Here is a 72089-nt window from a genome sequence, read left to right on the forward strand (position 1 = left end):
GTTCTAGCTAATTATGGGTGAAAATTTCAACATAAGAAGTGTAACTGCAGTAATGCTTTTCAGTTTGTGTATTCCTATCAGGCAAGCAACTGCCCATTGAAAAAAAAGGATAAAAATCTTCAAAGGCACAACACAAGTGCGGAGCGAGGCAGCCGACACGCCATGGGACACGAGACCCACATAGGTACCCTAGAAAATGTTGAGGTTTATTATGCTCTAAGGTGCATTGTTAGCATGTACTAGGCTTCTTTTACATTACTGTAGTTATACATTGTTGTTCCCAGGCTTTTAAAAAAAATACATCAAAAAGCTTTAATAAAAAAATATCAAAAAAAGAAGAAAACAAAAGCACTAATCATTTTTTTAAACGCTGAATTCCGCGTAAACACGGAAGAGTTGCATGCCTATCATATAGAGATTATTCTTCCTGCTTGGACTCCTCCAGAGAACCTCAATAGTTTGGGTTGTTTAAGTCTGTAGGGCTACCTAACAAGCAGGTTTGACTTGCCCTTAGCACCCTTGATGAAATCCCACAAAAAATATTTAAAAACCAGTTGGGTATTTATACCATGAGAATAGAGCTGACTGACTTAATTTAGTAAACTACCTTACCTGTTAAGATTGTTCCTCCAAGTTATGACTCAGCCAAACAAAAGTGGAAGTTGGTCATCTTGAAAGAAAGGTGAAGTTGGGATCCCTTTCCATTGCATAGATGCAATGGGAAGGGATCTGGAAATCTGGGGATTGTTTCCATCCTAGTAGGTGGACATCTCAACTGTATGAATGGTTCGTCTACTTCACCTAGCAAGAACAAGACGTAGTGGATATCCTGGGCAGCCATCTGGAAAAACTAATAATAATGGCTTTTTTGCCTGCATTAGTTGGTCATCATTATCCTTTTGTATAGGGTATAAGCAAAATATGGGGGAAAATGTGCACAAAAATAATTCATAAAAATAATTCAGTTTATAACTGCATAATACTTGTTGAATGAAGTACACCCGAGTAATATGCCCGAGAGTTTTTTTTTGCTCTTTTTTTTTACTTGAGAGGGTGTTGAGATACAGTGTTAACACACATCGGTGATGGGTAAAATCCCAACATGAATATTCTTTATCCCGATGCAAATTTAACATGTAAATGTCTTAGTCTGGTTGTTCAATTTAATGAATGACTTCAGTTAAACCAATATCAGTTTGACAAAACACAGTATCAATAGGCCTATACAATTATTTAAATTTGACACAGATACAATTTATATGAGTCGTGGCTTGAGGAGGTCCCCATTCCAAGTAATGACAGGCATATTACTTGGAATGGATATGAACCCACAACCTATTGCAATTCTAGAGCGGTGTCATACCAAATAGACCACCGAGGTTGCCTGGTAGAGAGTCAGTTTGAATACTACATGCAGTGGGTGCCGCAAACAAATTAATAGGTGTTAAGTTAGCATCAGGGATAAAGAATATTCAAAATTTTTACCAAACACTGATGTGTTATACTGGACACTCAATATTTTCTGAAAAAAAACAAACGTTAAAACGCGATGTACACACAACCACATGGTTTGTGTTATCCACCGTATCCCACACAGCACGCACAAACATTCTGTCGCCCCTGGAAATAACCACTGCATGCTTAGTGCATAAAAAGTCTGCACTCTGTAATTGGTCGTTGATAGACTCCAACACAATATGAACGTTCAAGAACGTTCAAGAATTGCCACACAGTGTGTGCCACACGCCTGTAGAATGGTACAATGTACAGCCTTGAAGCATATTCAACTTAACATGTACAACATTCCCCGATTGAGGGCGCGCGTGATGTGGGGCAAAGTTCACTGTGCGTTACCGATTGTTGAATATTGACGCTTTTGTTGACGTCATTAAACTTACTGATGAATAAGTGTAATAATAAATACATTTTTATTTTTTTATTTGAATGAATAAAATCGTTTCTTTTCTTGTTTATATGATTATTATTTCAATTATTTGTTCAACCCCAAAAATAAATTTAAAATCGATACATTTTGAAACGATAGTTTATTGCTCCATGGTTTAAATTTGAATAAATAAGAATTTACCTTGTTGTAATGATTTCTATCTATATGTTTATCATTTATTATTTATTGAATCATACAAGTTAATTTGAATAAATTAAAATGTTACATTTCTTGTTTAATGATCATTATTAAAAACCATAGTAATTGACACATTTGAAGAAAAACAATTATTTGAGAAATTGGAGTCATGCTGATTGGCATAATTCCAAGATGGCTGCGCCATGTAGAAAAATCAAGGAAATTAGAGTCGGAGAAGGTAGCAAAGTTATTGTTCAAAATTTATTTGTAAAATTTTATTTGTTTGACTATTCAAAACGCACAACAAAGCAAGCTAAAGTGAGCTAGGTGAACACATTCAGCCGGTTTAAAATGCCGAGTGGCTTGGTAGGGGAGGCGCCAGAATTTGAATTTTGTTTGTTATTTCTTACTCTTACTTAGCCTTATCTTAGCTGCATGAGTAAATGGTATGGACGAACGCGTGGCTAAGGATTCAGCTAGCCTTGGCCACACAAGTGGGGCTATAATAAGCGCCCCAGCCCAGTCACTGGCTAGGTGACTAGGTCTACCTTTTAAACTCTTGATTGAGAATGCGAGTTTGACTTTGTTCAAATTTGACACACATTTTTCAATGAAAAAGTTATAACTTATAGTTTTCAGCGGACCCAGCCAAAAGTGTTTGTTCAAAACTATAAATTTTTAGGAAAACCTGAATGCTATGATATGAAACGGCGGTACAGAAACAAAATTGTCTATTATGGGCGTGGCTGTAAGCTGTATTGTAGCATGTGTTTTAATACGTTTACGTACGGCGGGTAAAATCGCCATTTTTAAAAAACATTTCCGCGGCTGAGCCAAAAAATAAACTCGTAACTTATGAATATCTGTGACGCTATACAAAAGTATCAGTTTCAGTTTTCAAACAAGAAATACCTGAAGAAATAATATGTTTATTTAAATGAAGGAAAAATTTGTGGAAAATGAGGAAAAAATAGCAATTTACCTGGGCCTCAACTTGCTTGCTCTTCATCCCATGTTCGCCTCGTGGAAAAGGGTGCGCGCGCAGCAGCCTCGTTCCCATTCCAGTGGACAGTCGGGAAATAAAGCTTTGATTTCACACTTTTTTTATCAGCAACCTATCAAGAAGTGAAGAGACAAGTATGACTCATAAAAAAATAATACAGTTTTTAAGTTAGTATTGATTATAAATTAAAGAAATATTTATAAATCAGAAAGCTGTTCGCCGTCTGAAAGTTCCTTTTTTTTTTCGTTCTAGCGCCCTCTAGCGTTGTATTTATAGTTTGGAAAGTTCAATCCAAACGTCGTTCATGCAAAATACTGAATAAACAGCTCTGGGTACCTGACTAACCGGATACAGCTCTCAAAAGAGGGAGAAAAGAGTAAACACACCTTTAACTTTTTGCTGCAAACTAACTTGTGCTAAGTAATACTGGATTTCCAAAGTTGTACATATGAATGGCAGAAGTTTAATAGACAAAGTAAGTATTCATTGTATAACAAATCACCTGCCACCACCTTTTCTCTCATTGTTATCAATATCTAATTTATTTATAATAAAATATCCTGAAATTTGTTTCTAAACTTTTCTGTCCCATCCCACCTGCATTGGATTGCCCAGTGTCTGTTACCTGTCCATGGTGTCACTGTCACTGTGATGTGTTTAGTGTAATGTATGTTTTGTTTGTGCTCGTAAGTGTCAGATATTGATATTGTCAAAATGATATGATTATAAATATATGCAAGCCTAGAATTTCATCTTTGAAAGGGCCAGGGCCATTTTAATTTTTCAAAGGCTTGAATTGAAACGGCATTTCCATCCATTGCGTTGAAAAAAGTAAAGGATAACTTTCCGTATGGCGCCACCACTTTTTCACGCATTTTTACAAAAAGGGATATCTTATTGAGGTAAATTAGATACTATATTATTTCATATTGAATGAAAAAGTGGTGGCGCCATACGGAAACTTTTCCAAAGTAAAGTCAATTGGAAACTGTTGGGACCAACTGTTGAATGAAGGGGCACCAAGGCCAAGACCAAGGGCAACAGAGGCCTCTGTGGCTTGCATGTTATTCCAGTTGTACAGTAATGAAGTACGCCTAGTGGCAGGATACAGAAATTTTTCCCAAAAGCTATTCAAAGTTTACAATTACATGATTTTTTAAGTGATGATTAAATGGAGGAAGAGATGAGATGGTGACTCCAAATGTTTTCAAACTTCCTTTGAGAATACAAAAACTCCAGCAAACTATCCATCCTGCTTAACATCTGTTAAAAATGTACAAAATCCCTTCCTTAATAGATTTCTGGCCACGTAAGATCTAGGATGGCAAGAATCTTTGCAATCTCGGACATCCACGTGGATCATCAAGTAAATAAGGAATGGGTGGAAGACCTTGACTCTGCCCGTTACATCAGCGATGTACTCCTATTGGCTGGTGACGCAACAGACTCCTTGGAGCTTCTCGAGACCACCCTGAAGTCACTCAAGACCAAATTCATGGAAGTTTTCTTTGTTCCAGGTTTGTTTTTATTTACTGTCTTTAACAAGTGCAGTTACTAACTAATCCAGGCCTGGACGACTATAGTTGCGATAATCATAACCATCCTTCCGAAAGCGGGAGGAGTGTTACGATTATAGGGTTACGATTATCGCAACTATGACAACTGGCAAAATTCACAACCTGACTAGGTATTAAAGTAGTGCCTCAAATTAGTCGTGACTTTGACTCTATACTAGTCACCGCTGGTGCAAGATGGTAAAATTCAAGCAGAAATGTGAAGTAAGCATTGCAATGGACGCCATTGCAGGAGGCAACTCTTTTGATGCAACAATTTTTCCATGGCCTCTGATGCCCCTGGTCTTGGCCCAGTGCCCCTTCAACAGACTTTAAGGTTTTCCAATGGAAATACCCTGAGCAAAATAAAAAAAAAGGCCCTTGCCCTCTCAAAGTTGAAATTCAACACTGTACTGATTTTGAATATTAGTAGTTCATCTACTTCATGAGCAACAATTTTGATACAAGCATTTATTTACAACCAAATGTTCTTTATGATTCTCCTCAGGCAACCATGAGTTGTGGATAAGAAACAGAGACACTTCAGAGACATCAGTAGACAAATTCAATAAGATCCTGAATCTGTGCCGCAGAATTGGTGTACACACGGAACCTTCCAAAATACATTTACCTGGCGGGGAGAATGTTTGGATCGTTCCATTATTCTCCTGGTATGCAACGCCAGAAGAAGACCGACAAGATTCCCTCTTCCATGCAAGCTCTCTGGAGGACGTCACCTTGAAGAAACTTTGGATGGATAACCACATGTGCAAATGGCCAGAGAATATCGGGAGTCGCTCAAAATACTTTGGGCGTCTGAACGATGAACATGTTCATGAGTATGACGCACCGGTCGTCTCCTTCAGCCATTTTCTTCCACGGAAGGATCTCATCAGAGCTGATGAAGATGACGAGAAGAGCGTCGTGCAGGAACGAGAGCGGTTGGGTCTCTGTCCTGAGATGCCGAAGCGTCAGGGGGCCATGCAGGGGTTTAATTTCACTCGCTACGCCGGTTGTCATACCCTCGACAGACAGATCCGGGAGATACGATCTGCTGTGCATGTGTTCGGACATCAACATCGGAACCGGGACCGTAGCATAGATGGTGTCCGCTATATATCTCATTGTCTTGGTTATAAGAAAGAACGAGATGAAGGACTGACATATGGGATAAACCATTGGCAAGGACCAAAGCAAGTCTGGCCTAATGAGTGAGCTCATTTTGAACTGAATTCTTGGCTTGCCCATTTTTAAATTAAAGTCACCTGGAAATAGATTTTTTTTTCTTTAAAACGTAAGAGTACATGTATATGCTTACGAACAATAAAACAATTTTTTTAGTAATTGTTTGTCACGATTTATATGTTTAAAAAATAAATCAAGTTGTTTGGGGGGCTGACTCCACCTTCCCCTTTTGTGACGTCAATCGAGGCAGACTTTGCCTGCAATGTGTATAGTAGGTGCAAAGTACATGTACGTCCAAGTCGTGAGTTGGTACATTTAAAAAAAAAAATGTTGAAACGTACAAACTCACGACTTGGTCCATACATGTACTTTGCAATTGTGTTTACTCTACGCATTACAGGCAAAGTCTGCCTCGATTGACGTCACGACCAGCGCCCTCTCGGGTCGGGGTCTACTCTTAAATTTGTAAATAACATAAGAACTGATTTTTTAAAACCTTAGTTAACTGTTTATTCACATTCCACTCATCAAAACACATATTAGTGACAAAAGCTTTATTTTGAAAAAATACCACTTCCAGGTGACTTTAACAGGCATGTCCAAGACTTGAATTTTTTCATGAACAACTCCCGCAAAATGTCCCAAGGTAAACTCTTCTATGAGTTTCAGCAGTCAATTATAAACAGTGAACTTTCAAATTGGAGTAAATAATGTTGAATATATATTTTTTAAATACAAATCCTGAACTTTATCTTTAACAATTGTGTTTGTATAATTTGTAAATGAAGGAGTTTGTCACCACTGTTTTTAAAATGGACAAGAATATTTCCACAAATCAATATTCTCAGTTCATGCAAAATATTTTGACATTAGAGCAAAGTTCTTTTGTAGTGACTCCTGTTTTGACAAACATCACAAAAATGTTGAACAAATAGAAACAGTTGTTTGGAATTAATAAGGGAATCAATGTGTGGTGAAGAGGTTTTCAACTAGTGGTTAAACCCAACGAGGCCTGGTTCTTGACAGGCCTGGGGTCAATTATTTTAAATCTTTTTGAGTTGACGGGCCTCGCTTGTCGAAAAAGTATAATTTCAAAATAAGTCTTTTGACAGAATTTGTTTAAATAGTTAAGGTTTAAATGGCCACTTTAAAGGAACATTACAGAATTGTTTTTTGCTAACAAAACAGTTGTTGGCAGTGTCAGTGTAAGTACTTAATGTAATCCAACATATACACAAACCTGTAGAAGTTTGAGATCAGTCGGCCATCCGGGTAACAAAAGAATTGTCAAAAACCGATTTCGTTATTTTGCATTGCATCGATGCTATAACAAAAATGACAAAAACGCTCATTTTAAGTAAGCTTTCACAATAATTTATTTTCTTAGTATTAATATTGTGAAGTGATTATTTTATGTCGTTAATAAACTAAATGCAAAATAGTAACTCTGTTTGTCCATCTCTTTTTCAAGGAGGCGATTTAAATTAATCACAAAGTGTACTTCTTAAAAAAATAGTAGTCGATCAAAGCTCATAGTACACAACTCTTAAAGACAGTGGACACTATTGGTAATTGTCAAAGACTAGTTTTCACAGTTGGTGTATCTCAACATATGCATTAAATAACAAACCTGTGAAAATTTGAGCTCAATCGGTCGTCGAATTTGCGAGATAATGAAAGAAAAAACACCCTTGTCACACGAAGTTGTGTGCTTTCTGATGCTTGATTTCGAGACCTAAACTTGAGGTCTCAAAATCAAATTCGTGGAAAATTACTTCTTTCTCGAAAATATTGTGGTTGGTGGCGCTCTTTATGCTGTCCATCGTGAACGCAGGACCCCTCATAAAAAGTTTGTTGACCCTGGGAAATTGTAAACAAATCAAATTGTGCACGTCCGCCCATGCTGATGCTGTATGGAGCTTCCATCTATGGTTTAGTACAGGGGTTTTACAGGGGTTTTACGGTTTGGCACGATTTGAGTTCCAAAAGGAAAGGATAAACATCGAGTTTCGATCTAATTAAATGGAAGTTTAAGAATGGAGTGTGGGTCACTCACGGTGGATCTAATTAATAGGGCAGGCCCTGGGGCACTTGGCTTTTTACAAAAAGTTATAAATATCGTGATTTACTTATTATTTTATGGGGATACTACACTAGTCTTTGTAATCCAAAGTGACCTTGTACAATCCATGGCCTTCCTGACGGGCAGATACACTGACCTTGTACAATCCATGGCCTTTCTGACGGGCAGATACACTGACCTAGTACAATCCATGGCCTTTCTGACGGGCAGATACACTGACCTAGTACAATCCATGGCCTTTCTGACGGGCAGATACACTGCTCATATAAGGGTAATATCATTTTTTTTTTTTCAGAATTTTTTTTTTTACAATAAAAATACAGTTTTATCTATTTTGCGAAGTGCACAGCACTTTCTTTATAATGAAAGCTTTTGTGTTTGTTTTTAAATCAGACAGTGCAATTTCGACTCATTTCCACTTCATGCAATCATGGCGGTTTCTACCTCCATGATGCAATTAACTATTTCCTTCTGTGAGCTGCATACACATTCTGCCTGCCCTGCAGGAAGTCCGAGCTATGTGGTTCTTTTAAAAACGTGATCACAGATGGGCATACCCCCTCCTTGCTCTACGTTATAATCGTTATTATGGCCTACATGCTCTAAGGTTTTAGAAAAATAACATTGGAAGGGTTTGTTCAGTATTTTGCTGTCGTGCTAAACTGGAGATGTAACACTGAGACACTCACCGCAAGCGACATAAGAAAACAATAGCAAAACGAACAGCATCAACAACACCAACAACATTCCTCATTCTCGTTTATCCATAAAATTAATTGGCTGTGTATTCTCACATACACGATCTAGAGTATGAGTAGGCCTACTCCTATTGCTCCACCCATTAGTGAACCATCACAAGAACACAACATCAACAACAACAACAACAACAACAACAACAACAACAACAACTGGGAACCTCATTCTCGTTTATCCATAATTGGCAGTGTATTCCCTCAATAAAGACAACCTCAGATAGGATTGCTCCATCCATTGATGAACCATGGAGGACAATGTTCCCCAATGGATGAACCATGATGGAGGGTAAAGAAGAGTTTGCGGTAACACCATGTAATACCTATCTCTAAATGAGTTGGGATCAACCATCCCTAAGAAGAAAACAACAACAACAACAACAACAACAACAACAACCACAACAACAACAACAACAACAACAACAACAACAACAACAACAACAACAACAACAACAACAACAACAACAACAACAACAACAACAACAACAACAACACCAACAACAACAACAACAACAACAACAACAACAACAACAACAACCACAACCACAACCACAACCACAACCACAACAACAACAACAACAACAACAACAACAACAACAACAACAACAACAACAACCACAACAACAACAACAACAACAACAACAACAACAACAAAATTGTAACCTCATTTTCGTTTATCCATATGGACAGTGTATTCTCATGCTACACAACCTCACACTGGGGATTGCTCCAGCCATTGATGAACCATCCTCTATTAAATTAGACAAGAGGAGGATCGAGTATGTGGTGAAAAGCAACAGAGAAATTAACATTATTCTATTGAGGACTCGGTCACGTAAGGCCGCACCCCGACCTGCGTTTATAATTTTTCACGGTTCAGCTTTCACAGTGACCACCCCAAGCAATTCGAAATATTTTCTGTGCCATCTTGTTCTGCACGAACATCTGATATTATCAACTAGTATTCAGTTCGCTGGCATCGCATACCTACGATCGCCATTCAATCCGCAAGACTAACCCCTGAGATAGATCGGGTCACATGACTGGCAAATTCCGTTGACGTCAGCAACCATTCAACCAGGCACTCTAGTTCTAGGAAGCTTGCCTTGGACTGCTGTGTTAAGTACGTGTTTGCACTGCGTGACCCCGTTTATCGACGAGCTAGCTTGAAACACTGCCAATGTTTACATTGTCATCCGGGGACTTTAGATACATTGATGACGCAGTAGGGATGCTTTGCATTTTCTGTCAGCATCCCTAGAAGACTGAGACCGAGTTCGAGTTTTGCACTGAAACGTGTTAGTGAAAAGACAATACATGTAGTCATTAACTCAGCGTAAATAAAACAAGGTTTATGCATTGTCCAGATTGTTTTTGTTCGTTCATAAAAGCTTGTGATGATTTTATTTCATTGATTTAACACGCGGCGAACTAGCAATATTGTGGTTTTGAAACTTCATACCAGTATCCTTTTCGCCCCTCCCCACATTTTTCTTTTGAGAGATAGAGAGTGGAAGGGGGGGGGGTAGAAGATTATTCCGCCAGTCAGTGTCAGCAGCAGGTCATACAAATCAACATTGCATATTTCCACTGTCGCTATCAAAATAAGTCTGTTACAAACACATTCCGTGAAAAAAAAAAAAATTAACTGTTATTTCTGATAAAACATGACCGAATGATTTTGATTGACACCTCCACAAAGCTATCTTATGAAGGCTAAATGAAAACTACTTGGGACTAATGTGACTTTCCGAAAAACAATGAAACACTTTCCCTTAGTGCACTTAGCTTTGAAAGAATCGTTGTCAACAGCTTTGCAAATATCCGTTGGCCTAAATTGTAGCTGATTAAGTCATTAATCAACTTGCTCTGGGAAAACTGAAAACACTGACATCAGCAGGAGATCATTCTACCCCAAAAAGGAAGATTTAGTGATTGTGAATTTGAGCTACTTGTTCTCCTCCTGATCTCTAAAGTCAACGCAAACCATTTGCCATAATTGTAAGTGACCTACTTCTCGCTCGAAAGGGGTGCAGATCTTTTTGCCCGTCCAATGAATATAGGCCATTTGCGAAACGCCGGTGTCGCATGCAATTATGTCCTCTATGCAATACTATCCGGAGGACATTATTGCATATAAAATTATGTCCGCCGCACGGTTTTGCATATGCAATCGCGTCCGGGCAGCAATCGTGTCCGCCCGGACGCTGCTGCATGATGCAATTGTGTCCGCCCGGACACATTTGCATACGCATTTGTGTCCGCCCCGTGCAAAACCGTCCTTGCAGTAAATTAAACGCCCTTGGTCGACAGAACACGTTCGCCATTTTTTTACAAGCTAAAGTGCATGTCATGAAAGACATGGGAAATGTTTGATTAGGTATTCGCTGCAACCATAGAGCAAGGAACAGTAAAATACGTGAATATTCATGCTGCATACGTATGGTTACGCGCGGTGTCCGCCGGACGGTTTTTGCATCGCCCCGGACACAATTGCATATGCAAAAGTCTCCGTAGCGGACAGTATTGCATGGCGGACACAATTGCATCTGACACCGGCTTTGGGTTCGGGCTCAGGCCGGTCCATTGAGTTGGAAAGTGGTGCTTTCCATAAACGGGGGTGGGGGGGGGGAGGGCTGGGCTTAATCGGGGTTACGGAGCCAAGGCACACGAGCCGTGGTTTCCAAGGGCTGCATGCTGTAACATCTTATAATATTTTGAATGCGAACAATAGTTTGGAAACATAATTTGAAAGTATATTTAGGCATATAATGTTGTTTTGCAAGTTATAAAGTGAGAGCATGCTAATGTTATATGCTTGCGACGTGAAGAACATGATTAAATCTCGGAAGAGATGGCTCGGAAACTGCTGTGAATCACCGGAAGTGTTGGAAACAGGTCAGCTATACAGTTTCGACCACTTCCGGATGGCCGGACCGGACCGGAGCTGAGCGTTGGAGCCGGCCGGCATGAGTGGCACTGTATGGTATCGGGACGCACGTTACAGCTGATGGATGAGTGGCGGCTTCCATCCGCTCCCCATCGGGATGGAGGTTGCGAAACACGGATGCGGTTTGGGATACTACGAATCAATGTTCTGAAAGTGACTATTAGTCAAAAGGAAAAGGCTGCGTTCTTATAGTGTTTATTTTAAGTGTATAACTTACATCACAGCTTATCGTTAATCATGACAACTGCAAAATTGTGACGCAAAAATGTGACACAGCAAGGTTAAATCATGGAGGAATAAATTAGTTTTAAATATACCTCAAATGGATTGCACATGCATGACTTCATTGACCACCATTTTTGATGAGACGTACACGTGTGCAAGGCTGTCAAAGAAATTGTAACACTCCCCTCTCTCCTATTCACGAGCTCCTCCCCAATCGACCCTCATTTGCCACCCTGGACCCTTCACTCCTGCGTAGTGTGCATTTATTAATAATAAATTGTAGGCTTCCCTTGCCTTTAAGGTGTCAGAGTTTGGTTGATGGGAATCGTATTTCAAATTAGTACTGCTTGTTTGTGTTCATCGAGAGAGTGATTGAGATCCTCAATTATTATGTCGACCGTATAGTACTGCGACTCTCTCCTATTGCATGCCGCGCCCACTAGATCGGTCATTATTGCAGATGACCTTGATATTGTAGAATGAAACCAAGTGTCTGTTCGACCCCACATGATGAGGAGGTGAGATTGACCTTGATGCGGTAAGAGGATGCTGTGGAGGACGGGGAAACGCACCGTATCATAACTGTTAATTTTGAATGGCTTGGTGAGCACGTGGGATGGGAGGGGAGAGATATGCGATGTCGTCAAGTGATGTTGGATGAGCGTTTGTGCATGAATGTGGAGTTGCCTTAAGACTTTGGCATGCTGTGTCAGATAAAGAGACCAGGGGGTGCTTTATGTTACGATGTGACATCAGATTATAACATGGTCTATATGGTTCATGTTTCTATTACTACCACGTATCTAAACTTATTCTTAAGCAGATCCCTCGACAACTCAAGTCAAAACTCATATGGTAATTACTCAAAATGAATGTTAGCTTAAAAATTACTTGTGGAAAACGAAAAACAATGAGAGAAAAATGAACTTTTCACTCAACAATAATTAATAGACTTCAGCCTGAGAAGGGTGTTTTGTCTTTCATTATTCTCTTGCAACTTCGATTACCAATGGAGTCAAAATGTCCATCTGTTTGTTAATTTATACATTATGTTGTAGCACATTAAGTGAGAATACTGGTCTGACAAATTACCAAAGGTGTCCAGTGCCTCTCCTTCGTAATCCCTGCTAAGCCAAGACTTCACCAACCCAGGCGTTAAAAGGTCCCCATTAAACCCATACAGACCCAATGGGGAAATAATGCAGTTATTATTCAAATGAGGATAAGAAACCTAGTGGACGAACTTTATGTGAAACGGATAAATCAACACGGCGTCCCCGGTGATGATGCTAAACAAATCCAGAGATCCTTGAAAACGGTTTCTAGCTTAGGTGTTGAATACCCCCCCCCCCCCCACGAAGGACCTTCGAATTCAGCGATTATTTATTGTGAATACCAATTTATAGCATACAACCGTTCGCTATCTGTGACGCATGTGATGGCATGGTTTAAAAACAAACACCGGGAATTGATACAAAAGAAAATCTGTAATGACTTAATTAAACAGTGTTTTATTGTTTGAAGTGCTGCTAGATGTATAAAAGTTATATTTAACTCATGTTCAACCTCGTTGTAATCTTGATTGAATATAACTTTTTATTGGGGTTTCATAAACATGTATAACTTGAAGGGCAGGGCCCGGCGGGGGCAAACATAAATTTTAAAGGGGAAAACATAATTCTAATTTTGTGCTGCTGAAAAACTTAAAAAATAAACGCAATGACAGATAACATAATGCCAGCGTTTCACTTTAAAAATACTAGACAATCGTGTATCAAACAGGCATTTCTTATTTGAGTGTGAGCAAACAAGAACAAATCGAAGACGAATCACAAATCCACACAAAAATAAATATAATTCCAAGTTTGATCAAAACAAGGGGTAGCTATCTATGTCAAAGCCTGGTGTGGTCATCTTCGCTTGGGTATAAAACCAGAGAGTGAAACTGCTCATCAATCTTACACAATTAGATTACAGACTTACATTATGGGTTTGTTAAGGTTTGTTTGTTGCAGGTCTTGATATCGACGCAATAATCTCTACAGAAGGTCATTATAGAATATTGATTGGGAGTCGAGGTGTCAGCCACTCGCGGTAAGAAGTCACGTTTTCACTGAACTCCTGATGACTGAAACAATAATTACGCAACGATGCTCTCTCCCTAGTATCGTTTTTATCGTCGAGTCTATTAAAGGTGCTGGACACTATCATTGGTAATAACTAAATATAAAAGTTACCATAAAAACTTCACTTGCTAACAATCAATGATGAGATGTTGATAGTATAACACAATGTGGTAAACGGATCCCTCTGAAGTAACGTAGTTTTCGAGAAAGAAGTAATTTTCCAGCAAAATTATTTGAATTTGATTTCCAGACCTCATCATTAGGTTGTGGGGTCCCGAAGTCAAGCATCTGATGAAAGCCCATAACTTCGTGTGACAAGGGTGTTTTTTCTTCCATTATTATCTCGCAACTTCGACGACCAAATTTTCACAGGTTTGTTATTTTGTGCATATGTTGTTTGAGAAGACTGGTCTTGAACAATTACCAAAGATGTCTTTAAATGACTTGGGGTACGTGCGAACAAATTAGCGTTTGTATTAAAATAAATGACATGCACATAGGACGTTATAAAGAGAGAAGTCCCTCGCATAATTCTTTCAGGGTTACTTTAGTTGCACGTTCTCTTCTTGTGATTCAATTTGTCTTTTTATTCCAATGAATGGGACGTGAGAATTTTTTATTTATTTGTAGGCATTTTGTTGAAACTCAAGACAGTTGCTGTCTACCGAAATTTCTCATGATATCCGGTTTATTCCGTAACCACCGGGAAGGGGGGGGGACGGGAGGGGAAGGGGCTCCGTTTTAAATCACAAGTTTTTGGATTGTAAATTTTCTGTGTAAACTGTTAGATTGTTATACACTGAAATGAGGTAATTGCGATGTTTTAAAACTATTACATTTAACGCAGCAGATTATTTCGTCACCACTCAGGCCAGATTATCTTATAAAAGTAGTAAGAAGTATTTAACAAGTTGTTGTTGTTGTTGTTGTTGTTGGTTTTGTGTTGTTTTTACAAAAGAGGCTAACGGAAACGTTGCCAGAAGTGACCCCCTAGAACAATGTGTCCCCCTCTTGTAACCCCCTAAAACTTGACCCTAATTTACGGCACTGTCCTGCGCGCTCGCTAAGCATGTCAACTTGCGGAACTGAGCATTTTATTATAAGAACTTGGGCCTATGTCTTGTATCTTTGTGTTTTTTTTTAAATTATTTTAAGTTTCGCACTCACTATTTATTTGTACACGTGGAATGTTTAAAACATGTTTTACATAGAGATAATAACAGGAGATCAATCAATTTTGAGATCGATGTCGGTTGTTGATCGGCTTTTCACATTTCACGTGACTTGTCACCTAAAACAAAGGAGTATCCGGTAACAATACAATCGCATTGCTAACATGACAATATGTGTGTGTTTTATTGTAACGTGTAGACCTGGAACTGTTGGGATCAACTAAATATTTCTTTTGATTGCAATGAAACATTGGAACGCATCAGAATTTGTTTTTATTTATGGGGTTAAGTTCGGTAAACACGTGGTCACGTAGTACAGCTTAGTTTAATCGATGGTTTTTAAAATAGTTATTTTAAACCAAGCATATTGCTGCCACGTGAATAAAAAACAACAATCGCTCGTATTGTGTACGTACACGATAAGTTGTCGTGTACGTACACGATGAAGAAGGTGAGATTTCTTTTTTATTCATGTGGCTTCCGTAAGTTTGATTAAAGGCAGTGGACACTATTGGTAATTAATCAAAATAATTATAAGCGTAAAACCTTTTCTTGGTGACGAGTAATGGGGAGAGGTTGATGATATAAAACATTGTGAGAAATGGCTCCCTCTGAAGTGCCATAGTTTTCGAGAAAGAAGTAATTTTCTACGAATTTGATTTTGAGACCTCAAGTTTAGAACTTGAGGTCTCGAAATCAACCATCTAAACGCACACAACTTCTTGTGACAAGGGTATTTTTTCTGTCATTATTATCTCGCAAGTTACATGACCGATTGAGCTCAAATTTTCACAGGTTTGTTATTTTATGTATATGTTGAGATACACCAACTTTAAAGGCTAGCCTTTACCAATAGTGTCCACTGCCTTTAAATCATGCACAGTTCGGTATAAATCAACCAGTGAGAAAAGTGGGTTTGTGAATAGGTATTCATCAGAGCCCGAATTTAATTTTACTTGAGGAGGCGTGCGGGAGGGATGATGGTTGCTGGGCGAAACGAAGCCATGTACCCGCATGGTTCAATCATTCGGATTTAACATGCTGTAAAATAACATAGTATCAGTATGAGTTGCCCTGATAACTACCCGCCTTTATTGCAGCATAAATTTCCCTGTAATCTTATTCATACTTTATTTTGTAAAAAACTCCTGTTGGGATTTCAAAACAGGAGGGGAGCAAATGCATCCAAATGCATCGTTCACTGTATAAAGTGTCTCAACACAGTTACTAACACAACTTTCCACACAACATATGCAATTCCAAGGAAGGGGCCGGCCAATAAAACAAAGAAAACAAACACCCCTAATTTTCCCATGCACTTTACTCTGAGAATAAGAGAGTGTGCCCAAGTGTTGAAACCGCGCACAGAATTGATTACTCGTCACTTTCTGCTAATTTTAACGCGTAGGCCCTCATGACATTGTATTTTCGTGTGTGAATTGATTGCTCAAGAGAAACGTCGAGATGCTTTTCATATGCGTGCAGATACTACCCTGGAATTTGCCTATGATGGTCTATATCCGCAGTCACATTTTCAATTCTAGTAGTTACCAGACCGAGGTAGGAAGTGGATTTATAGTTTAGTTGGGTTCCTGTCTGTAGTGTGAATGATTTAATTATGATTGACTAGTACCATTACAACTCTCGCGATCTGGGAGCGTGACCATCATTGGGAGACTTTCAGAGTTGACCCCGTTATGGATGACCCAATCGAACAATAGTCACAGGAAGTCCATACATTTATCATAACTGATCTTGATGTAAAATAACTATTTGCAATTACAAAATTTAAAGCATGTTTAGACACCAAGTTGAGGCACCAACCCTTATTATTGCCTTGACCGCGAGGGATGTAAAACTATAAAACACATCTGCTATCGTGAATTACTATACTAAGCTTACGATGTTATAGTTTATGTACGCCAGTGCTTTATCAGAAAAACAGTCATTATAGTTTATAAATATGAAACATGGCTGACATGGCTCACTATGATTTTTATGATGCATAGATCGCGTGCGGTTTTTTTTTTTCGAGGATACTTTTTGAACACTGTAAAATCCAACGTGTAAGAGCACGTTGTACGGGTTTGTTGATGTTTTGAGCGAACAGCTGGGCGTGGCGGTACCCACGTGTGCCTCACATGTCATGTCGTCTCAACACAACAAAGCGTTGATTGGCTGTCTAAAAATACCCCACGTAACCTGGTCGTGCTGACCAATGAAATTGGCTGCTTTTACACGTGACAGGCTGCTTGCATTTTGACCTCTGTATGTCATATCAACGTGCGCCTCTAAGAGCTAGGCAGGCGCACAACACACGTTCACAACAACCGAGTAGAAAAAAACAGAACGCGATCGCGACCGTTTGGTGAAAAGACACGTACATGATTTCGACAACAATTTCTTCCAGTTTTCTAGCTTCCAAATCTTGGATATTTTTTTGTAAACCATCATGGCAGCAGTATCTATGACGAATATTAACCAACTACTTCAAGCTGCAGAATTTTTGGAGAGGAGGGAAAGAGGTAAGGGCAAAATTTAGTTTTTCGTTTTGGGTCAGATTTGGGGGATTTGACAGATGTCACGTGCCATTTTTTAGACGGATCTTTTTTACCAATTTACAATGCTGTTTTCCTCATAACCTTGCAAAAATATCACAATCACATTGACATTCACAAATACATTTTCCCTTTTTACCAGAACACGGGTATGCATCCACAATGCCATACAACCACGAATCGTCGAGACGGAAACTCAAAGTAAAGAGGCTCCACGCAAACAGGTAGAATACCTTTTTTTTCTTCTTTTCAGTTTTACATAGGGCCTAATAATAAAATATATTTCCTTTTTTTGTACTCATTTCTTTCTCGATGAATGACTAATACTATTTGTTTTGGTAACACTGTTACCAACTATTCATCGTGACTTTTTGGACTTGCAACAGAAACAGAAAATTATAGAATAAACAAAAAGCTAGTCCCTTTTTTTATTTACAATGGATAACAGTTAACACTAATTAAAAATATCTATAAGACAATGGCAGAAAAACTTCAACTCATTTTTGTCTTAATAGTTAAGTATTATTACTGTAGTGTTACTTTAGTCAGATAAACTGGAATCCAATCTTTAAAAAACATTGGGTTATCGTGTAGACAAAATTATGTCAATCATTTACAGGCACAGCAGTACATCATTTAAACATTTTACATGAATTTTTCTGAAGGTAAATTACTGGATAACTAGCTGAGGGGGAGGAAAATGAAGTAAATGTTTTAATTTCCCAAGCCTGATTGAAGATATTCACTCGTTATATTGTGTATTTTACATTCACATTTTCATTAATTTAAATAAAATTGTTTTATGAAATGATTACTTTGATAAATTTATAAAGACCTCTCTATCAAATAAAATCAAATGAAACTGACACAAGGCAAAGGGAATACAAAATAATGTTCCCCTATTGTCAGAAAACTGTCCTAATGGTAGCTGTTAATGCCCAGTAGTTTTAATTACAAAATAACAATGATAAGTATTCATGAAATGTGACAGATTTTTTATCCCAAAATCTTGATATTGCCTTTTTAAAATAACATTGACTGGTTGTAATTTTTGTGTGAGTGTCTAAATTTGTTTTTCTCGACTCAAGCAAACATACTCGTGGGTTAATGAAAACGACATCTGAAAGGGGTAGTTTTAATCTTGTTGGTTTTGTTTACACCCACAAGATGTATGGGGTCATTGTTTGTCTGCTATTGTTAATTAATAAGAGATTTAGCCACACCTTGTAGTGGGCTATCCTTCAATCAACCATTAAAAATCAAATTAACTCAAAACAAACCCCCATTGTTGCAGAATATCACTATCAGGTTTTTCCAACCCCCAGGTTTGGTAGTTCCCTAAAATATAACACAGAGCTTATTCTTTTATTAATTTCAGTCGGTCTTCACACAATGAACTTGAAAAAAATAGGTAAGTACTGCATTTATTAGTTATGTGTCACATCCACATGTTCGTTGGGTAATAATAAGCATATCCTCCACGTAGTGCACGCTACCCATGCAGTGCACTGTACATGTGGCCCATAGCTAGACACACATGTACACACACAGCCAACCAACCGTTGGTATGTTGTTGTCCTTCCCTCCATTTTGCTCATGAATAATGCATGTATTGATTACAGGCTTATGACCCCTGCGTGCTAGTATAGTTGTGATGATGTCAAAGAGCCCTGTCCTTGTGGATTTCCCAGCATCAATACTTTCCTGTGGGGCCTGGTTGGCTTGTTTGTTTGTGGTGCGTGATGTAGTGCGTACACGTTATTTATAGGGAGTGACACAGTCATGTTTGTTCTTGTTTTTATGTGGTTGTAGTGTACTACAGTTATGTCGAGTCAACAAAAAACTGCGCAACTTGATATAACTTGGTAGCTCCAGTGGAATACGGATAAATTTAGTAAATGTAGTTAAAATTATAGCTCAATATTATGTTGTGGGCTATGCAGTACTTACTTACTAGAACCTACACCAAATTGTGACAAAGACAGAAACGTGTCAGTTCAAAAGCCCTCACTTCTCAGCAAAAGAATTATAGGGACTAAGGTCCTTCTCCACTTTAATTAAGCAAAGTTCTAGCAGTCTGCAATAAACTACAAATTTCTTATAACAGGAGCACATTGCCTTAAAATCTCTCAAAATATTGCTGTTTAAAATGTCCCCTTGTCCCTTTCAAGAGTTGTCATCAATGCACAAAAACACTTTCAGTGTTTTGTAATAGTGACTAGTGTTTAAAAAAAAAGCCATTTCGTCATGAAACACACCAGGAGCCCATTTTTTGTAATTTCTTTTTTTTCAGAGTGGCAGACCATGTTCTGATATGGAATATTCAAAACCACACATTTTCAAGGAATTATTATGTGAACTATTAGGCTACTTCAATAATATATTTTAAACCATAAAATTTCAAAACAAATTCTTATTATAGGCCAAATTCTTATAGGCTAAAGTGCCAAATATGTAGACTTCAATATTATTACTAATCGGAAAAGTGCCCCTAATTGTGTAGGCCCTAAAGTGTTAAGAAAATTAAGATGTTTCATAAAAAAAACATGAGGTAATAGTAAAAGAAATAAATACTACAAATGTCATGCCTTATCAAAACAGTAAACAAAATGTTAAATGCATTGCCCAATGTTATTGTGTTAATTTGAGGAAATGTATTTCTAGGTTGCTGCGAAACAATATTCATTGTAATTGCACATATGAAAGGTTGGGGGATTTACAATTGTTGGCATTTGCAAGCATTATAATGAAAGCGTGCATTCATATCTATTTGCGGTGCTAAAGTCATGGATGATTTTCCCAATTGTGCAATCGATGACGCTCGAAAAAAATTCCCTATTTCTAAGTTGGGCTCTTTGATTGCCCCATAAAGAGCCATGGTGGCCGTTTCTCATTGGTTGTGAAGAAGTGTGCCTGCTCATGTGGTGGACAATTGTTTACTGATGTCCTGTTACAACTTGTTTTGATTTTGGGCGAGCCCTACCTACCCTGGCCCACTTTCAGGGGAGGAGGGTACCCAAAAATGATGGTAGAGTCCGCAGATAGAGTGGGTGGCTTACCTATTCTATTCAAATTGATTTGGGGTTCAATTTGGATTCAGTAGGCAACCAGTCAATACAACTCTTGTTGGTATTGGCAGCAGGCCAAGCATTCCTTGTTTACCTGGCTCACCTGAATAGTGAACTTCTAAACAGGGAAACTACACTATACATTATCTGGGCCTTTAACTAGGGAAGTTGTGATAGTAGGGCCTACGTGCCCAATAAATGCTTGTATTTATCCATTACCAATGTTTGTTCCTAGAATTGTTGGGGGGGGGGGGGCTGAGAATGGAGAGAAAGTACCTTCTTCGGGAAGATTACCCCTGTAAAACCTAATCCGATTCCCATGGGAAACTGTAGTGGCGGAGTATTAACTTGGACTCCAGCCAAGGTTTTACTACTACATGTATTGATTTATGGAGTCACTGGGCACAGGTGGATTGTAGTAAGGTTGGCTCCTGGTCCCCACTACCCATTGTAGTACAGTAGTCAAGTGGTTGGATTTGGTTGTAGGTGTAACTGCACATTGCATCATCTTACTGAGAACCTTTACTGTATACTACATGGATCACATTTGCGTGTGAACCCCCCCCCTTCCCCGCTTCTAACCACCCCCCCCCCCAAAAAAAAAAATAAAGTCAGTGATTTATTGTGCCACTTTGAATCGGGATCCCAGTCTAGGCTTAGCTTGGCTTTACTTAAACCCACAATGATGGAGTTGCACAAATTGCATGAGGGTGGACTCCAAAAGAACAGGAAAGCGTTTAAACCCAAGTTGGCTCAAGTGACTGAATCTTTAGAAAGCATGTTTTATCTGACTTCATTTAATTTCTGATGAACAAGATTGGAAATGTACTTTGTTGTCCCATGGCACACAAATTTAAATGATCCTGGACTTATTTCAAAGTCTTCCAAACATGTTAATATTTTTTACAGGCCTGATACCTCATGGAAGCATTAGTAGACAATTGTCTTCATGCCTTGTGAAATATTCCAGTAGAAAATAACATTTCTCTGAGCTTTCATGGAGTAAAGGCCCTCAGATCCTTTAAAAATGGGAAACTCTACATGTACATGTACCTTGCCCTAACACAAACGCAGTTTCGGTTCTGATGTAATGTGTATACATGTTTGTTTCAGAGTCCCATATGACTAGCCTACGTACAATGTGTTCCAGCCCAGTAATGTTGATTCTCAGCTGGTAAAATTATAACAGTTGCGTGAACTGACCCGCGTTTCTACATGTGCAAACATTCAATGGCTCTAGCAGGCCCTTGTTGTTGTGTTAGGTTTTGTGCTGAGGAGTTGTTTACCAATGTGTGTGTGACAGTGCTGGCAGTGCCACAACAATGGCCATTATGGGGGGGGGGGGGGGGGGCTGTTAGGCGGCCAAACCCTGGATTTGACTGCTCTTTGACCCATTGCTGGGATTTGGAGTTTCTGTTTAGGTTGGAACAGTATTTTGAAGAGTATTGACACTGGACTCTTGTGTCAATGCGAGAAATCTGCGGCAGCATGGTTATTAAATCATTCTCAATCCAAATATTACAATGAGATTGTATTAAAGGATTCGTTTGGTAATTAACAGGGCGGGAAAATTTGTTTTTGATACATTTGACAGGTACAACATAATTTGTAAAGGTCTTGCTGGAGCTGATAAGAAAAGATAGAAAATAGAAACAATAGGTGCATCTAAATTGTTGTCTGGTCAGTGTCTCACTGTGGTTTGTTTGAACATGGGCAAGGATGTACTAGAACTCCATCATGACCATCCATCCATTTTTTACTCATTTTGTTAAAACAATATACAGCCACTTGAATATTAGACCACCATCTGTCAGTTTTCATTCCATGGGTTTTATTGATCAACCCAAATACCTTATTGAAAATAGGAAACAATTGTTTGTGAGACCCTTTGTAAACAACAGGGATTAAGTGATTTTGATTAACTAAAATTCACTTCTAAAAAAACGTTAATTTATGGTAGGAGGTTTATTGGGTTTGCTGAAACTGTAGGCCTACTAAATGTTCAAGTACGATTTGAAACTGCATTGAGGGAAAGATCATTGACACAGTTCGAGGAAATATTAAACTAAGATTTATGAAACTGATAAAATTCTCGTGGAAGTAAGCCATCTTCACTTGAGAAGTCTTTCGGTCAGTAATTTGATCTGTTGAGCAGTTCTTGTTTGCTATCCCTGAATGATGCTCCCCAGCTGTGATCTTTCTTCCAAGATGACCACTGGAGCCTACTAGAGAAGTTACACAATAATTGCCACATGCCCCCAAGTCACAAACACCTGAGGACAAATTCATTGAAACCAAAGTCTCTCCCCCTCAGAGCGAGGCCATCTTGAGGTGAAGGTCACCTTGTCAAATGTCAGTGTTGATAATGTACCCCACCTGTTGGCTAGACTTTAAGAGATTGCCAGGCACAAATCAACTTCTGTAAAAGGCATTGCTGGAAACGACCACACCCCGATTCCCCCTCAAAAGGGGGGGGGGGGTGTTTTGAACTGGTGTGTAAATTTGATTGGTCATACACACCATGTGGGGAGGATTGTCGACTGCAATAATCAAGGAAGACACAAAATCACCTGAAAGGAACCAGGACAGACATGGAAGGAAGTGGACTTTTGTGGGCAGGAAAGTTTCAAGATGTACTGGGAGTACAAGAGGGGGAAAGTCATCAAGTAGGCCCCTATCTGTTTTAAACTCAATCATTGTTGAAACAATGTCGTCCCTCCTCTCTCATGTAGTTTAAATTTTGTGGGTACTGCGCCCCCTCCCACCACCCAGTTCATGGATCCACAGCTTTCTCCCAAAGACACCACCAAACCGTAAAATTGTGAGCAGGAACATTTTCAATTGAGTGAAGTTCACAACCTGTACTGTCATTTGATCCATGCCCAGGGCAGGGTCCTAGTAGTAGATGGGCCACAGAGCTCCTGGATGGAGTGAATGATCTGATTTATGTGACAGTGTTTTCAGAATGGGTGACACCTTGTAATGGTCTAGATGAAGGACAGCATCAGTGGGGGTAAATTGACTGGGAGGGACTTCAACATTGAACTGAGGATTTATAGGCTAACTACATGTATTCGGCCTGCTGGTTGTTCCTCGCTGCTAGACTTGATGCAAGCCCTTTCTCCATATGGTGAAAAAACATGTCCCCTAGGGTTCACTTCAAGATTTCATAAGACTCCATTGAGAGGCATGGTACAGCACTGAGCACATCCTACAACATTGTTGCAATTCTCATGAGTATTGTGGAGACTTACAACATTTGACTGAAGTACAATAAAAGACAAATTAAACAAAATTATTTTCGAATTATGTGGCAATTAGTCCTCTTCCTCTGGCTTGATGAAATTGTTTCATATATTTCAGCTGAAATGACAAATCACAATGGTATTCACTTGCAACTTGGAACAAAATATTTGTACTGGCAGTGAAAATGCTCTGAATGTAGGCCTACACAAGCAACAACCCCCCCCCCTTCAAATTCGGGGACAATTTGAGTCTGCAGAAATAATCTTGAGTTCAACAATGCATTCTTCAAAGGCATCAGCTTTTAAAAACTTAAATAAAACAGGTTTCTCCGGATCTGTTTTCCGCAGAGATTCACAAATGGGTGTATCAACAATGCAATGTATTGTGCATTCAGATTGGGAGTTTGATTCAAACGGCCTGGCTTTATTAGTGCTACACAACAGAGAAATAAAACGCAAGGCCATTTCCAAGCGCCATGGCCTTAATTGATGTAGTAAACTCAGTCCAATAAGCGGGGAAAAAGAAGTCAAGGTTGTTTAGTAAACACGTACATTACAACTGAGTAGCAACGTGTCATGGCGTTCATGGAATGTGTATGATAGAGGCACACATGACACTATAGCTTCAGTTACATAAAGCTGTGTAGAAAATATTGCTTAGTAACTTCCTGCTTAGCAAAAAAAAGAGCAGGATAACGATTATGTGTCATGACACGGTGCTTAGCTACATTTTGTGCTGATAATCGGCTCTGATGATATAAAGGCCCCTACATGTTTTATGTAAATTTACTTGTTATCGATAAATTGCCTCTGTAAATGAAAATTTTTCAAAAGTCAGTTTGTATTACATGCGGTAGAACAAGCTCACCACAGATCAAGTCCGAACATGTCAGGACATGTCCATTTTTGCCGTAGATCAGCTTCAAGGCTACCTCGACACTATGATAGGAATGGATGAGCAATATACGCCATTGGAGGTTGGTTGCACCTCTGTCCGAGAGATTTATATTGGCAGTGTGTGATGCCATCAATGTTATTGAAGCGGCTTGCTGGGATTATCTTTTGCAATCCCCCTATGGGTGAGATTGGAAACTATGCTTGTTGCATGGTAGGGCATTTTTTAACTTTGATTAATAAAAAGCTTTTGAAATGGCTGATGGCTATGGCATCTTTTCATAATTGTAATATGAAGAGAGAAAAATGTCAGAATTTTAAAGCCAATTGCGTGCAATTTAAATTGCACACATATGTTAAAACATCACTTGCAATGCTTGGTGGAACCAAAATTGTGAAATTTCTGTTCACAAATGAAAATAAAACACATCAGTCACACCGTGGTCAGACACACTGCTTCGTTAAAATTTAGTAATTGTGGTTGGAACGCATCTTGAATATACTGACTGGCACTGCATTTACCAAAAGGGCTGTGTTTGTAAATCACCGTGTTACACAAAGCCCAAGGACTCTGTGATTATAAAACAAACAAACACAGGTTGTTTGCTTGGTGCAGGTGTGGTTTACGAAGCCACAGCAATGCTGATCTTGTCAGTACATGCCTATCATGAAGGTGAACCAACCATAGAGAAACCACAGTCATACAAGACTGGTTCAGGCAAGTCTGCACTCTGCACTCCCACTCTAGTGCAGGCTGACCGCCAACCTACAGAAGTAGCGTGTACGCAAACTCGGCTCAGAGTCAATAACATAGCATTACCGTTGACTTTGCTTTGAATTACGTTCAACCCCATGAATTGGAGGAAACTTTAGATGTATACATGTTTTGATTTTTGAATTCCATGCAGTGCAAACCATCGGTCCAAAGTTTGTGAAGTATACATTTTTTCAGTTGAACTGTATTTTATCAGATTTTTTTTTTTGACAGTTCAAAAAGCCTGATTTTTACAGCTTGTCATTCTCTAGAAAGACCATGGAAAGACTAATCTGGAGAAATGTGAGCACAGTCAAATCAATATATTATAAAGTCCAGACATCCACGTGTACCCTACTTTTATAGAGGTTGCCTAAAGTCAGCCTGCTAAGTTCCCTGTCGCTCGTTACATTGCTTGTCACTCACTGAACCCACTGTTTGTACTTAGTCCATCAAACATTGTTATCCTACATTGGAGTTATTTTGAGGGGGAAAGCACCACCAGACCTACTACCCCTGTCAAGTCATTAGTCTCCTAATTCTTCCCTCGTAATCTTTAAAGTCTCTTGTCTAATGAGTCCTGACAGGCCCTAAACCTTCCATGGGGACAGATCAAAATTGAATTAAATGTGACATTAAGAATATATTTGGATCACAATGTAAAGACCTGCTCAATATTTTCAATAACGTAACAAGAATCCAACCTGCGTAATAAACAAGATTGGATTTGATAATTTTGCAATTGGTCACTTTTATTGAACTACTTCTGCTCCTTGGGGTCATAAACTGTTTTCTTTGCAAGGGGATGAAATGGATGGTATGCGTTCTCGAAGTTGGAATTTTGCTGCCAATTTGTAGAGGGGGGATGCCTTGTATTAAATTTCTTGTGGCATTTGTGGTTGTGGTGTCAACATACTCTCATATAACCAACACTGATTTTGTGTTTGCTTAAGATTAATCATTTAGGCGTGAAGCTAAGTTGAGATCCTTGCTCATGATTTTGTTTTTCTTCTGTTCTGCAGGAGAGCACATTTGCGAAACTGTCTAGAGAGACTAAAAGAAATCGTCCCTTTGACAACAGAGTCAGCAAGACACACCACATTGGGGTTACTAACAAATGCCAAGGATTTCATTGCGGTAAGTAGAATATCCCATGTGCCCTTTGGAATCGTCTTCCCATCAAAACAGAAAGATGACATACTGGAGAGAAGAACCATGGCATAGGCCTATGAATTCATTTTTTATTTAGTTTCACTACTCAACAAGTCAGGATGGTGTTGGCCATCAGCCATACAATTTGAACTATCTGAGATTGTCAGCCCAGCCTTATAATGGGTTTCCCATTCCTAAAGAAAACACATCCACCATATGGTAAAGCTGCGTTTGTGATGTGAAAATAAAAGGGTGATCACAAATTTAAAAGGGGTTACTTTTGGAAAATAGAAGTCAGTCAACATGTCACTTTGTTGTGTGTGCCAGGGGGTTGGGGTGGGGTCCTATTATCCTAAATGGCCTGGAGTGAATACAACAACAGAAAGGGTCACTTTTGATGACAGTCTGTCAGCTGATTGGGGTGACTGGGTTCAACCATTGCTCTAAGAGATGGTGGGAGATCAATGGATTAGTACTGCACAACATTAACCGTGTTCAATGCAGTTTGCTTGTAGGTCTGACTCTTCAAATTGAATCATCTTGGGTGTGGCAAATTAAAATAGCAAAGTAGTAAACCAAACAAGCAGATTTTGCTGACAATTCTGGGCTGATATTTCACAGAGGCCCTATGTCATTGCCTTGGTGCCCCTTGACATGTTCCAATAAAAAAATTACAATTTCCTTATAAAGCTGCCCTTTACCAAGGAAAAAATGCCTTGGTGCATCACAAAGCAACAGTATTTTAGCGAGCAGAGCGCTGGCATGTTTAACTGAAGGCCATTGGTCCAAATCCCGCTCTAGTTAATTTTGCTTCGTTCAACCCCAAATTAAAAATTGCGGCATGCAAGTACTTTCGCAAAGCATTTAAATTTTATTTGAATTATTCTGTTTCAATACAAGTAGCAAAGAACCTGGTATACAAAGAATAAACAGGGCTGTGAATCTGCAATGTTATTTTGCAATCCATTAATGTGATTTGGTGTTTTGAACTCACAGAATTTGGAGGAGAAAGAGAAAAAATTCCAGTTTTGTAAAGACAAGCTAGCCAGGGAGCAACGGTTCTTAAGGAGGCGACTGGACCAGCTCAATCTGGGCAGGCATAAGATAAGACAAGACAGTACGGGCAGCTCATCCATGATGTCGGACGATTCAGAAAAAGGTATTGCAGCTTAAAAAGTAAAATATTTCTGTTGCCAATTTATTACAAGTTATTTCACAGTTTAATTTATATTGACATGCTTAGCTGCAAAGACCCCTTAAAACTTATGATGAAATTTATCTGTGACTTAAATAAGGTATTATTACTCGTACACCATTGGGGTTTTGGGGGTAAAATAAAGTATTTTTTAAAAGCGAAAAGAAAAACCAAAGCTTGAATGGAATGTGTGGAACACTTTATCCGAGTCAATATGCCCTGCCCTTTATGTATAGGGCTACATCAGAAATGCAATTACTTGGACTACATGTATCGTGGAGCGGGAAATATTCTCCAAATCCTTGCGGCTTTACGCTCTGTATATTGTGCCTAGTGGAAGATTTGTACAGTGCATACATACATGTATTGTACTTGTATTGCCTTTAAGGGGGATGCTTGCAATTGCAAACAATGTGGTTAGAAAAAAAAATCAAATTACCTACATTCTTTCTGACCTAAGCTACATGGGGATTATGTAATGTTTAGAAGAGTGAATTGGAAAATCTTAATCAGTCGGAGCAGGTGTGGTTACAAGTGACACCAGGAAATGCTGGCTCTCTCTTTCTCTCTACAGTACTAGTACTACATGCTCATATATTAGGGTCAAAGGTCACTGTGGTCATTGTCCATGGCCATCAAAGGCCAAACTGATCAGATTTATGCACTAATACCAACAAAGGTAATACCCCAGCTGAGGTAATGCTGATAGCTAGCTGTGGGCAGTGTCCTCATTCTGCTACTCACTCCCTGGGATTCATTTACAAGGGCAGTGCCAGTGTAGTATCAAAAGGATACATTTCAAATGCAAATTTGATTCTTTTTGGAGATGTGCATGGAGGTCAGGACTAGTGGCCATGGGCACTCCTGTGATGTGTGAACTTGTTTGGTTTTTTTTCAGAAGGGGAGGAGTTTTATTTGTTAGATTAGGCCTGAAGGTGGGAGAATGAGATTAATGTAAATCAGCTGGATTTTACTTTTACCCACCCACCCCCCCTCCAAAAAAACAATTGGAAACCTGGTTATTTGCATAATGTTGCTTTTTAAAACGCAAAAACCACAACACCTGTTTGTGACTTTAAGTCTGTTGTAAATAGTGTACCCTGCACTACATGTACTGAGGCTTAATTAAAGAGTGCCAAGCAAAGTAACAGAAACTGATCACAGCACACTGTACACCACACAGGATGTGATCCAGTCCATGCATGTTACATTTTTAAAGGGAAAGTACAGTATGGGTTGTTGGACTGGAGAGGGAAGTTAACACTGACTCAATTGCTACATGCAACAGGCCTGGAATTTCGTTTTTCAGGAGGGCGAGGCTATTTGAATTTTGCAAAGGGCACTTCCATTAGAAATGTTTAAGTCTATGGGAAACTTTTGAAAGGGCAACACAGACCATGGCCTCCATGTAATCCCAGGCCTGCATGCAATTATGTTTAAGAGTTATTCAATTATAATTCACTTGCCCTTGCTTTGGCTGACCATGGGCTGATGATTAAAAAGAAATTCTAAGCTTTTCAGATCTAATCAGCTGCAAATAATTAGTATAAGTCAAGCTACTTATTAAATATATACATGTAAAGGTGTACTTTTTAAGATAAGTGAACAAATATACACCGACACAATAAGAATCATGCACGTGCAAAAAAGTATGTATGCCCATGAAAATGAGACATTATGACGTAAATGCGCCCTGCCCCAGAGTAGATTAGGCAGACAGTGAAAGCAACAATTAAGCGCACGTGTAAAGTACAAAAAAACTAAGTGTACATCTCAATCTGAAATCTTGTCTTCTTCAGTACTGTACCCTGACCGTAACAGACTGTGTAGTGGAAGTTATATTTAGATGTATGTCAGCCAAACAGGAACCATAGGAAATTGACTCAACACTGTCTTGGTCGGGGCAGTCATAATACAACCCCACTCCAACGCACTTGCACTTGGCTGGTGTAGAAGTTACCCATTGGTTTCTACTACGTTATGATTCATCCAGTGGGCTTAGTTAACTTGTGGTGCACCTTGTTTTTATATTACACTATTTTGTTCTAAATGTACGATTTACTCAGAACCAAACAATTCACACAACTTTTTTGTCATGCTGCGCCATCTTGGTCATGTCCCCTGTAGACTGTGTAGTAGTCTTGAGTACTGATTGCCATTAAAGAAAAAGGGGCCAGTCTATTTTGAATGATAGAGAGAAAAACATGTCTATTACAGGTCATGACGTGGGTTATCGTCATGTACTAATCATCCATTTTTAACTGACGCAAGGCACTTTCTTTTGTTAGTAAAAGGGCACTTCTCAGTGACAAATTGAAAAGTCTCATGTAGAAACCTTTCATAGGGCAAGTGACACAACATCTCTGGCTCTTGTAAAGTTCAAGGCCTATTCTTGTTTAGTAATCGTCGTGATGGCATCTGACAAATTTTGTGCACATGCTGAGCGCTAACAGAAACTATGTCCTGTGTCAATATCAAATGGTCTTTCCTGCATTTTGCATCAGGGAGTTGTAATGCACAGTACATGTTTCCTACAAGCATAAAAGGAAGAGTGCTTTATGTATTTCAATTGCAGATAATCGTTTGATAAATTATGGGGTTTGGCAGGATTGCGTTACTGCAGTCCTTACATTTGCAGGCCTCGAAAGATACCACGGCACCCATAGCAAAGGCCATGGTGCCCTGTGCTTTTGCTGAAGTGCCCTTTACAATACAAGTTCCAATACAAATTAACATTTTCCTCATTCATAGAGGTGCCCCTTATCAAGAGCCCTTCAAGAGTGAAGTCCAAAGCCTGCATTTGCATGCACATAACAATTTATTTCTTTGCGGGGAGAAGAAAGTATGAGAGCCATCAGCTTATAATTGCTTATTTTTGTGTCATTTTTTTGTTCAGATGATGTTGATGTTATTGGGTACAACAGCGACAGCGACGAGAGGAGCGGGTCGGAAATGACAGGGAGCGATGGTGGCCTTGCAGTTAGTACCAAGGAGATCGTCATCACGGAGCAATCGCTCTGAGAAATGGTCCCCCCTTCGTCTTCATCTCCTCACCGCAATGGAATTTTTATATAATTCAGCCAGTCAGATCAGATTCATGAATGTTTTGGACGGTGGCGTCAGTGTTGTTCGGCGTCATCGCCGCTAAGTGGCAGCCATATTAACGATTTATATCGGAGATTCTGAGGTGATGTGGTGTTTTAATACATAGTCACAGAGCAAGCACAGGGACACAAGGGGTTCGACTGTCTGTTTGAGATTGGTTTGTTTTTTCCTTGTTTGTTTGTATTTATTTATTTGGATGGATGTTTGCAATGTTTGATCAGAGAAGGTTGGAGTCCTATGCATAGAACACAATACTGGATTTCCCTTCTCCAAAGCAGTGGCCAAATATTTTGTGGTACAGTTTTCTTATTTATACAAGACAGAGAAGCACCCCTTCCCTCCCAAGGTGCTGAATAACAAATAACCAAAACTGGAGCATCAAGCTTTATGGATTAGTGTTGACCATTGCAGGATTGCACATGTTGGCCTTGGTGTTTTATGCCGCCCGAGATTTTCTGCACAATTCAATAAACATAATTGTAGTGGAACAGAGCATGCCCAGAACCATGTGGTTGGTCATGCCCAGAGAGACCTTTGGCTAATGGAGAGAGACAGAGCGCCGTCCATGCTCCTACAAAGCCTAAAAGCCATTGCTAGATCCAGGTCCAACCATGTGTGCATCAATCTGACCGTGCAAATGAGTGGAAGTAATGAGTTTGGCCAACCTCGGCTTTAAACAAAATCGACTGCTACTCCTCGGGGTTAGTCAAGTCATGTTCATATACATGTACAGCTGCAGAAAGTGCATGGTATTCACTCGCCAAGACAAATTACATGTACTTTTTATATTATTTTACATGTACATTACATTACTATCCTATCCTACCCTTGGTTATACATTACGCCAGTTTGAACTGCGAGTGGGGTAGACATCTATGCAAATTGCAGGGAAGTGGGTGTTTATTTATGCATGGACAGCCAGTCTGTGGTGGATTTGAATTCCTGTTGTGGCAGAAAACAAAGCGAAATGGATCACACACGCAGTTGATTTGTTCTGTTCTAGTCAAACTACTGGGTTTTTGTTTTTCCATGTGTAAGAATCTGTAATAGGCTGGGCTGCCCTGTTGGGTCCAGTGTAATGGCAAGCCTTGACTACATGTGCATCCTGCTGGCATGGTCAATACCTAACAAACAAAGAATACTAGAGCAGTGCCCCTGTGTCTGTCACAACAAGGGTGTGTGCTTATTGTGGTGAGGTGTCATCTTGCACAGTGGTGGCTGGAGCTTTGTCTTGGATTGGGTTAGCCAAGAATTGGATACTCCTTTCAGTTGACAAATAATGAAGAGTGGAACAACAAGAGAAGTTGCCCCCAGTCTTGCCTGGAAAAAAGGGACCTCATATGTTCCAGCCATCTTGTTTGACCCTCCCGTACACAAACAAAATTACCACCAAAATGAAGCTGAAATATCAGCATTGTTTTCATTATTAATTGACAGACCAGCTTCACACAGAAGGAAAAATGAAATACTTAAAATCGAAAGCAAAGCCAAATTCAGAGCACCCAGTGTACTAGTCATATCATGGAGGAATACATTATTTATTCCTCAATGGTCATATAATGCTAAATTTTTGAAGAATTTTCAATGTTGGTTCTTGTTTTGTTTTAAATTACATGTACATGTACTTGCTTATTATTGAATGTGAGAAACATGTCGGCTTCAAAAGTTGATGTTTCTTTCCTCCTAGGAATGTTCTGTGCCGAAATGCATAATTTTTTCAAATTACAATGAAATTGTTAATGAATTTTACCCCCTACCCTAATTTATATATGAATGAATTCAATACCAAATTGAAGTTAACATGATTGCTTATTTAAACAATAATAGATAGGGGACAATTTATGTACAGAAATAACAGATTCGTGACCAGACCAAACCGGGTACCAACAAAAAGGGTTTGCACCGTTTATTCTGATATGAATCGTGAACGAACAAGTGTAATACAGAGCCACGTTGCAGTTGGGATAATTTCACTAGCTCATAGCTTCTGGCCGAAAAGATTAATTGGTGAAATGGTGTATTTTACATCAAAATAAATTGTACTTTCTTGCAGCTGGTACTATAAAATATATATCTCACTTAGAGTCCTTGGATTGGTAAATGCAAATGGAAGAAAAATACAGTGACAATATTTACTGGAACAGTCATGGCTGGATGAACCAAAATTCATCACGTCCTAAAATTGTTTAGAACGTTGCAAAGTGGGGATCAAAACTGGCAATGAGTATTTTGACGGTTCAAACAGATATTCAGGCTAGGAGCAGAAGACTTAGGATGCTCCTTTGCATTTTTGAACCGTGGCCAGTGTTGGTCATTTATACATGGTGTTCACTACTCGGGTTCATTGCAAGTTCATTCATATTGTAAAGTGAAACTTTTGCATTTATCAAAAGGTAAGGATGTCTATACATTGAACATTCCAGAAAGAGTCCCCAAACCCCCGACTTGTTAATTGAAAGCCGGGACTTCCTTAATTGAAAGCCGGGACTTCCTAAGGCCAGGGATTCTGCTTAAAAAAAGATACCCCTTCTTTTAGAAGACACTAAAAAAAAATACAATTGGAATATACGCATTGGTCATGTCTTTGTGTTTGCTCTGTTGTATCAAACTGATATAAGGAGAGTAAAGAAAATTGGCAAGTGTGTAAGGTTAATGACTGGCACCTGTATAAAACGACAAAATGCTGCAATTCTTGTCTTTACTAAGTCTTAAGATTTAAGAATAGACACAGTTAAAATATACGATTTCTAAACTGCATACACTTGTTCCGATTTATTCCCTTTTTCTTTGAAAGCCAAATCTATTGCCCCATAGTTATTTGGGGGGGGGGGGTGACCTAACGACAAGGCAACCCCTCATCTAAAGATCTGGTGATTTTATTGTATAAAAAATCTCTTATAAGTTTCCCCTGGAAGAGATTTGAGTGACGGAAGTATAGGGAGGCAGTCCATGGAAATGTTCTTGATTTTCTCATTTTTGTTGGCGTGTGTAATGGTTTAAAGATGCGAGCAGATATTCCTCAACATTTTCTGTTTTAAATTCAAGCTACTGTATTATTATGCCTAGTTGGTTTTTGAATGTTATTAAATCAGATTTTAATTTTTGCAAATGTTGACGTGCTTTTAACATATTAACATGGTTTCTATCAGACAAACAGAAAGGTTCAAGACTAAGTATCAGGTTTTTTAAACATTGTAGGTTTATTTGAAAACAATATAACTTTTTTATGAGAAAAAAAATCGCTCTGTAAGGCATGAAAATTTGAATGTGCCTTAATTCTGACTGATAAAGGTACAAACTTCTAGGGTTGGGACTTGCTAAATTTAGCAAAGCTGCTGGTGCAAAAGGAAAAGCTTAACAATTATTTACAAAAATAAGCAGAGATTGCGACTTGAAGCACAAACGAACTGATAAGTTCTTGACCACAAATTGCATTGGCTTAACAAAATGATTTGCTACATCAAAGTACCATTCCATGTTCAGATTCCAAGATTTGTTGGCTGGAATTAACACAACCTTCAAATACTTGGGCATTGGACTACAACAACTGATCACACATTTTTAGCTTGAAACCTCCAGAGTCCATAAATTAGCTGTCCTATGCACTTAGCAGCTGGCTTTATTTATTTTATCAATGCCCCAGTACCAATTATATAAACAGTCGCAACCCAGCAGATTTTTTACATTTTTTACACTCCTTGTTGCAATTTATACACCAGATAAAAAAAAAAAAATCTTTAAACAAAAGGAATGGTAAAAAAAAGTAAGAAAAGCATCTGTTCAAAGGAGTTATTCCATTTTCTTTGGGATTAAAAGCAACATTATAGCGTACACATCTAAAAATTGGCAATACACAATCACATTAACCCCTAACTAACTTGCAATTTGATAGTTTGAGCCAACTAAACCTTTAGTTGGAGCCAACTAAACCATTCAACTTAGAGTTGAGATAAAGCCAAGGGTTTAGAACAAAAAAGTATATATTTAAACAACGACATTCAAAGCAGTGTTTAATTAAACGCATTCTTCTTTCCTTTATTTTTGAACGCAACTTAAATTCAGTCATGAATACAATATGTCATTATACTGTCTTATATGACCATAACAAAAGGGGAAACAAGAAAACAAATGATATTCACTGTTCTCTATAACAGAATGTTTATTGCTTTAAGACATCCTTAACAAACTAAATAAATAAGGACACCGTCATTCAAAGTAAAACAAATTACTTTTCCTGTACTAAAGCCATGTCGAACTGACCACTACTGTTCTAATAGTAATATTACGTGCATAATTAAACTCTAAAGCAGCATCATGTCCTTGTTTCTCATAAAGAGGCGAAAAGAAAAAAAGTTCAAGGAAAAGTAATGGTCATTCATATGATGGAGGACACCTGCGGTAACTGTATACGTTTTTTATTTATGATAAATGCATAATGAGCACTCCCCTACTGAGTATTATGCATGCGGTCAGGTCATCTGAGGTTGCGTATATACTGACTGCTTTATAATTGCATTCGGACCACTGTCACTGTCCAGTCTGTGTGGACTGACCATGACAGAGCCCAATGGCAGGAAGAAGAGGCTTTCTGATGACCTCCTGTCATTCTCTTCATTCATTGATTCATGGGCAAGCGTCCGGATTCTGTAGTGGGAAAGACATTGAAAAGGTCAAGTGTTAAACCTTCGTTTTGTAAAACGAACGCCCGCAGGGCAAACACTTCAGGACTGTAGAGAAATAAAGAAATCTGGCCGTTACGTTTTGCGGACGAGAACGGGTTATATTACCCAATTAGTAAGCTTTACATATAAATTAGAATAATACTACAAGTACAGGTACGCTGCAAACCAACTAATACTTTGACTCTATTGTCAAGATCCGGTGACATGTCCTTAGCATTTTTTTATGGATTACAACAAAAACTACAGTTAAAAAAACTGTATTGAAAATATCCACTTAGCTTCATATAAACCGTGGACATCCAAAACTGAGCAAAAACTCGTTTCATCAGACCGTACAATAATATCAAACCTTAACATCAATTCTTAATTAAGAAAATTTTATTAATATTTCTGCCTGGCTGTAATACAAAACGTTACATACTCCAATGATTGTGAAACCGTTCCCCCTTGGTAGTTACATGTAAATTGAATGCCTCTCCTTTGGGATTGCCCACTGAGGTTATTCAATAATAACTGAAAGATCACTTGAACAGAATCTAATTCTAAAAGCGTGTACTTTATTGGCGTGATATCGTCTCCTTATTATTACAGTTTTATCTCCATCAGAAAAATGCTAAATATTTCAAACTCGCAATGAATTTTAAAATGCACTTTTTATTTATCACAACACCGCTCATTGCGGGTATTATTATTTTCTAAAAATGATTTGAAACCATGCACAATCTGTTTCTTGCAAATTGAACAGCTATTTTTGGTGGAATGTATAATTTATTACGTATTTTTTATTAATTTGAACAATGGTAATAATTGTGTTTTTTGTTTTTGTTTGGTGCTATGGACGGCTCATTGTATGCGAAATGGAAAATTCCTCCTTTAACTAAATGGCTCTGCTTTTAACAACAGTCTAATGCTACTTGTAATTATTATTTATTAGCATGTTTATAAAACATAATTTTTATTCGAACTATGAATCTATGAGTACCGCGGTGGATAGAGGAAAGACAAGTAGGGCCAAGTGTTGTATCAATGTTAGAGGCTTCAGTTCTGTTTTTAAAATCCTAGATCTTAGATTGAAATAATTAATATATTGAGGAAAAACTGCTCCTGGAATATACTGTTACTTGAATTTCTGTGTTGTCTGCAGGTTTCCTTATTGATAGGGTAACCCATGATAGTGTGTTTTTAAAAACAAAATGACTTGATTTTAAAGAAGCAATGAAATTTCAAAGAAGAAACTTTTAAAATGGCTGCCTCCAGAATGTGTACTTTTGATATATGACGTTAACTGGTTCTAAAGGAGTTTGTTTTCTCTGTGGAACCACAAAAAAACGATTAGTAAAGATGTATGTTCAATTTTAGCATGTTGATCTATTAAGAGGGGAAATTTTTAGAAAATGGTTTGTTCTTTAAAAAAAAAACAGAGAGAAAAAAAACCCATAAAAAAACAAAGAAACTGTGTCGTGTCTGGCAAAAATTTTGTAGATTGTAGATAAATAAACATGGAGAGGAATACAATATTATGTACATAAGAGATTAAACGTACTCCTGAAATGATGGTTCATACGAAATGTATGTTCTCTCCTTGTACTGAAAATAAAAGTTCTATTTCAAGAAGATATACAAGAAGCTGTGTCATTGTCTTTGATTGTCTGTCGGTTTTCCGTGTACAACTGTTTTAATCTTGTATAAATGTGCAGGCCTTCAAGCTTCAATTTTGAAAGGGCAAGTTTACCTAGACATTTTGTCCTTGGTAGAGGGCTTGCTATGAGGAAACTGTACACTGGGGCATTTCAAGGGCACCATGGCAATGACCTCTAATGTGTCCGTGAAGTATCGGGCATGAATGTGAAGATGTATGGACATTATTTTGAAGTGAATATTTTTTTCCAAAATGTACATGTATACTAACGAAAGGTGCTGTACTTCTAACCAATAGTTTAATAGACCGATCCATTAGGCTCCGCCCTCGACGCACGTGTGAGCAAGAACACATGAGCCTCTCAAATGCCTTTCTGCACAATCTGCCGCGCGTGCCAAGCATACGCGCACGCATGTCGGACCTTATTTGTCGGACCTTCGTTGCGTTGTGATTGGTCAATAAGCGATGGGGTGGAGCTTAATGGATCGGTCTATTGGCATTGATTTTAAGAGTGATTGAGGAGCCCACCATGTAGTGTTCCAGCATTCTCCTGAAGACAGCAGAGTACATTGTATACTGTTCTAAAAAAAACAAGACCACACTGCACTGGCTGTTTTCCCTCCTATTGTAGTTGTACTCACAACTTCACTATTTTCTGTTACTTGTTAAGTTACTAGGCATCAAACATGTGCTTACCAGTTAACAGCTTTATGAAATTACACCCAGCTAGGTATGGATGTTTCCATTATTTATTTCACGGGTAAAATAAACAATGAAACGGTTGCATAACCCTTCATAGCGTTGAGCAGATGGCAGGGCTTTATTACTTTACGAAAATATATATATATATATATAATATAACTATACCCTATTCATTATATATATATACTAATTACCCCTCAAAAAAGCTTCAAGAATACGGGAAACCTAAGACATCTGCTCAAGAATGGCAACGGTTGTTGGTTTGAATCCCACCTGAGTAATTAAAAATGCCTGTGGGCTCCTTAAAAGTATGGAGTATACAGCGCTTTACACACCAATATATGGGTAAAACATAAATCATTATTCTAAATCATAATGCAAAGTTGAAAATCTACTTATAAAAACAAAATAACATAAAAACAAAAATCCTTTAAATCATTCAAACAAGTGTATCCTTTCTACACCATGGTAGATTCAGTGCACAAATTTAAGCTAGCCTATTCTTTGACAGAGGTATAATTGCCACAAAGGGAGAAATATTATTTCAATTTTTTTTAAGAACGTGATCAGGATAATTTAGCATATAAATCATTGGAATAATTTATGGTTTGTCTTTGCAGCACTACGACAACATGCAAACATTTTACTTTAAGAAATAGGCCTACTACAAATAATTTAAATAAGGGGAAGAAAAAGACACAAATTAATGCACCCTCATTATTTATTTTAGGCTGCATATTCCATGCAAATTGAAGTTATACTGCTTAGGATTTGACCTACATGTGTACATGCAACTACATACTACATGCTTTTGCATTCCTCAAAAAGGAACATGTCAAGGATTTTCTTGCTTTATTTTCACATTCTGCTCTGAGGAAATTGCTCATCCCCACCTCCCTTGACCCGGTTCAATGTCTGGGCTACTATGGCATCGGTCATGTGAACTCAGCACATTCAAACTAAGATTACCCACCAACAGCTGAAATACACCTACAATTATCACAACCAAAATTTCCTTAATGTTCTTATGTAACGTCACACATTTCATTTGAGTATAAAATCAATATAAACTTGAGATGAGAGCGAATATTTATCAAGCACAATTTCGACCTACATACAAATAACACAACAGCGTATACTAGTTCAAACCTATATATGTCATCTGTACTGAACTGCAACACGTACAAATTCTAAGTGAGCACAATACAGTATTGCTCATGGCCTTATATGTAATGAACCCTGTACTCTCCAACCAATGGACAAGCAGGCTACAATATGTACATGCATGAATTAAGCCAACGTGTAATGAAGCGTGTTTATCCTAAGCAAGTGGTAAACTATTGATTTTTATTACAGGGCCACACTGTGTTTTCTGCCATGCTTGTAAAATCATGGCCAGCATGTTCTGTGGTCAGTCTTTCTTGGTGGTATACCATAGCATGTACCTACTGTTGGTTGAATTTAATTATGCGCTCGCATCCTTAATGAGATTGGGGAATTTCTTGACTGACTAGTCATGGATACAGCTGGAGCTGTGTTACAATGTGATGAGAAAATGCTGACGGCGAAAATATACATAAGTTGCAGAAATAAAGCAACATACTGCAGGTTGAATCCTTGGGATAAGAAAGCACTAAACCATTGGTAAAATGAATCAAAAAGGTCAAAAAGAGCAGTATACAGCCATTCAAAGTACACATTTTTGACTTTAAGTTGAAGCGACACTGACCTACCATGCATCAACCTCTCAATCTAGGAGCTCACTGATTATATTATAACGGACAGTGTCACTTCCATCTAAAAAAATACTACAAAAATGTAAAATTCAACATTAAAATATGCCAGAAATCACACTTGCTTATTCAAATTGGCAAAAGGAATTTAAATAAAATTTAATTTTGTTTTTGTTTATTTCGTTCATTTGTAAGACCTAGTATAAATTTATGAATTCTGGTTGTGAACTCAAGGACTCACAGAAAAATGAATTAAGTCACTGTGCTAGCCAAGAACCAAAATGGAGAGAAGACAAAGAAGGATGTTTCAGTTTTAGATATTTTCACAATCCGGCGTAGATTTGCAACAGGGCTTTAAAAAAAATTTAAGATCAAATAAACATCCTTGACCCAGAATTTTCTAATTGCATAAATGTTTAAAAAGCTAAAACTAAGTTAAACCAGCTCTAATGAGTATTTTTGTTGTTCAAATTCGGTATTTAGAATAATTTAAAGCAAAGATTTGATTTGATAAAAAACAAGTTTTTCGTTTGTATTTCTCGCTCCGGTGCGCGCGAGACTTGCACAGTCTATTGACACACAATCCACCTAGTGCCACATCGGATTCCAACCAGGGGCCCAATCCATAGTGCCCCGATGGGATTCAAACCAGGGCCCTAAAGGTGGCAGGTGGGGAGAGGATAGATACCATGATGCAAACCCAACTGCCAGATTGTGGAGGCGACTTAACATATTTTGTTTGTCTGACCATGGTGTCTGAAAACCCTATCCACTAAAGGCTCATACTATCCAGTTCCCCGATGGGATTCAAACCCCGGCCCTAGAGGTGGAAGGTGAGGATAGATACCACGCAAACCCTAATGCCAGATTGTGGAGGGAGGTTATTTAAAATATTTTGTTTATAATGTGAGTGACCATGCTGGTCCGACCATGTAATTCTACCTCCATGGTCTGACTGACGTCCACTTAAAAACATCTGACCCGAATTGACATACAATGGAAATGAACTAACATGTGGCAGTTTAATGAGAAGAGTGTTCAATAATTAGGCAGGCAATCATTGTTATGTAACAGGAGGTTAATTAGTACGTCCTAGAATCAACCCTCATCAAGGATTTGCTCACGTTTTATAATCTAGGTCTAGTTCCTCAGTAAATCTTTGATATCAACAATTAGTATCACAGGGAAAAAGTTGTGCGTTATGGAATCAAGTCGCCAGATGAAATGATGAATTGAAGGTACACCCCCCCCCCCTGCTCCCAATCGAGGAATGATTTCATCCAGTAGTTTTGCGTAGATTTAGACTGAACATATGATATGTACACCAAGTGCCAACATTGAGTAGCAAATGATGATTTTTGAATAGATTTTGTGTAGAATTTTGATTGCTATAAAAGGAAAATCGTTCACTGCCCAAAGAAACTCTATGGACCTTTATATTGTACAAGAATGCAGTGATCTTGTAATACTTAGCCATCCAACTTGGAACAAACATTTGAATACATTTTTAACACACATTTTTATAAAAATCTTTGCTATGTTTGTCTTAAAATGATACATCCATTGAAATTCATAGACCAAAACAAAATTCACCTTCTCTTTTTAGGAGCAGTGATAAAGCAGGCTTGATTTGGTAAAGAAAATGAATCATGAAAGATGATATTCCCCTTTAAAGTGACTTACAGGTTTGCAGGCCAACAGACGGCAATTTCATAAATGATTAATTATGTTCATTATAGCCAGTGATGATGGAACGTGGCACCATGTTAAGCTACCCTTCCTTTAAAGGCTGTTCACATCCATCTTCAAGCATAAAACGGTAACCTACATGTAGTTTTAACAGTGTCTTATAAAAATCACTAAATCCAGGCGTTTTACGCTATGCAATTTCGGTGTATAAAATTGTTCATTTGGACAATGATTAATCAAAAATGTAGCTTTAGAACAATTCACCTGGATCAGACATGATATTTGGACTGTAGAAAAAGGTAGGAGACTATTTTTGTCCAAAAGGTGCATCATGGCCAAGCGGTTAAGAGCACTGAATTCAAGTTCTGGTGGTTAAATCAGCGTTGTTAGGGTTCGAATCCTGGTCATGACACTTTGAGGGATATGCTAAATACTATAATGACTTCTCGTAGCCAGTGAATTTTAGTGATGCAATAACCAATACGACAATTGTGAAGCATGATCCAGTCTTAACACCATCATCAACCCACTTCGGATGTTGGTAGGTCTATGTTCTCCATGATTTGATCTGCAAACTTTGCATTTAATTACCCCTGGCACCAAGGTACTTACTGTTGGTGCCAACAATATTCCAATATGCAATAGGTATGTTAGTGCAAAAAAAAAAATTTGCACAGACCTCCGTCCATTACAATTAACATCTTGTTGATGACACTCATGTGTCGGCTTTTTCATATGGAAAAAACCCCAAAGAATTCTGCCCCATTCTTGTGGATCTGCAAGCAGACACACATCTTGACATTATTGTCCTTGTGATGTCAATTTTGTAAGCCTTCTTGAGAAGCCAGTTTTCTCACCTGAGGCAGATCAGAGCCGTCACTGGTCTCAAGTGCTCCTTGATAGCACGGGAACACAATTACGCTAAGCTGAGGTACAAAAGTGTTGTGCACTTTCAGCACAACCTGGTATTGCTTTGAGTTTTTTTATGAGTGTAACCAAAACTAGTGATATTAAAGGAATGGTACTTTTGTTTCAATCCAACATAATTGTAGACTATACTATAAAGTATTTGTGAGCTCAGCAAAATTGTTGTATAAAAGTTCCCAACAGGTACCCACCAAATTTACCCAATGTACAAATATGATATAAAAGAAGAAGGGGCGAAGAACCAAAAGACCATCTCAACTTGTTCATAAAAAGAGTGATATTAAACATTTTTGTTCTTAACAGAAAAATTTGTTTACGATAATGTCAACCACGAGTGCAACATGCATTGAACTAAACTCAATGTAAGCCCTATAGATTGGAGTATTATCTGCTACCCTAGTCTTAATAACCATATTTTTACATTGCGCTTACTACTCGTTCTAAGCGCTATGGTATGGTGCTGGTGTCCTTGACGACTCTAGAGAAATGGCACCAAAATACAGAGATACAACACTAATTATGCAATAACAAAAGAAGAACTAAACATGAGAAAGATAAACAATAGTCTTGATTGGCTACGCTATTTCTTTTTTAAGTATTTATTCTTAACAGGGTTTGGAAGAGTACCAAGAGTGTTGCTGTTTGATATTCATACATGGGTGGGCTAACTTTTATTATCCCTGGCCTGGGCTGTATAATACAACATCAATTTAACTATTGTGTATACTGAGTCATAATGTTGAGTAAAAGGCTTGCCATCTGGTAAACCTTTGGTAATGAATCGAGATCTTCTTTGTGACTCGTTAAATAAGAGCTCTAAAAGCCGACATCACTTTGGGTCAAGAGCCACCCAGTGAACTGTAAATTGATGTTTTATAACATGGGAAAAGGGAATAACATATGCAGTGCATCCATTAGAGATGAACCTAACCGGGTGTAATGATGGCTCCGATGTGGACATTGTTGGATCGCACAAACACAAGTGCAGTATGGAGGGGGGCTTTGGGGACACTAGCAGACCTAATGGTGTGTGTACGGCATTGTTAATGGGAAAGGACAATATTGGCTATTAAAAGTGTATTGAAATGTATGGTAGGAGGATTGAAATGAATTATTGAAGAGGCAGGGGAGTGGGTGTGGGTTGCAGGGATGCTGGGAGTAGCTACTTAAACGCAGTCATCGTGGTAACTCGAGTACTGCTGATTGGTCAAACAAATCTAGCTAATTTATTTTGTATTATTATATTAATATTAATTATTATATTTCTGGCAATGAAACCAAGGATGCCTCATAGTGAATTTAATCACTTACGCTCGCAAGCTAGAGAAAACCGGTAAATATAGGTTCTTGCTATGTGAACTAGAAACACAGGGATTGATCCCCTTTCTACTCTGATAAGTCTTCTGGTAAAAAAAACCCAAAGTATACATAACTCACGGCAAACAAAAATTTAAAAAAAGGTTTAAAAAAATTACTTTCAAAATAAAGAAACATCACTCACTTAAATCACATTCTAAAACTTAAACTACATGTATATGATTCTTGAAAGACCTAATAAGAATAAGTGGCTAAAAAAGTAGGTTTTACACTCTGGTTGTAACCCCCATAATTATGTAATTTATTAAGTTTTTAAAACTTTATTTATTTATTTGTAATCAATATTTGTGTACCTTTGTTGTTGTACAAATGGAAATGAATGGACAAAAATCTTGAAAATATACAGTTGTCAGGTTAGCCATATTTGAACATCCAAATAGGCTTCATTTTCCCCCACTTTCATCAGCCTGATTTCACAGTTCAATAGTCACACTGCATCGCAATAACCACTTCTCCGAACTAATGACCTCATAATTAAGAAACAATGGCAAACTACTTCCTAGACTCAGAGCACCAATGGTTACCTTCATTAGTTGATGTCGCAGGCTGGGCCTTAAGAGTCACCCATTATCATTAGTCCCTGTGCAAGGACACTCTATGCAAAGAATGCTTCCCAGAGAGAGAAAACGTGAGCACAATCAATTCCAACCAACAATAAGTACAGATCTACTCAGCTTTTTAAGGTCATTCAAGTCATCAGACAGAGTGCAAACAAACAATTACTGGCTGCATTAAAGATAATGGTGGTGCAGACACTAGACTTTGGATGAGATGAGGTTTAGCTTTAAATAGGGCATGGTCTGAAGAAGAACTAAACTACCAACCAGCATGCTGTTTTACACTCTTTGAACAAAGATAAGGTACATGCGTGTAATAAATATGTACATGTATGTATGTATGGCAGAAATATGTACATTTCAGGGTAGGACAACATTTTGTTGAGCTGCTTTTAAGCAACAATTGGTGCATAAGGCCGTGTCCGAAACGGCGACTTCGGCTACAGCTACGGCTAGATCGCATGCGTCTGCCTATTCTTTAACACTGGTAGACGCGCTGATCTAGACGTAGCTGTAGCCGAAGTCGTCGTTTCGGACACGGCCTAACACTCTTCTGCTCAGACAAAACTGAGCAGGATCCTAGTTACAGATACATGAGGGAACATATTTTGGCTGGTAACCATTATATGGTAAGCAAAATTTTTGTTTGGCTTAGCTACTTGTTTGCACTAAAGCAACTCTATGAAATTGGACCCTGAAACAACACGGTTTTGGCCCTCATGCCCTTTCAAAAGTTTCCCATAGACTTAAAGATTTTCCAACTGAAGTAAGATTATCAGGGATGGGATTGGACAAAATGAAAGTTCCTTAACAAAAACTTGTGGGTTTTTGGTTCCCTTTATTTACTCTAGACCTGGAACCTCCAAGATGTTACAAACTAAGGAGGTTTGAAAACACAGTGCAACACCAGATATACAAGACTACAGGTTTGATCACAGTGTGGAACCTAGCTTCCTTTGGTGATTGCTTCACCTCTTTCGAGCAATTCTTAAGAAAATACTGAAGTCGGAAAAATCTTGAGAGATCACATGCCTAGCTTCCAATTAAAAAAGTCCCCCTTTCCTATTTCTGATTCTTCTTTACCACTTCACACATCACAGTGTTGTTTATTGATTTGTACTACCACTGGCCTCCAGTGGCAGAAGAGATCAAAACAGAGATATCAGAAGATGCAGCCAGACAGAACAAATTGACACAAGACAGTCTGAGTTCTCCTAGTGAAGGACACTGACAAGATTCAAGGTGACAAAATTGGGCGTTGTCATGCTGGGACCATCTTCATTAAAGGGAAGGTTTGGTAATCGCTCTTAAAGGCACAGGACACCTTTCGTAATTGTCAAAGACCAGTATTCTCACTTGGTGTATCGCAACTTAAGCATAAAGTAACAAATATGTGAGCATGTGTACTCATTTGGTCATCTAAGTTGAGAATATTAAAAATAAAAAAATAAAAATAAAAAAACAGAAATTGTTACAGAAATTTGTGTGCTCCAGGAGCCTAAAAAGGCTTCAAAAATTCAAGTGAGAAATTACATCTTTCTCAAAAAAACAAATTACTTCATAGAGAGCCGTTCCTCACATGTTACTTCAGAAAGAGCCGTCCTCATAATGTTTTCAACTATCAATTGCTCAACGTTGCTCATTACCAAGTAAGCTTTTATACTAACAACTGCTTTTAGTAATCACCAACATTATTCTGCAGTGCCTTAAAAGGGAATGTATACATTTAGTAATTGCTCTTACAATTAAAGGCAATAACATATCAACTTTTGATTAGAAGCCCTAAGCAGCTTTAAATAGACTACGGCATTTTGACAGGCATTTTGAGAAACATTTCACTTCGAGGGAATCCATAGGGACGAGGCTCTGTATTAGCCTAGGCATTTTCCTGGTGCCCTCCTCTTATAACCCTTTGTACCTATTGCTTTTATGTTTTGTGATTACTTATTGTGATATTTGGGGAAAAAAATAAAACAAACAAAACAAAACAAAACAAAGGTAAAATTGTGTCAGTTTTGATGACCTCAAAAAATCTGCGATAGTGCCATTTATACTCACATAAACGTAGGTTGTGTTTTCCTTATGAATCGGTGAGTAGAGCAGGATCTTTGACGTGTGTTTTCAGGTACTTCATCATACTGAATGTGCGTACTCTTCTTATCCCTGTGAGAGAACAAATTGTTCAACAAAATATAACAATAGCATTTGTCAGGGCTTGGGAAAGTACGGAGTGTACAGTGCTAACACATAACAGTGTAAGGGTAAATCTAATCCAAATGCAAATTTAAAACTCTATTAAATACCAATTTTTTGTTTCATGGGCATGCAACCATTCGTCTAATGCATGCACAATGTCAAGATTAATTTTGAGAAATTTGCAATTGAAATAATTTATTAATAGTAACACTATCATAGATATAAGCGGAATTAAGTGTATATTCAAAATAGGTATGTACAGGTATAAAGACTACGCTACAAACGCAAAAACAAAACAGAAAACAAAGTGAAGTGTCAAGCTCGTTGAATTTGAGTTCTCTATCTGAAAGTCCAGTGAGAAGAAAAGCGCATGGGTCAAGTCTAGAAGTGACCACCAAGGCAAGAACAAGATGGTATGGGTTCAACCAATTATAGTTTTCAGAAGAGCTAATTTGCAGATATCGGTTAAATTATCAAAGACAGTGTCTGTAATTCCAAACTATTGAATAAAAGTACTTTACTCTACTCTCTTATGACAATAGTCACAAGTTCACAAGTTTAAACCATAGTTACTGGCATCTCAACATAACTATATTCCCCTCCAGGCCTGATACTTCACATAGGCAACGAAGGCGATTGCCTCCGTTGCCCCTTGCCATTGCCTTGATGCCCGTGAAATGCTCCAGTAGAAATTTACAATTTCCTCATAGGGTGCCCTTGCCAAAGAGAAAATTGCCTTGGTGCCCCTGCCCTTTCAAAAACGAAGCATACAGCCCTGCCCCTCAACCATAACCCTAGCTTGCAAATCATCAGATAGTTTCAAACAAGGAATGGTGCCAGGGCTGTCTTGAATATAGAGCAGTCACTGTTTACAACTAATAGATTACACTGTTTTACTGATAACAATATGAACTGTGTGACCTTGTGCAGTAAGACCATCCAGGGGACTTCCTGGAAACTGAAACATTTTGTAGTTTTACGAAGTGTGTTCCGTTTTTTACTTCCCCCCACTTTCACATGCAACAGGACCATTCCCATGAAGTACATAAATTGCACATCGCATGTGCACTAACTGGTGGTCACATTCAGTTGTTTTTTTAGTTCGGGGCTGCTGGTGGTGTGACCCACAATCATGGGTATACCGTTTGTTGCAAACACACAAAAAGAAAAAACGAAGAAAAATAGTAGGGTTGTGAACTGGTTGCTTAATACAAAAATAGCATTATAAAAAGCACTAATATAGGCCTAATATTCAATTAAGAGCACATTCCCTTGGAAATCAGTCATACCTGAACAAACTAAAAGTAAATTGGGGGAAAACCGTAAACCGGCAAAACAAATTACTTCATAACATTAGGCACCTCAGTGGCAGGGTGGCGGTTTCACTCTCAGCCAACTCTTCTATTCCGCTCAGTTTATCCATGATCCATGGAGGGTAAAATGGTTTATCTAATCACCCAGAGCTAAATCAAATATGTAGCACTCTTATGATTACAATGAGGACTTTTGTCTAGTTATGAATGCCAATTGTTCCATTGTTCACTCAGGGGGATGGGGGTGAATGACCTAAGGAACTAGCTGGATGTAGTGTACACCAAAAGCGATGCGCATACCTCAAGTGATTTTATTGACTTCTTTTCTTTCTTTTGATCTTTTTCCTCTCTCTGGTGGCCACATTGTCATCTTAATCATCCTTTCTTAGAAGGAAATGAACATTTCCATTCAAGAGGTTCAGGTTGCTTATCAGTTTATTTATTTATTTATTTGTTTATATTTACTTTTTAATTTATAAAAAGAGAAGATTTTTGGTTTGGTCATCCTACTTAGAATGAATGGCAATAAAGACAAACAGGTACTATGACAAAACATGTGATGCGATCAATCAAAATGAGTCATTTGTCAACCTAGGTCATGTTCATTTGTTATACATTTGAAAAGAGCATATTAAGCTTAATACAGTTAAAACCCTATGCTGAAACCACCTTTGGTTCTAAAGTAGTGAAAGTAGAAACAGGAGAAATGCAATAAATTAAAACTAAAATGGTAAATGGGTTTAAAGTCGAGTTGTTTATTGAAAATATGTAAATCCCCACACATTTTCATTCAATATTAATTTCAACCTGTTTTTGATATTTTATAGGCCTATCAGGACGGAAGTACATATAAATAAGCACTTGAAATCAGCATTTCAAATTTACATAAACTTATTTGGTGAAATTTTTAGCCCTGTAGGCTCGTTTTGGTTTGTTTCTCCATACTGATATTCTAAACAAACAACTCATTTAGCTTGACCGCATAACATTAGGATGATGGTCTATGTATTCAGGTAGAATGGTTCATGCTATTGTCCATCTACCTGCAGGTTTTAATCACCAGGGGAAAGTAGTCAAGGTTGGCCAAGCACAAACAGCAATCAAAACACTCTATTGTGTTTGTGCGTGGGTTTCCACTTGTCATGTGAGGGTACAATACCAGGAAATGAATCAATGCATCCATCAAGGGATGAAGCTGTGCTGTAATCATTTCCTAGACTATCAACCAATCCATTCATAAGGCTCAAATTTGGTGTAAAATTACGCAGGGCTTATATAGCGCAACATATTTAATGGACCGGAATTTATGTCACAGGACCAGGATCTTCATGAGAAAGCACTTTCTACACAGTTTTATTTTGACCAGGATTTATTACCGAAGAACAGAATCTTCAAAAGAAATAGCTTTCTAAACAGGTTTTACTTGGAAATTGTTTACTGGGCCAGAATATATTCCACAGGACCAGAACCTTTCCTTTAAACACAATTTTAACATGACCTTTTTTTTTCTCTGTAAAACAAGCACTAAGAGAAGTTCTTTAAAAATGATAATAATAATGGCTTCTTAAATAGCCCGCTTGTCTGTCACTCAGATAGCTCGTGGTGCTGTAACATACAGTTTTTCTAGAAAGATGTAAGACCACATTTGAATTAAGAGACATAATCCTTTTAATCTTTTACAAGGTGCTGTGGCACAATTTGCTGCCGATCAAACCAGAAACGCCAAGGCGAACCCGAAAAGTGCACTGGGTTATTTTACTTCAATAAATAACACATGGGACCAAAGTCTTTTTGTCCCCTCCGAAGGACGATGCATCATGGATAAGTGTCTCATTTTTCTTATGGGTTAGTTAATATATTTTGATACTCAACAAAATGGTATAAATACAGTACCAGATTAAAAGTTAAAATTTTGAACATCATCTCTCTCTGTTTTTAAGATAGTACACAGTGACTTTTACTGAACAGAAAAACACTTGTAAGACAGCCAGACTTGTCAGGTCATGAGTTTACTGGCCAAGAGCTAAAGTCATTGGCCTAGGGCCGACAGTCTAGTGTCAATTTTGAGACTTGTCCTTTTTTCAAGAGGATTCCTTCTTTGAATAGTGAAATTACACTTCTACTGAAAATAATTGAAGGAATCTGAAGGTTGTAGGTCTGAATATCACCCGAGTGATTTGCCTGTCAATTTATTTTTCACAGAACCCAAGAATGTATTTGATATAAAGTGCTTCATACACATCGGTGCATGGCTTAACAAAGTGTCAAATTTGTCAAGCACAGGAGTTAAATCATAAATTGGGTATTCCTAAAACAACATCAAAATTCACAATTTTTTCATTATTTCAAAGGTCATTAAAAGCTTACTTGGTATTTAAGTTGATACTAGAGTTGGTTCCCGGTACCAATTGTTTAATGAAACATTGCCCTTTTTTCTTTGCAACTCGGTTTCACATTTAATTTTTGTGGAAAAGACAGTCATCATTTGAGCTAAGCAAAGACAGCAAAACACAAAAAAGAGAATGCAGGTTGTACCGGTAATGAGCTAGTTATACAGATTGTGAATGCCCAATAAATATTGACTACATTAAGACCAGCTTGATGCATAAACAAAAAAGAATGCTGAAGATGAGCAGTGGTGTTGGGGGAGAAATAAAAACCTGCTCAATAACATCAAAATCCAACCCAGTTGATGTAAAACCCTAGCATATGCAATGTGATTTTATTGTGTTGTGCAGTGAACTGGTTCGATAATAAAAGGGATTCAATCAGTAAACAGAAAGTTACGATTGATTTTATGAGGCGAAGCAATCATCATATAACACCTTGAAAGGGATACAAGGTGAGGGGGCACATACTACTGCCAGAGTAGGCCAGAAATAATAATAATAACAATAATATCGAAGTCTTATATAGCGCACGTATCTACCAAACAAGGTACTTAAAGTGCTGGGTATATACAAACTTTCAGAAAGAAGGGTTATTGCAGTGATGAATTTTGAGACCCAATTAGTTAGCACCTTATAAGGCTTTACAAGGTGCTACGGCGCACTAAGCAGCCACCGCCAGGAACACCGGGGCGAACCCCCTACTCTTTTTGATAAGTGCACTGGGTTCTTTTACATGCGACCAACGGCTTTACGTCCCATCCGAAGGACGAAGCAATGGTCAAGTGTCTTGCTTAAGGACACAAGTGTCACGGCTGGGGATTCGAACCCACACTCTGCTGATCAGAGGCAAACCAGCAATAATTTGTACCAACAAGCAGATCTGAAATTTCTTCTTTGACCATGTTGATAAGGGCAAGGCCATTATCATTTTGCAAAGGGCACTTCCATTGAAAAAAATCTTAGGTTCAGTGGGAAACTTTGGAAGGGCACCAAGGCAAAGACCAGGGGCAATGGAAGCCATGGCCAACATGTAATTCCAGGTCTGAACTAGTGCAGTTTGTTTTATTTAGCAGTCATGTGGTTTAATATAAAGGTACTCACCAAATACTTTCATGAGTTGGTCATCACAAATGTGATACTGTTTGTTGCTAGGATCCTGACAATAAATTAAAACAAGTTCACATTCAAGCAAGACAAATGTACATCAGTAATATTTTTTATGAGTAAACTGTTAACATGGTTTAGAAAACAGTTGTGAGTTTGAATCCCAATATGCCTCTAATCCCAGTGCCCCCCCCCCCTGCAAATTTAATATCTCTTATATTGTTGCGGTACCCACTGCCATAGGATTGGTACTGCCTCAAGCTGCTAGGCAATCTTGGTAGTCTACTTGGTAAGACACCGCCCTAGGATTGCAAGGGTTGTGGTTTCGAATCCCACCCGAGTCACAAGACTTAGGAAAGTACTGAGTATACAGTGCTATTAGTGTAAGTGTAAAACCAATTAATATTCTTCATCCCAGATGCAAATGTTGCATCTATTAAAAACATGAAATTGTTTGGGGGTTTACTTAGGCGGGTGGCTCTTAGCTAAAATGATGTTGGTTCAGTTCGAGCTCAAGCCAAAAAAACATAATCTTGGATGATTCAAGGGTGCTCATTTAGATAGGCAAATTTGGACAGGCAATCATTATTCAACTTACTCTAAGATCTCGTTCTTTGACAATCTCCCACATCTTTTTGACTACCTCTGATCTAGGCATCTGAAAGTACAAAAATAAAACCAGAAAGTAAACAGATGATGTCAGGCAACAACACCTTATGGGTAAAAACCAAAATGATTATCTTTTATCACTGATGCAAATTTAAAACCTATTAAATCTTTTGCAGTACCAACTGCTTAAACATAGGATCTGAACTGCCCCTATAGTTACCAGGCAATCTCGGTGGTCTAGTTGGTAAGACACTGCTCTAGAATTGCAAGGGTTGTGGGTTCCAATCCCACCCTAGTAATATGTACGTGGTTTTGTTTTACAGAACTTGGGTAAGTACTGAGTATACAGTGCTAACACACATCGGTGTAAATGGAAAAAAATGACTATTCTTTACCCCCGATGCAAATTTAACATCTATTAAACAGTGAAGTAGTTGTGACAGGAGCCATCGCATTGAACTTTGCAATTCTAACTTGAATGGTAGGCCTAATAATTAGTGGTTAGAATGCATTTTCTACTCAAAGCTGGTTGTGTCAGGAATCTGAGTTAGTTTAATAAACAAAACAAAAAATATGAGAATACCTCTGATTTATTAAATTGATGCAGTACCCGCTGGATTCGAACTACTTCTCTCCATCGGGCTAGTTCGATGGTCTAGTGGTAAGACACCTGTTCTAGATATGCAAAGGTCGTGGGTTCAAATCCCACCTGAGTGATTTGCCTGTGGATTTTGTTTTCACAGAACTTGGAAAGTGTACAGTGCTTAATACACCAAATTATATACTTAACAAACAATAAAATATTTGCTAGACAGACGTTCATGTTCTAGTTAATCCCACATTTGTGTAATGGTCGTACAAATTTGTTTAAGATTGGTAACTAGGGTTTCTTAAAATATACATGTACACCCTCGACCCAAGTTTCATAAGGGAACAAAAGAATAGGCGACAAGGTTTTTAACAACAAGACTTACTCTGTCTGTTCCCATGATGTCTGCTAACTCTGGTGATAGAACCATCTCTTTCTGGAACATACCTGCATCAAAAAGCCAAATGGCACATGTTAATTCATAAAGAGTGGTGCAAAATGTCATAACTATTATTATTAATATCATTACTATTATAGGATTTGAGGCATTGCATGGTGAGGTATCAATGTATATTACTATTATTATAACTAGTAGGGGAGATAGCCTTAGCTTTTAATCTAAATCGGACTTTCGCCAGAGGCGTTAACAAGCAAAAACAAGAACATTGTCCATACATCAGTAGCACAAAAAACCTAATATTATTATCATAGGCCTGACCATTAATATTATTTCACTTGATTATTAAAAACATGGTACCTGAAACTAAAGGCTTTACTGAAATAACGTAAACAGTAGAAATAGATAATTTACAAATACTCACTATAGTGAAAACAGTTAAATTTACTAGCACCAAGCACAACACAAAGTAAATTTCATAAAAAGGCTAATAAACAGAACTGTCAAACAGGTGCCAACAATCATTCAATCAGAGCATACTGATCGTAATGTGAGTTGTCAACCATCCGTTCATTTCAGAGCCATCACTACTCAAAAGAGATTTACACATGGTGCTACCGCAAACCTCACATAAACATCTATAACTGTATTTGTCAAAATTAATACAGTTAAGATGCAATACAAGGAGATTGTCTTATAGGTCACCAGTGTAACAGCCAAACCAAACAGTCCTATTACGCTCAATAAATCTGTGCGCTGTACACTGTACGTGCCAGATTAGAAAAAACGGGCACACATTTCTACTGTACTTAAAAACTACAGCACTTTCAGGGGAATATTTATTTTTTCCTAAATGGTTAAAAAATGTGACTTTGATTAAACCAGTTCTAAAGATTCCAATCCCAACTATGAGCCAACCTGTAACAGAAGCAAAAATGCAACACACTTTCAAGGATCAATCAGGATTCAAAAATAGAACACAGCACAAAACCACACAGCACTGTGTGGCTTTGTAAAAAAACAAAATGTATACATTCGTAGGGGGTTGAAAAAAGTAAATAATATTTATTGGGGGATTCAGATAAGACAATTCAAGCAACAAAACAGATGTCAATCAATCTCCCTGGATAATGACATAATATTTACAAAACACACACAGATAATATTGTCAAAAATGAATTGGCAAAATGAAGAAGACAAATTTCTGTAAAAGAACAGATAAAATCTGACATTATGTGAATATATGGCAAGGATGAGTAAAAATGTAAGACTTCAAATAAACACACAGGGGTTCCTTAATGCACAAGCTGGCGTAGCTGCCCAACAGGCACAAATTGCGCATCGAGACACAAAAACATTTGCCCAATATGCAAAACAAACTATTCATAAATAATAATAAAAATCATCAAGATAAACTGTTTATATTGCTCTAGAACGCACATTGGGGCATTTAATACCAAGATAAACACCAAGTAGAAAACATTCCAGCGTTTTAAATTTGACCAAACTCCCCAAGTTTGGTCCAGAATACCAAAAAGATCCATGGGGAGAGCCCTGCACATCATGGCATCTTGCCTGCCAGGAAAAGCCCTGGAATACACAAGGTCTATAGAAGCGAAAATCACTCACTCTTGGTGGGTGTCTTCCTAGGTTCTTTTGTCTTGGATGTTTTTGTTGGTTTTCTTCTTGTTCTTAGTCCCCTCCTCCCAACGTCTTCGTTCTCATCATCCTCCTCTTCTTGCAGCATCCGAGCAAATTCCTCATCATTAGCCGTCCCGGACTGCTCAAAAGATTATACAAAAAAGGAACTGATTTTAAAGGGGAGGTATAGGTTTGTTAATAACAATATTAATGACAATAAAAACTTTTGGAAAGAAGCCTACAGTGTTTGATCCTTTGATAGTATAAAGCATATAAAGAAAAATTTCACTTTGAAGTAATGTGGTTCTGTAAAAAGATGACAGTTTTTATGCCCCAAAATTTTAATCTGAGAAGTGTTATTGTCAGCAATGCTTCTCAGACTGCATTGTTGGCATCCTGCAGCGGGTAGGTTAGACAGACAACACAAGGAACACAAATCAAAAGGCCAGCTCACATCCGAAAGAGCTCTAGAGCTACTTTTATATTTGTAGTCTTCTTCATAACCACTTATGTCCAAAATAAGGATACGTGGGGAGTAAATTCACAAATGCAATGTCATCCGGCTTGCCATCTTAGAGGTAAAATGATGATGCAACAACGGAAATGCAAAACTGTATAATGAGTGACAAACTGGCCAACGAAAATATGAGGGAGCCCTACTCATGAGACGTGATGTGCATTAGCAGGGCCTTAATCTGAGCTGAAATTCCACAAGACTGTAGGGCTTGTGAGACTCAAAGATTTTACCGGATCAGAATTTACTTAACAAGACCAGAATATAATGAGAGAATGAACTTTCTCAAAAGTAAATCTTTAGTAAAGTGATTATATTTGAACAATTTGAAGATGTCTCTCATTTGTTATTTGGGTACGTATACTTTGATGTTTGACACAGAATTAAAGGTTTTAACACACTTAAACGAGCCCTGATAAGGTCTATAAACGTTACCTCTTCTTCTTCAGACTCCTGCGTTGAATTCTTGGATATCTTTGCTTTGGGTGAGTCTGCATCTTTGTGTTTCCTCTATCAGAAAGAAACACCACAGGTCATTATAGAATGCGACCAGAACAACGCTATCATTTTAAAGGGAGGGTCTAAAAAATGAATGACCATTAAAACATAGTTGGTAAGAAGCACTGCAGCTGTTGTTAATGTATTTTATACTCTGAGAAACGAAACAATTCCCTTTCAAAGGAGTGTGGTTTTAGAGAGAGGAATCCAAAACATTTTAATATAAGAAAGAAATGTTACTCAGATTGTATATTCCAATCACAGATTATCCATAGTTTCATGGTATACATTTTGTATAGGATTAAAACAATCCAACGATTAAAGAAACCAAAACGTGAACTTTACCTTTAATAGATTTTAACCATTGCGTAGCCCGGTGCTAAAATATTGGATCCAAACGTATTATAATCATTATTATTATTATTATGAATGATAGTCTTACCTTGTGTGAATTGGAAGATTTATCCTTGTGCTTTGATTTCTTCTTCTGCAATAAAATATCAAAATATTTTTGAACCAACTTGTGGAATGTACATCATGTAAAAGGAACACCAATTCATTTGCAAAGTTTTAAAGGTTCAAGTATGAAAATCTGAGAAACCATCCATTCTCAGATTTCTGATGGTTGGTGTGTGTTTGCTAATGCTGCAGCAGGAGATGTAGTTGGTATCCGCTGTCACCTCGGTGAACTTTCACTGTGATGTCTAGTGTTTGTTTCTATGTAATTTAGCAGTGAAATGTTAAATCAGCATTATGTTGACCAGAACCAATCTAAGCCCCTATATTTTAAGTAAAAAGAACATTGTACTTGCCCAGCAGTCCTAATGAAATAAGCAAATTACCTTTTTATGTTTACTACTCTTGGAAATGTTCCCTGCTCCACTATCGTCAGCTGTTGCATTCTGTGATTGCTCGCTCTGACTTTCTGAGACGATTAGCGCCATGACGATATCATCAATTTCCTTCTTCCTGTGTGTACAACAAGGAAAGAATTTGAGCAGAAAACCAAAATCTCATAGACCTTCATTGAGTTATGGCCACCTGTGTCAGGATCCCTGTGTTGCATTAGTGCTAATCATTGCACATATGAAAGAATGGACCAGACTATTTTAGCATCTGGCCTATGGCTCCAATGGCTCTTCCCAGAAAGTTTAATTTTGCTGAGATGTAGAATAGCTATTCCAACAGCTCTATTCCACATACTGCATCTCTTCGGAACTCCTGGCCTGGTGCATGTTTCCATCCATCCTACAATCTAGACTGTTTTAAGAGAAATATCAATTCCTGCCCATTTCTTCTTATTGTAGCCCCTTAACCTAAATGGCTTTTAGCAAATAATGTAAGGAAGGGGAAGATTTACCTGTTTGAGAGGTCTGTCTTAAATTCTTCCTCAAGCTGCTCTCTGATTTTCTTGGAGGACAGCTTCGCCAAATCTGACCCCCGAACAATCTCTGCAGAAAGAACAAATATCCAACATCAATTATGTGGCCTAATAAGCAAAAGCACTTGTTGGGAAGTAGCCATTTAACCCTCTTTTGGGAGGAATGTTGGCCCTGAAAGTTTCAATGTGGTCTTGACAATTCGAACAGTACATGTAGGGCCTACACTCTGCTCATGTCCAGGAGGTACATGAAGTAAAGTGGTTTGAAGAAGAGGTTATTTTTCATCCCAAAGTTTAAATCGGAGACTATGAAGCCGTTCTCAGGCACACAATTTTTTTCTATCATTATTTTCTTGCAACATTCGATGATCAAATGAGCAAGAACTTTTCCACCCTGCCTTTTAAGGAACATTACAGAATTATTTGTTGCTAACCAAACAGTTTCTGGTAGTGTAAGCACTTTATGTAATCCACAACAAATATGAACTGACAAACCTGTAGAAATTTGTGATTGATCGGCCATCTGAGTCACAAGAAGAGTGAAAAACTTATATACCATTTTTGCATGGCATTGATGCAAAAAGAAAAATGAATAAAACGCTCACTGAGTGATAAACTCCAAACTCCAAACAAAATAAGATTATTTGTTTCTCAACAAATATGACATTTCAGACAAAAATATTTCAATGGGATGTATTCTACTATCATCATCATTAGACCGTGTAAGTTTGATGTTAATCTGTAATCTTCACGATATTTGTTTCTTACCAATTCTGTAACGTTCCTTTAACCATAAAATAATATTACAATGCAACACTCAAATTTGACTATACCACCCAGTTTGAGTACAGGTGTCAACAACACTTAGGGGTGACCCAACTCAGTAGACACAATGCCTTGCTATAGTATTAGAGTGGAAATATTCAATCCAGAATTAAGTTTGGAAGATGATCAAGCCAGCGTTCTACCTCTATCATCAGTGGCTCGCTGGCCAAATAACAGTTAAAACACCCGAGGACCAGTCAAAATTAACGTAACATGGCCCGGCAGGCTAGTTCAGTATTGAATTAACCCCAATTTTATTTAGTATTAATAATGGACAAATGAAAAAGCTTTTTGACAAGTGATATGACAAGCTTACTGGTCCTGATGGCTAGTTGCTGAAAAGTTAGAGGGCAACTGTACAAGTCAGAAATGGTCAGAGCGTACATGTCACATAATAAACGGTACCTTTTATTCGTCCACGGAATATTTCACTCATGATTTCCTCGATTGTATATCGATAATCAACAAGTCTGTAAAAAAAACCAAAAAAAACAAAAATTTATTTTATTTGGCTTTAATTGCAAATTAAGCATTAATAATTGTGATAGATAATGAGTGTGTATCGAATTTAAGGGGAAGAAAAAATCACACCTGCCGATTTATTCAATCCGATTGGGTTTATAATATAAAAAGGGTTAACAAGTTTTCATAGGGTACCAGTTTTAAACAATTAATAATATTCCGCTAAATCCTAAAATAATTTGAAGGAAAAAAACATAGAAAGTGCGATTTCTCTGTTCTCTGTATAAATGATATTCGATTACCCTTCTTGTTAAAGGCAGTGGACACTATTGGTAATTACTCAGAATAATTATTAGCATAGAACCTTTGTTGGTGACGAGTAATGGGGAGAGGTTGAGGGTCTACTCTAAAACATTGTGAGAAACGGCTCCCTTTGAAGTGCCAAGTTCAATGGCCGATTGAGCTCAAATTTTCACAGCTTTGTTTTTGTATGCATATGTTGAGGTACACAAACTGTGAAGGCTAGTCTTTGACAATTACCAATAGTGTCCACTGCCTTTAATGTTAGGTATAAACAAAAATTCAAGCATTGAAAATTCTTTATTTTGTAAAGTGACAAAGATAAACAGTCAAAACAAAACTAAAATATCAAGGGATTGTTAGTTATTACATTATCAATATCAACAAGGCCTACTTGCCTTCTTGAGTAAATTGAAGTATTTTGATGAACTTCTTCAGTTACTAAGTTTAATTTAATAAAGTACAAAACGAAAACAAACACATTGAAAAATTTGAATGACATGTAAACTAAAAATTGCATGCACACAGAAAAATTTTGTTCACCAGATCTTAATAATTTCGTAGGAACATCTTACAAAAAGCTTTTATTTAGTAGTCTGCTAAATCACAATCAATCAAGTTATTTTGTGTGCACCATTCAATTCATCATGTTCTGAACTGACACTGCATATGTTTTGTACCCGAGTCACAATACGTTGGTGCTGCGGGTTTAAACTTTGTGGGTTGTTATTGTTGCTCTCTCGAGCCTTATCTGACATTAGAGGCTGTACAAAAAGTATACTTACCAGACAAATACAGGTGAAAGATTATAGCCTCCACCATAGAGCAAAGGTCCTCGCTCTATGCCTCCACCGACTTCTTGTTAGAACACTGAAAAGAACCTCAAAAAAATAAACAAGAAAAGTTTAAACGCGAGCTCCTCATGTTCCTTGATGTTGTTCGTATACACATCCCATACACTGGCATGGTGCACTTTACCATTTGTATTTGATTCATACACTGAGAGTCTGGGTACTTTTAAATCGAGGAGTTGAGCACAGGGAGTATCCGAACAACGTACAAAACTAAAAGATTCCACCACGAGAGGGCGGTAGTCGAGATATTTATTTTACAAAAACCTGCTTAGCACAGGAAAATGGTGCTTAGCAAAAAAGCTTAGGGGGGCCTACCAGCTAACATTAAAAAAATTAACAGTTGTGCAACTGTTGCCCAATTGTTTGCTAAGCATTTTCGGCTAAAAGCAAGAAGATTAACGTTTTTCTTCAATAGATATCATTTTTATATCTCAAGGGCATTAAAGGCCCCCCATGTGAAGTAATTTTACTTAATAAAATAATGTCATTTTGAGAAATGGCTCCCTCTGAGAAGTAACATAGTTTTTGAGAAAGAGATAATTTGTCACTCAAATAAAGGACTTCAAACAGCTGAAACCTTTTAATTGTGTTTCTGAAAGCATACACATTAACATTTTTGTGCAACAAGGGTGTTTTTCGTTCATTATTCTCTTGCAACATTGATGAACATTATCAAGTCCAAATTTTCACAGGTTATTATTTTTGATATGTTGCCGGATACACCAAGTGTAAATACTGTTCTTTGACAGTTACCAAACGGTTCTAATGCCTTTATGGTTGTTGAGTTATTACTGACTTTATTTGCGTGGTAATCAAAATAATCATGCTTTGAGAGGAAATGGTGGAAACTAGTTTAATTTGTTCAGGATGGCAAATCTCAATCTCAAAATAAAGGCACTGGTTTTTTTCTCCAAACATGCCAAGTAAAACACTAGAGTTTAGGAAATGTAATTGTTTATGTGTTTACCATCCTCTACAAACGTTAAATAGTGCTTCCATCAACACATAACAAAGTCACTGTGAATAATTACAAGTTTGAGTCTCTTTTCTATTCATGTTCTTATTAACATTTTATTAGTTAAAACAAAAGATATTTTCCATTTGTAATTCATTCCATTAGTTTTACTTCAGTGAGGCACTGTATACAGTTGGTAATTGTCAACGAAAAGTCTTCTCACTTGGTGTAGGTCCCAACATAATGCATAAAATAACAAATCTGTGTAAATTTGGTCATTGAAGTTGCAACAAGAGAATAATGAAAAAAAACATCCTTGTGTGAAAAATGTGTGTGTTTAATGAAAGAAAAAAGATCCTTGTGTGAACAATTTGTGTGTTTTTCAGAAGCATAATAAAAGGCTTCAGGCCTGAAGTCTTTTTTTATTTCAATATTTGAATGAAAATGACCTCTTTTTTCTCAAAAGCAATATCAAAGACGTTCTCTCAATTTTTTGTTTGTTTAACTGTCAACAGCTCCCATTTGCTCATTACAAAGTAAGTTTTTATGCTAATAAAAATATTTTGAGTCATTACCAATAAATAGTGTCCAATGCCTTCAACTTAGAGGGCCCAATTCCCTAAAGCCTGTAAGCAAACATTGCTTAACAGAAACAGGTTACCAGCCAAATTGTGACTGGTGCCCACTATATTTTTGCTTACTAAAGAAATTTGTCATTGCCAAGCAAAGAAATTTGTCATTCAAGCAGTATTTTCTGCTTAACAGCTTCATGCAATTGGGCCCTGGTGTTTGAATGGCTTCCTAATGATGATTATAATCAAAGATGGCAACCTGATTTTGAATGATTAGATTTAAAAAAAAAAACATACTTTTAGTTTCCATTTCAACTGTCGTTGCTGGTTAAGCGGAATGTATATGTTTGGTAGATGAAACCCATTGTTTAGTTCAATCCCTTTATTGTAGTTAGAGATACCATCAAACTGTGAAAATATAAATCAAAAAAGGGGTAGCATTTTTTTTTTTGAGTATCGCTAAATATCTGGAGGGGGTATGTCTCGAAGGAAGAATAATCTGCAACTGAAATACATTATCTGAGAACCGTTACTGCAGTAACGCTTCTCAGATTTAAGTTTGGGGAGATGAATAGTGATATCTTTTCTATTACCGAAGTTCCTTTGTAGTGAAATTTTACCAAAGCTGCTGTAGCCGACGTATCACCCAGTAAGTTCTTATTGTCATCAATTTCCAGTGAGTCATTACCAAACATGTACATACCCTTTAAGAAAACACAACAGAGTATTAATAAAAGAGCAGTGATGTTAATGCAACTTTTTCCTGTAAGTTGAGTTCTGTCACAGAATGAGATTTATGCTGACTCAGAAGGTCAGTGATCAACACCTGATGTTATGTTGTCTATCCCCTCTCCCTTAGGACACAATTGTACCCCCATTCCATTTGGGATATCATTGGAAAGGCCTAGTCTAAAACAGTTTATTCTCATTTTGATTGGAACTCATCATGTGAACATTTATTAGTTACAGTCCTCTATTCAAATATACTACTAATTGTTCAGCTGTTTAGAACCCTTCTTGACCCCAAAATGGAATTGAAAAGACACAAATGAATTACCAATTACATTACTTAAAAAGGGGTCATTTCTAACATTGTTTTAGAACATCAACAACTCTCCGGTTACACCAAGTAACTTTCATGGAAATTAATTTTGATAGTTATTACCAAAAGAAAACCCATCCTTTAAGAAACATTCACATTAGCGGCTCAAAGCACCCCCAAAGTAGGCATCTTGACTCAATTGGTTTTAGAGAGTATATATGACAAAATGTTACTAAAGGAAATGGGAGTCTTATAAATTCTTTCTATAAATAACAAATTAGTCTGTAGCTTGACGTTTCAACTTTAGCAGAGTATTTCTCAAAGGCTAAAATGACAACGCAACATACATGAAGAGGTAACTAAGTGATACATAAGTAGTGAAGTGTATTTTCACTTCAATGCTCATTAACACAAGATATTCATGTATGTTGTGTTGTCATTAATATCCTTTGAAAAAGACTCTGCTGGGGTCAAAACATAAAAAAGGCCACCTACTAATTTTACAATATACCAGTCCTTTTGTTTGGTAAGCAGTTTGCAACAGCTAATTTAATTTTCAAAAAATCTTCTTTAAAGCCATTATACACTTTCGGTACAAAAAAAAAGTTCACAGATTTACGAATAATTTACAGGGTTTACAGAAGGTAATGGTAAAAAACTTCTCTTGAAATATTGTTCCATGAAATGCTTTACTTTTTGAGAAAACATTAAAATAATATCATTTCTCGATAGCGAGAATTACGGATTTATTTTAAATACATGTCATGACACGGCGAAACGTGCGGAAACAGGAGTGGGTTTTCCCGTTATTTTCTCCCGACTCCGATGACCGATTGAGCCCAAATTTTCACAGGTTTGTTATTTTATATATAAGTTGTGATACACGAAGTGTGGGACTTGGACAAAACTGTTTACCGATAGTGTATAATGGCTTTAAACAATCTGCTTAGGTGGTAAAAATGATTTCCCATTTATAGATAAGTCACCAGGACAGACACCGGAAGTTATTTGCCTTCATGATATTTGAAGCATGGTACATTTTGAACAGTTTTGGGAATTTATTTGTTTTTGGAAGTTATTGTATTTTTCTATCCGTCAGTTCTCATTTTTATGAAAAGTGAAAAAGTTGATGAAAGTTGAGTTAATTTTTGTTCATGCTTTCAAAAAGGCGGAAAAGACTGTGCAGTAGGAAATAGTTAGTTTGCAATTAATCATCAAAGTTAATCATGCTCAAATATACATGGGAGAAGCAAACACCAAACAAAAGAACATGAAGGTAAAAGAAAGGCATGAAATTCCTCTACCGACCCTCAGAAGAGCAACCAAGCTCAAGGTTTGCCCTAATGCAGCAGCACACACTCAATTCACTGAGGATGTGGAGAAGGCAGTCTGTGTTCATCTTGTAGGAGTTGATCTTGACTAAAACTAGGAATCCCTGTGATAGAAAACAGAGGAAAATTATTTATCACTTTTAAGACTAGTGTTGGTGCAAGATGTTTCTTATTTTTACCTTTCATGCACAGAATGGCCAATATACATGTTCATTCATCTCACCAATAGCGCCTGCAAAAACCTATGGTAAAAACAAATAGTGCACAAACCACCCTATCCTGACAGTATGAGCGGTTTGTGCGCTAGACCAGGTTCTTGGCTGGCAATATTGGTGAGTTGGATGAGCAGGGCAGCTGTTTTGAGACTGTATTGAGACAAGTGAAGTTGGGGGTTGATTTGGAAACATAGAAAGTTGAAGAAAGTTTGGCAAAGAGAACATAATATTTAGGTAAAGAGATCACTAAAAAAAAAATGTATTCTAGCAAATTTGTTTTTAAAACTAAAATAGAAAAAGGTAAATGGTATCTCTACATGTTTTTAAGTGTTTACCTTGAATAATCGCAGTAGGACATCAAGTACATCCGTCATTGAAGGCAGGCATCACCAGAATCAAAAATCTTCCACATCAGGTTGGTAGAGCACAACACATCAGTAACATGAAAAAGAGGGAATATAGACCCATAATGAAAGAAAACTTCCATAAACATTCCGTTTTTGTTGACAATGTATGATGAGCCTCTAAATGAAGAAGATCTCAGCTGCTGAAGTAGAAGTTGGCCAATACATCTTAGATCTTGAAGTCTGAAGAAGAATCCATAACTTTAATGGTATGTGGAGTTTGAAATACTGCCGATGAACACACAGGTGTGAATTGTTCTTTTAAGGCACAAGTGCTCTGAAGATTTAAAAAATGATGGCAGAACTTACTTGATGAAATTTGGTGTCACTTTTGTTGATAACTATTTTCCGACGGAAAAAAATCTTGAAGGTACAGAATGCAGATGACTTTCCATAGGCACGATGCTCTTGATGCACAGCTATGAGGCCCTAACCAGGCACTGGCAGAAGTTGAGCCAATTTAGCCTGGGGTGCAGTTTATTGTCATAGTCCAGGACAAAAATTCCCTCCTTTCCATGTTTCCATTTTGAGCAAAAGAGAAACTCTTTTGAACAATCAGTACTACAATTATGCACTGAAGAGTTAAATCTCTATATGCAACAGAAACAAGAAAAAGAGGGATGATGCAGACTTCAGTTTTTGTTGACAATGTATGATGAGCATCTAAATGAAGTCGATCTCAGCTGCTGAAGTAGAAGTTGGCCAATACATCTTAGATCTTTGAAGAAGAATCCACAAATTATTCTAAGGATTAAAACAATGATGGTACAACTTTCTTGGTAGATAATATTTGGTGTTCCTTCTGTTGATAGTTATTATCCGATCGACCAATTCTTGGGGGTACAAAACACAGATGACTTTCCATAGGCACGATGCTCTTGATGCACAGCTATGAGGCCCTAACCAGGCACTGGCAGAAGTTGAGCCGATTTAGCCTGGGGTGCAGTTTATTGTCATACTCCAGGACAAAATAGTTGGTTGTCATCTAACAACTGCAGATTTGAGTTACTGAAGACAAGCTTGTAATGAACATCTTGGAGGTTGAGGTAGAAAATTGGCCCACCATGCTGACACAGAAAATAGACAGATCATGAAGGAGACGTCGTAAATTCCATCCGTTTCAGGTTTCCATCTTGCGCAAATCAGTACTACAATTATGCACTGAAGAGTTAAATCTCTACATGCAACAGAAACAAGAAAAAGAGGGATGATGCAGACTTCAGTTTTTGTTGACAATGTATGATGAGCCTCTAATTGAAGAAGATCTCAGCTGCTGAAGTAGAAGTTTGCAAATACATCTTAGATCTTGAAGTCTGAAGAAGAATCCACCAATTGAAAAGACAAGCTTGAAATGAACATCTTGGAGGTTGACGTAGAAAATTGACCCACCATGCTGACACAGAAAATAGACCAATCATGAAGAAGAACTCGTATATTCCGTCCTTTTCAGGTTTCCATCTTGAGCAAAAGAGAAACTCTTTAAGAACAATCAGTACTACAATTATGCACTGAAGAGTTAAATCTCTATATGCAACAGAAACAAGAAAAAGAGGGATGATGCAGACTTCAGTTTTTGTTGACAATGTATGATGAGCATCTAAATTAAGAAGATCTCAGCTGCTGAAGTAGAAGTTTGCAAATACATCTTAGATCTTGAAGTCTGAAGAAGAATCAACCAATTGAAAAGACAAGCTTGAAATGAACATCTTGGAGGTTGACGTAGAAAATTGGCCCACCATGCTGACACAGAAAATAGACCAATCATGAAGAAGAACTCGTATATTCCATCCTTTTCAGGTTTCCATCTTGCGCAAAAGAGAAACTCTTTAAGAACAATCAGTACTACAATTATGCACTGAAGAGTTAAATCTCTATATGCAACAGAAACAAGAAAAAGAGGGATGATGCAGACTTCAGTTTTTGTTGACAGTGTATGATGAGCATCTAAATGAAGAAGATCCCAGCTGCTGAAGTAGAAGTTGGCCAATACATCTTAGATCTTGAAGTTGTGAAAAAGAATCAACCAATTGAAAAGACAAGCTTGAAATGAACCTCTTGGAGGTTGACGTAGAAATTTGGCCCACCATGCTGACACAGAAATAGACCAATCATGAAGAAGAACTCGTATATTCCATCCTTTTCAGGTTTCCATCTTGAGCAAAAGAGAAACTCTTTAAGAACAATCAGTACTACAATTATGCACTGAAGAGTTAAATCTCTATATGCAACAGAAACAAGAAAAAGAGGGATGATGCAGACTTCAGTTTTTGTTGACAATGTATGATGAGCTTCTAAATGAAGAAGATCTCAGCTGCTGAAGTAGAAGTTAGCCAAATACATCTTAGATCTTGAAGTCTGTAAAGAAGAATCCTCTTAGATCTTGAGTTTGTGAAAAAGAAATCAACCAATTGAAAAGACAAGCTTGAAATGAACCTCTTGGAGGTTGACGGTAGAAATTGGCCCACCAGGCTGACACAGAAACTAGACCAATCATGAAGAAGGAACTCGTATATTTCCATCCTTTTCAGGTTCCATCTTGAGCAACAGAGAAACTCTTAAGACAAATCAGTAACTACAATTATGCACTGAAGAGTTAAATCTCTAGTAGGTCAACAGAACAAAGAAAAGAGGGATGATGCAGAATTCAGTTTTTGTTGACAATGTATGATGAGCTTCTAAATGAAGAAGATCTCAGCTGCTGAAGTAGAAGTTTGCAAATACATCTTAGATCTTGAAGTTGTAAAGAAGAATCCTCTTAGATCTTGAAGTTGTGAAAAAGAATCAACCAATTGAAAAGACAAGCTTGAAATGAACCTCTTGGAGGTTGACGTAGAAAATTGGCCCACCATGCTGACACAGAAAATAGACCAATCATGAAGAAGAACTCGTATATTCCATCCTTTTCAGGTTTCCATCTTGAGCAAAAGAGAAACTCTTTAAGAACAATCAGTACTACAATTATGCACTGAAGAGTTAAATCTCTATATGCAACAGAAACAAGAAAAAGAGGGATGATGCAGAATTCAGTTTTTGTTGACAATGTATGATGAGCTTCTAAATGAAGAAGATCTCAGCTGCTGAAGTAGAAGTTAGCCAATACATCTTAGATCTTGAATTCTGAAGAAGAATCAACCAATCTGGGGTGCAGTTTATTGTCATACTCCAGGACAAAATAGTTTGTTGTCATCTAACAACTGCAGAATTGAGTTACTGAAGACAAGCTTGTAATGAACATCTTGGAGGTTGAGGTAGAAAATTTGCCCACCATGCTGACACAGAAAATAGACAGATCATGAAGGAGACCTCGTAAATTCCATCCTTTTCAGGTTTCCATCTTGAGCAAAAGAGAAACTCTTTAAGAACAATCAGTACTACAATTATGCACTGAAGAGTTAAATCTCTATATGCAACAGAAACAAGAAAAAGAGGGATGATGCAGACTTCAGTTTTTGTTGACAATGTATGATGAGCCTCTAAATGAAGAAGATCTCAGCTGCTGAAGTAGAAGTTGGCCAATACATCTTAGATCTTGAAGTCTGAAGAAGAATCCACAAATTGAAAAGACAAGCTTGAAATGAACATCTTGGAGGTTGACGTAGAAAATTGGCCCACCATGCTGACACAGAAAATAGACCAGTCATGAAGAAGAACTCGTATATTCCGTCCTTTTCAGGTTTCCATCTTGAGCAAAAGAGAAACTCTTTAAGAACAATCAGTACTACAATTATGCACTGAAGAGTTAAATCTCTATATGCAACAGAAACAAGAAAAAGAGGGATGATGCAGACTTCAGTTTTTGTTGACAATGTATGATGAGCCTCTAAATGAAGAAGATCTCAGCTGCTGAAGTAGAAGTTGGCCAATACATCTTAGATCTTGAAGTCTGAAGAAGAATCCACAAATTGAAAAGACAAGCTTGAAATGAACATCTTGGAGGTTGACGTAGAAAATTGGCCCACCATGCTGACACAGAAAATAGACCAATCCTCATATATTCCATCCTTTTCAGGTTTCCATCTTGAGCAAAAGAGAAACTCTTTAAGAACAATCAGTACTACAGCTGCTGAAGTAGAAGTTGGCCAATACATCTTAGATCTTGAAGTTGTGAAAAAGAATCCACCAATTGAAAAGACAAGCTTGAAATGAACATCTTGGAGGTTGACGTACAAAATTGGCCCGCCATGCTGACACAGAAAATAGACCAATCATGAAGAAGAACGCGTATATTCCATCCTTTTCAGGTTTCCATCTTGCGCAAAAGAGAAACTCTTTAAGAACAATCAGTACTACAATTATGCACTGAAGAGTTAAATCTCTATATGCAACAGAAACAAGAGAAAGAGGGATGATGCAGACTTCAGTTTTTGTTGACAATGTATGATGAGCATCTAAATGAAGAAGATCTCAGCTGCTGAAGTAGAAGTTGGCAAATACATCTTAGATCTTGAAGTCTGAAGAAGAATAAACCAATTGAAAAGACAAGCTTGAAATGAACATCTTGGAGGTTGACGTAGAAAATTGGCCCACCATGCTGACACAGAAAATAGACCAATCATGAAGAAGAACTCGTATATTCCATCCTTTTCAGGTTTCCATCTTGAGCAAAAGAGAAACTCTTTAAGAACAATCAGTACTACAGCTGCTGAAGTAGAAGTTGGCCAATACATCTTAGATCTTGAAGTTGTGAAAAAGAATCCACCAATTGAAAAGACAAGCTTGAAATGAACATCTTGGAGGTTGACGTACAAAATTGGCCCGCCATGCTGACACAGAAAATAGACCAATCATGAAGAAGAACTTGTATATTCCATCCTTTTCAGGTTTCCATCTTGCGCAAAAGAGAAACTCTTTAAGAACAATCAGTACTACAATTATGCACTGAAGAGTTAAATATCTATATGCAACAGAAACAAGAAAAAGAGGGATGATGCAGACTTCAGTTTTTTTTGACAATGTATGATGAGCCTCTGAATGAAGAAGATCTCAGCTGCTGAAGTAGAAGTTAGCCAATACATCTTAGATCTTGAAGTCTGAAGAAGAATCCACGAATTAATCTAAGGATTTAAACAATGATGGTACAACTTTCTTGGTAGATGATATTTGGTGTTCCTTCTGTTGATAGTTATTATCCGATGGACCAATTCTTGGGGGTACAAAACACAGATGACTTTCCATAGGCACGATGCTCTTGATGCACAGCTATGAGGCCCTAACCAGGCACTGGCAGAAGTTGAGCCAATTTAGCCTGGGGTGCAGTTTATTGTCATACTCCAGGACAAAATAGTTTGTTGTCATCTAACAACTGCAGAATTGAGTTACTGAAGACAAGCTTGTAATGAACATCTTGGAGGTTGAGGTAGAAAATTTGCCCACCATGCTGACACAGAAAATAGACAGATCATGAAGGAGACCTCGTAAATTCCATCCTTTTCAGGTTTCCATCTTGAGCAAAAGAGAAACTCTTTAAGAACAATCAGTACTACAATTATGCACTGAAGAGTTAAATCTCTATATGCAACAGAAACAAGAAAAAGAGGGATGATGCAGACTTCAGTTTTTGTTGACAATGTATGATGAGCCTCTAAATGAAGAAGATCTCAGCTGCTGAAGTAGAAGTTGGCCAATACATCTTAGATCTTGAAGTCTGAAGAAGAATCCACCAATTGAAAAGACAAGCTTGAAATGAACATCTTGGAGGTTGACGTAGAAAATTGGCCCACCATGCTGACACAGAAAATAGACCAGTCATGAAGAAGAACTCGTATATTCCGTCCTTTTCAGGTTTCCATCTTGAGCAAAAGAGAAACTCTTTAAGAACAATCAGTACTACAATTATGCACTGAAGAGTTAAATCTCTATATGCAACAGAAACAAGAAAAGAGGGATGATGCAGACTTCAGTTTTTGTTGACAATGTATGATGAGCCTCTAAATGAAGAAGATCTCAGCTGCTGAAGTAGAAGTTGGCCAATACATCTTAGATCTTGAAGTCTGAAGAAGAATCCACCAATTGAAAAGACAAGCTTGAAATGAACATCTTGGAGGTTGACGTAGAAAATTGGCCCACCATGCTGACACAGAAAATAGACCAATCATGAAGAAGAACTCGTATATTCCGTCCTTTTCAGGTTTCCATCTTGAGCAAAAGAGAAACTCTTTAAGAACAATCAGTACTACAATTATGCACTGAAGAGTTAAATCTCTATATGCAACAGAAACAAGAAAAAGAGGGATGATGCAGACTTCAGTTTTTGTTGACAATGTATGATGAGCATCTAAATGAAGAAGATCTCAGCTGCTGAAGGAGAAGTTGGCCAATACATCTTAGATCTTGAAGTCCGGATAAGAATCAACCAATTGAAAAGACAAGCTTGAAATGAACATCTTGGAGGTTGACGTAGAAAATTGGCCCACCATGCTGACACAGAAAATAGACCAATCATGAAGAAGAACTTGTATATTCCGTCCTTTTCAGGTTTCCATCTTGAGCAAAAGAGAAACTCTTTAAGAACAATCAGTACTACAATTATGCACTGAAGAGTTAAATCTCTATATGCAACAGAAACAAGAAAAAGAGGGATTATGCAGACTTTAGTTTTTGTTGACAATGTGTGATGAGCCTCTAAATGAAGAAGATCTCAGCTGCTGAAGTAGAAGTTGGCAAATACATCTTAGATCTTGAAGTCTGAAGAAGAATCAACCAATTGAAAAGACAAGCTTGAAATGAACATCTTGGAGGTTGACGTAGAAAATTGGCCCACCATGCTGACACAGAAAATAGACCAATCATGAAGAAGAACTCGTATATTCCATCCTTTTCAGGTTTCCATCTTGCGCAAAAGAGAAACTCTTTAAGAACAATCAGTACTACAATTATGCACTGAAGAGTTAAATCTCTATATGCAACAGAAACAAGAAAAAGAGGGATGATGCAGACTTCAGTTTTTGTTGACAATGTATGATGAGCATCTAAATGAAGAAGATCTCAGCTGCTGAAGTAGAAGTTGGCAAATACATCTTAGATCTTGAAGTCTGAAGAAGAATCAACCAATTGAAAAGACAAGCTTGAAATGAACATCTTGGAGGTTGACGTAGAAAATTGGCCCACCATGCTGACACAGAAAATAGACCAATCATGAAGAAGAACTCGTATATTCCATTCTTTTCAGGTTTCCATCTTGCGCAAAAGAGAAACTCTTTAAGAACAATCAGTACTACAGCTGCTGAAGTAGAAGTTGGCAAATACATCTTAGATCTTGAAGTCTGAAGAAGAATCAACCAATTGAAAAGACAAGCTTGAAATGAACATCTTGGAGGTTGACGTAGAAAATTGGCCCACCATGCTGACACAGAAAATAGACCAATCATGAAGAAGAACTTGTATATTCCATCCTTTACAGGTTTCCATCTTGAGCAAAAGAGAAACTCTTTAAGAACAATCAGTACTACAATTATGCACTGAAGAGTTAAATCTCTATATGCAACAGAAACAAGAGAAAGAGGGATGATGCAGACTTCAGTTTTTGTTGACAATGTATGATGAGCCTCTAAATGAAGAAGATCTCAGCTGCTGAAGTAGAAGTTGGCCAATACATCTTAGATCTTGAAGTCTGAAGAAGAATCCACAAATTATTCTAAAGACTTAAACAATGATGGTACAACTTTCTTGGTAGATGATATTTGGTGTTCCTTCTGTTGATAGTTATTATCCGATGGACCAATTCTTGGGGGTACAAAACACAGATGACTTTCCATAGGCATGATGCTCTTGATGCACAGCTATGAGGCCCTAACCAGGCACTGGCAGAAGTTGAGCCGATTTAGCCTGGGGTGCAGTTTATTGTCATACTCCAGGACAAAATAGTTTGTTGTCATCTAACAACTGCAGATTTGAGTTACTGAAGACAAGCTTGTAATGAACATCTTGGAGGTTGAGGAAGAAAATTTGCCCACCATGCTGACACAGAAAATAGACAGATCATGAAGGAGACCTCGTAAATTCCATCCTTTTCAGGTTTCCATCTTGAGCAAAAGAGAAACTCTTTAGAAACAATCAGTACTACAATTATGCACTGAAGAGTTAAATCTC

The 72089-nt window shown here is 37.7% G+C and overlaps 3 protein-coding genes across 3 annotated transcripts; 2 read left to right on the forward strand and 1 right to left on the reverse strand.

Moving 5' to 3' along the window:
* Nucleotides 1-3443: 3443 nt before the first annotated feature.
* Nucleotides 3444-5929, forward strand: LOC117294918. The gene is made up of 3 exons (XM_033777465.1): nt 3444-3561; nt 4384-4603; nt 5148-5929. The coding sequence occupies exons 1-3, from the start codon at nt 3535-3537 to the stop codon at nt 5852-5854; spliced, it is 954 nt and encodes a 317-aa protein (XP_033633356.1). The 5' UTR covers nt 3444-3534; the 3' UTR covers nt 5855-5929.
* Nucleotides 5930-17429: 11500 nt separating this feature from the next.
* Nucleotides 17430-34837, forward strand: LOC117294362 (max dimerization protein 1-like). Its single transcript, XM_033776732.1, has 6 exons — nt 17430-17657; nt 17833-17914; nt 19069-19101; nt 26674-26788; nt 27800-27962; nt 30895-34837. The coding sequence occupies exons 1-6, from the start codon at nt 17585-17587 to the stop codon at nt 31017-31019; spliced, it is 591 nt and encodes a 196-aa protein (XP_033632623.1). The 5' UTR covers nt 17430-17584; the 3' UTR covers nt 31020-34837.
* LOC117294360 (upstream activation factor subunit spp27-like) lies at nt 33676-59583 on the reverse strand. Its single transcript, XM_033776731.1, has 12 exons — nt 59414-59583; nt 58272-58336; nt 57021-57111; nt 56503-56629; nt 56103-56147; nt 55598-55672; nt 54637-54787; nt 52996-53057; nt 52011-52070; nt 51410-51464; nt 46468-46572; nt 33676-35747 (listed from the first exon to the last, which is right to left on the reverse strand). Exons 2-11 carry the CDS (start codon nt 58300-58302, stop codon nt 46490-46492), a joined length of 780 nt encoding a protein of 259 aa, XP_033632622.1. The 5' UTR covers nt 58303-58336; nt 59414-59583; the 3' UTR covers nt 33676-35747; nt 46468-46489.
* Nucleotides 59584-72089: the final 12506 nt, after the last annotated feature.

The sequence above is a fragment of the Asterias rubens genome, chromosome 9, assembly GCF_902459465.1.
Source record: "Asterias rubens chromosome 9, eAstRub1.3, whole genome shotgun sequence".
Lineage (NCBI taxonomy): Eukaryota > Metazoa > Echinodermata > Asteroidea > Forcipulatida > Asteriidae > Asterias > Asterias rubens.

Excerpts from the sequence above, each read along its gene's own strand:
- LOC117294918 (XM_033777465.1), top strand. The coding sequence starts at position 3,535 with ATGAATGGCAGAAGTTTAATAGACAAA. Across the intron at positions 3,562-4,383 it reads GCAGAAGTTTAATAGACAAA|ATTTCTGGCCACGTAAGATC; the intron begins GTAAGTATTCAT and ends CTTCCTTAATAG. Across the intron at positions 4,604-5,147 it reads GGAAGTTTTCTTTGTTCCAG|GCAACCATGAGTTGTGGATA; the intron begins GTTTGTTTTTAT and ends GATTCTCCTCAG.
- LOC117294362 (XM_033776732.1), top strand. The coding sequence starts at position 17,585 with ATGGCAGCAGTATCTATGACGAATATTAACCAACTACTTCAAGCTGCA. Across the intron at positions 19,102-26,673 it reads AATGAACTTGAAAAAAATAG|GAGAGCACATTTGCGAAACT; the intron begins GTAAGTACTGCA and ends TCTGTTCTGCAG. Across the intron at positions 26,789-27,799 it reads ATGCCAAGGATTTCATTGCG|AATTTGGAGGAGAAAGAGAA; the intron begins GTAAGTAGAATA and ends TTGAACTCACAG.
- LOC117294360 (XM_033776731.1), bottom strand. The coding sequence starts at position 58,302 with ATGAGTGAAATATTCCGTGGACGAATAAAAG. Across the intron at positions 53,058-54,636 it reads TAGGAAGACACCCACCAAGA|GTATGTTCCAGAAAGAGATG; the intron begins GTGAGTGATTTT and ends TTTTTGATGCAG. Across the intron at positions 51,465-52,010 it reads TCAAAGAACGAGATCTTAGA|GATCCTAGCAACAAACAGTA; the intron begins GTAAGTTGAATA and ends ATTTATTGTCAG.